The 72089-nt window shown below is 41.3% G+C and overlaps 2 protein-coding genes across 2 annotated transcripts; both read left to right on the forward strand.

The window, feature by feature from the left end:
- Positions 1 to 26102: 26102 nt before the first annotated feature.
- LOC132148768 (gastrula zinc finger protein XlCGF8.2DB-like) lies at positions 26103 to 35555 on the forward strand. The gene is made up of 2 exons (XM_059557467.1): positions 26103 to 26227; positions 34367 to 35555. Exons 1-2 carry the CDS (start codon positions 26143 to 26145, stop codon positions 35152 to 35154), a joined length of 873 nt encoding a protein of 290 aa, XP_059413450.1. The 5' UTR covers positions 26103 to 26142; the 3' UTR covers positions 35155 to 35555.
- Positions 35556 to 54523: 18968 nt separating this feature from the next.
- On the forward strand, positions 54524 to 57074 carry LOC132148479 (uncharacterized). The gene is made up of 3 exons (XM_059557172.1): positions 54524 to 54716; positions 54810 to 54920; positions 56346 to 57074. The coding sequence occupies exons 1-3, from the start codon at positions 54581 to 54583 to the stop codon at positions 57023 to 57025; spliced, it is 927 nt and encodes a 308-aa protein (XP_059413155.1). The 5' UTR covers positions 54524 to 54580; the 3' UTR covers positions 57026 to 57074.
- Positions 57075 to 72089: the final 15015 nt, after the last annotated feature.

The following is a 72089-nucleotide window of genomic DNA, read 5'->3' on the forward strand; positions in this document are numbered from 1 at the left end:
CGGGATGAGTAGCAGATGAGTCACGTTTCACAGGTTACACTCGCAGTGACAGGATGAGTAGCAGATGAGTCACGTTTCACAGGTTTCACTCGCAGTGACAGGATGAGTAGCAGATGAGTCACGTTTCACAGGTTTCACTCGCAGTGACAGGATGAGTAGCAGATGAGTCACGTTTCACAGGTTTCACTCGCAGTGACAGGATGAGTAGCAGATGAGTCACGTTTCACAGGTTTCACTCGCAGTGACAGGATGAGTAGCAGATGAGTCACGTTTCACTCGCAGTGACAGGATGAGTAGCAGATGAGTCACGTTTCACAGGTTACACTCGCAGTGACAGGATGAGTAGCAGATGAGTCACGTTTCACAGGTTTCACTCGCAGTGACAGGATGAGTAGCAGATGAGTCACGTTTCACAGGTTTCACTCGCAGTGACAGGATGACTAGCAGATGAGTCACGGTTCACAGGTTTCACTCGCAGTGACAGGATGAACAGCAGATGAGTCACGTTTCACAGGTTTCACTCGCAGTGACAGGATGAGTAGCAGATGAGTCACGTTTCACAGGTTTCACTCGCAGTGACAGGATGAGTAACAGATGAGTCACGTTTCACAGGTTTCACTCGCAGTGACAGGATGAGTAGCAGATGAGTCACGTTTCACAGGTTTCACTCGCAGTGACAGGATGAGTAGCAGATGAGTCACGTTTCACTCGCAGTGACAGGATGAGTAGCAGATGAGTCACGTTTCACAGGTTTCACTCGCAGTGACAGGATGAGTAGCAGATGAGTCACGTTTCACAGGTTTCACTCGCAGTGACAGGATGAGTAGCAGATGAGTCACGTTTCACAGGTTTCACTCGCAGTGACAGGATGACTAGCAGATGAGTCACGGTTCACAGGTTTCACTCGCAGTGACAGGATGACTAGCAGATGAGTCACGTTTCACAGGTTTCACTCGCAGTGACAGGATGAGTAGCAGATGAGTCACGTTTCACAGGTTTCACTCGCAGTGACAGGATGAGTAGCAGATGAGTCACGGTTCACAGGTTACACTCGCAGTGACAGGATGAGTAGCAGATGAGTCACGTTTCACAGGTTTCACTCGCAGTGACAGGATGAGTAGCAGATGAGTCACGGTTCACAGGTTACACTCGCAGTGACAGGATGACTAGCAGATGAGTCACGGTTCACAGGTTACACTCGCAGTGACAGGATGAGTAGCAGATAAGTCACGTTTCACAGGTTACACTCGCAGTGACAGGATGAGTAGCAGATGAGTCACGGTTCACAGGTTACACTCGCAGTGACAGGATGAGTAGCAGATGAGTCACGTTTCACAGGTTACACTCGCAGTGACAGGATGAGTAGCAGATGAGTCACGTTTCACAGGTTTCACTCGCAGTGACAGGATGAGTAGCAGATGAGTCACGGTTCACAGGTTTCACTCGCAGTGACAGGATGAGTAGCAGATGAGTCACGGTTCACAGGTTTCACTCGCAGTGACAGGATGACTAGCAGATGAGTCACGTTTCACTCGCAGTGACAGGATGAGTAGCAGATGAGTCACGTTTCACAGGTTTCACTCGCAGTGACAGGATGAACAGCAGATGAGTCACGTTTCACAGGTTTCACTCGCAGTGACAGGATGAGTAGCAGATGAGTCACGTTTCACAGGTTTCACTCGCAGTGACAGGATGAGTAGCAGATGAGTCACGTTTCACAGGTTACACTCGCAGTGACAGGATGAGTAGCAGATGAGTCACGTTTCACAGGTTTCACTCGCAGTGACAGGATGAGTAGCAGAAGAGTCACGGTTCACAGGTTTCACTCGCAGTGACAGGATGAGTAGCAGATGAGTCATGTTTCACTCGCAGTGACAGGATGAGTAGCAGATGAGTCACGGTTCACAGGTTACACTCGCAGTGACAGGATGAGTAGCAGATGAGTCACGTTTCACAGGTTTCACTCGCAGTGACAGGATGAGTAGCAGATGAGTCACGTTTCACAGGTTTCACTCGCAGTGACAGGACGAACAGCAGATGAGTCACGTTTCACAGGTTTCACTCGCAGTGACGGGATGAGTAGCAGATGAGTCACGTTTCACAGGTTACACTCGCAGTGACAGGATGAACAGCAGATGAGTCACGTTTCACAGGTTTCACTCGCAGTGACGGGATGAGTAGCAGATGAGTCACGTTTCACAGGTTTCACTCGCAGTGACGGGATGAGTAGCAGATGAGTCACGGTTCACAGGTTTCACTCGCAGTGACAGGATGAACAGCAGATGAGTCACGTTTCACAGGTTTCACTCGCAGTGACAGGATGAGTAGCAGATGAGTCACGTTTCACAGGTTTCACTCGCAGTGACAGGATGAACAGCAGATGAGTCACGTTTCACAGGTTTCACTCGCAGTGACGGGATGAGTAGCAGATGAGTCACGTTTCACAGGTTACACTCGCAGTGACAGGATGAGTAGCAGATGAGTCACGTTTCACAGGTTTCACTCGCAGTGACAGGATGAGTAGCAGATGAGTCACGTTTCACAGGTTTCACTCGCAGTGACAGGATGAGTAGCAGATGAGTCACGTTTCACAGGTTTCACTCGCAGTGACAGGATGAGTAGCAGATGAGTCACGTTTCACAGGTTTCACTCGCAGTGACAGGATGAACAGCAGATGAGTCACGTTTCACAGGTTTCACTCGCAGTGACAGGATGACTAGCAGATGAGTCACGGTTCACAGGTTTCACTCGCAGTGACAGGATGAACAGCAGATGAGTCACGTTTCACAGGTTTCACTCGCAGTGACAGGATGAGTAGCAGATGAGTCACGTTTCACAGGTTTCACTCGCAGTGACAGGATGAGTAACAGATGAGTCACGTTTCACAGGTTTCACTCGCAGTGACAGGATGAGTAGCAGATGAGTCACGTTTCACAGGTTTCACTCGCAGTGACAGGATGAGTAGCAGATGAGTCACGTTTCACTCGCAGTGACAGGATGAGTAGCAGATGAGTCACGTTTCACAGGTTTCACTCGCAGTGACAGGATGAGTAGCAGATGAGTCACGTTTCACAGGTTTCACTCGCAGTGACAGGATGAGTAGCAGATGAGTCACGTTTCACAGGTTTCACTCGCAGTGACAGGATGACTAGCAGATGAGTCACGGTTCACAGGTTTCACTCGCAGTGACAGGATGACTAGCAGATGAGTCACGTTTCACAGGTTTCACTCGCAGTGACAGGATGACTAGCAGATGAGTCACGTTTCACAGGTTTCACTCGCAGTGACAGGATGACTAGCAGATGAGTCACGTTTCACAGGTTTTACTCGCAGTGACAGGATGAGTAGCAGATGAGTCACGGTTCACAGGTTACACTCGCAGTGACAGGATGAGTAGCAGATGAGTCATGGTTCACAGGTTACACTCGCAGTGACAGGATGAGTAGCAGATGAGTCACGTTTCACTCGCAGTGACAGGATGAGTAGCAGATGAGTCACGTTTCACAGGTTTCACTCGCAGTGACAGGATGAGTAGCAGATGAGTCACGTTTCACAGGTTTCACTCGCAGTGACAGGATGAGTAGCAGATGAGTCACGTTTCACAGGTTTCACTCGCAGTGACAGGATGAGTAGCAGATGAGACACGCTTCACAGGTTACACTCGCAGTGACAGGATGAGTAGCAGATGAGTCACGTTTCACAGGTTTCACTCGCAGTGACAGGATGAGTAGCAGATGAGTCACGTTTCACAGGTTTCACTCGCAGTGACAGGATGAGTAGCAGATGAGTCACGGTTCACAGGTTACACTCGCAGTGACAGGATGAGTAGCAGATGAGTCACGTTTCACAGGTTTCACTCGCAGTGACAGGATGAGTAGCAGATGAGTCACGGTTCACAGGTTTCACTCGCAGTGACAGGATGAGTAGCAGATGAGTCACGGTTCACAGGTTTCACTCGCAGTGACAGGATGACTAGCAGATGAGTCACGTTTCACTCGCAGTGACAGGATGAGTAGCAGATGAGTCACGTTTCACAGGTTTCACTCGCAGTGACAGGATGAACAGCAGATGAGTCACGTTTCACAGGTTTCACTCGCAGTGACAGGATGAGTAGCAGATGAGTCACGTTTCACAGGTTTCACTCGCAGTTAAAGGATGAGTAGCAGATGAGTCACGGTTCACAGGTTACACTCGCAGTGACAGGATGAGTAGCAGATGAGTCACGTTTCACAGGTTTCACTCGCAGTGACAGGATGAGTAGCAGAAGAGTCACGGTTCACAGGTTTCACTCGCAGTGACAGGATGAGTAGCAGATGAGTCACGTTTCACTCGCAGTGACAGGATGAGTAGCAGATGAGTCACGGTTCACAGGTTACACTCGCAGTGACAGGATGAGTAGCAGATGAGTCACGTTTCACAGGTTTCACTCGCAGTGACAGGATGACTAGCAGATGAGTCACGTTTCACAGGTTTCACTCGCAGTGACAGGATGAACAGCAGATGAGTCACGTTTCACAGGTTTCACTCGCAGTGACAGGATGAGTAGCAGATGAGTCACGTTTCACAGGTTTCACTCGCAGTGACAGGATGAGTAGCAGATGAGTCACGTTTCACAGGTTTCACTCGCAGTGACAGGATGACTAGCAGATGAGTCACGGTTCACAGGTTTCACTCGCAGTGACAGGATGAACAGCAGATGAGTCACGTTTCACAGGTTTCACTCGCAGTGACAGGATGAGTAGCAGATGAGTCACGTTTCACAGGTTTCACTCGCAGTGACAGGATGAGTAACAGATGAGTCACGTTTCACAGGTTTCACTCGCAGTGACAGGATGAGTAGCAGATGAGTCACGTTTCACAGGTTTCACTCGCAGTGACAGGATGAGTAGCAGATGAGTCACGTTTCACTCGCAGTGACAGGATGAGTAGCAGATGAGTCACGTTTCACAGGTTTCACTCGCAGTGACAGGATGAGTAGCAGATGAGTCACGTTTCACAGGTTTCACTCGCAGTGACAGGATGAGTAGCAGATGAGTCACGTTTCACAGGTTTCACTCGCAGTGACAGGATGACTAGCAGATGAGTCACGGTTCAAAGGTTTCACTCGCAGTGACAGGATGACTAGCAGATGAGTCACGTTTCACAGGTTTCACTCGCAGTGACAGGATGACTAGCAGATGAGTCACGTTTCACAGGTTTCACTCGCAGTGACAGGATGACTAGCAGATGAGTCACGTTTCACAGGTTTTACTCGCAGTGACAGGATGAGTAGCAGATGAGTCACGGTTCACAGGTTACACTCGCAGTGACAGGATGAGTAGCAGATGAGTCATGGTTCACAGGTTACACTCGCAGTGACAGGATGAGTAGCAGATGAGTCACGTTTCACTCGCAGTGACAGGATGAGTAGCAGATGAGTCACGTTTCACAGGTTTCACTCGCAGTGACAGGATGAGTAGCAGATGAGTCACGTTTCACAGGTTTCACTCGCAGTGACAGGATGAGTAGCAGATGAGTCACGGTTCACAGGTTACACTCGCAGTGACAGGATGAGTAGCAGATGAGTCACGTTTCACAGGTTTCACTCGCAGTGACAGGATGAGTAGCAGATGAGTCACGTTTCACAGGTTTCACTCGCAGTGACAGGATGAGTAGCAGATGAGTCACGGTTCACAGGTTACACTCGCAGTGACAGGATGAGTAGCAGATGAGTCACGTTTCACAGGTTTCACTCGCAGTGACAGGATGAGTAGCAGATGAGTCACGGTTCACAGGTTTCACTCGCAGTGACAGGATGAGTAGCAGATGAGTCACGGTTCACAGGTTTCACTCGCAGTGACAGGATGACTAGCAGATGAGTCACGTTTCACTCGCAGTGACAGGATGAGTAGCAGATGAGTCACGTTTCACAGGTTTCACTCGCAGTGACAGGATGAACAGCAGATGAGTCACGTTTCACAGGTTTCACTCGCAGTGACAGGATGAGTAGCAGATGAGTCACGTTTCACAGGTTTCACTCGCAGTGAAAGGATGAGTAGCAGATGAGTCACGGTTCACAGGTTACACTCGCAGTGACAGGATGAGTAGCAGATGAGTCACGTTTCACAGGTTTCACTCGCAGTGACAGGATGAGTAGCAGAAGAGTCACGGTTCACAGGTTTCACTCGCAGTGACAGGATGAGTAGCAGATGAGTCACGTTTCACTCGCAGTGACAGGATGAGTAGCAGATGAGTCACGGTTCACAGGTTACACTCGCAGTGACAGGATGAGTAGCAGATGAGTCACGTTTCACAGGTTTCACTCGCAGTGACAGGATGAGTAGCAGATGAGTCACGTTTCACAGGTTTCACTCGCAGTGACAGGATGAACAGCAGATGAGTCACGTTTCACAGGTTTCACTCGCAGTGACAGGATGAGTAGCAGATGAGTCACGTTTCACAGGTTTCACTCGCAGTGACAGGATGAACAGCAGATGAGTCACGTTTCACAGGTTTCACTCGCAGTGACGGGATGAGTAGCAGATGAGTCACGTTTCACAGGTTACACTCGCAGTGACAGGATGAGTAGCAGATGAGTCACGTTTCACAGGTTTCACTCGCAGTGACAGGATGAGTAGCAGATGAGTCACGTTTCACAGGTTTCACTCGCAGTGACAGGATGAGTAGCAGATGAGTCACGTTTCACAGGTTTCACTCGCAGTGACAGGATGAGTAGCAGATGAGTCACGTTTCACAGGTTTCACTCGCAGTGACAGGATGAGTAGCAGATGAGTCACGTTTCACTCGCAGTGACAGGATGAGTAGCAGATGAGTCACGTTTCACAGGTTACACTCGCAGTGACAGGATGTGTAGCAGATGAGTCACGTTTCACAGGTTTCACTCGCAGTGACAGGATGAGTAGCAGATGAGTCACGTTTCACAGGTTTCACTCGCAGTGACAGGATGACTAGCAGATGAGTCACGGTTCACAGGTTTCACTCGCAGTGACAGGATGAACAGCAGATGAGTCACGTTTCACAGGTTTCACTCGCAGTGACAGGATGAGTAGCAGATGAGTCACGTTTCACAGGTTTCACTCGCAGTGACAGGATGAGTAGCAGATGAGTCACGTTTCACAGGTTTCACTCGCAGTGACAGGATGAGTAGCAGATGAGTCACGTTTCACAGGTTTCACTCGCAGTGACAGGATGAGTAGCAGATGAGTCACGTTTCACTCGCAGTGACAGGATGAGTAGCAGATGAGTCACGTTTCACAGGTTTCACTCGCAGTGACAGGATGAGTAGCAGATGAGTCACGTTTCACAGGTTTCACTCGCAGTGACAGGATGAGTAGCAGATGAGTCACGTTTCACAGGTTTCACTCGCAGTGACAGGATGACTAGCAGATGAGTCACGGTTCACAGGTTTCACTCGCAGTGACAGGATGACTAGCAGATGAGTCACGTTTCACAGGTTTCACTCGCAGTGACAGGATGAGTAGCAGATGAGTCACGTTTCACAGGTTTCACTCGCAGTGACAGGATGAGTAGCAGATGAGTCACGGTTCACAGGTTACACTCGCAGTGACAGGATGAGTAGCAGATGAGTCACGTTTCACAGGTTTCACTCGCAGTGACAGGATGAGTAGCAGATGAGTCACGGTTCACAGGTTACACTCGCAGTGACAGGATGACTAGCAGATGAGTCACGGTTCACAGGTTACACTCGCAGTGACAGGATGAGTAGCAGATAAGTCACGTTTCACAGGTTACACTCGCAGTGACAGGATGAGTAGCAGATGAGTCACGGTTCACAGGTTACACTCGCAGTGACAGGATGAGTAGCAGATGAGTCACGTTTCACAGGTTTCACTCGCAGTGACAGGATGAGTAGCAGATGAGTCACGTTTCACAGGTTTCACTCGCAGTGACAGGATGACTAGCAGATGAGTCACGTTTCACAGGTTTCACTCGCAGTGACAGGATGACTAGCAGATGAGTCACGTTTCACAGGTTTTACTCGCAGTGACAGGATGAGTAGCAGATGAGTCACGGTTCACAGGTTACACTCGCAGTGACAGGATGAGTAGCAGATGAGTCATGGTTCACAGGTTACACTCGCAGTGACAGGATGAGTAGCAGATGAGTCACGTTTCACTCGCAGTGACAGGATGAGTAGCAGATGAGTCACGTTTCACAGGTTTCACTCGCAGTGACAGGATGAGTAGCAGATGAGTCACGTTTCACAGGTTTCACTCGCAGTGACAGGATGAGTAGCAGATGAGTCACGTTTCACAGGTTTCACTCGCAGTGACAGGATGACTAGCAGATGAGTCACGTTTCACAGGTTTCACTCGCAGTGACAGGATGAGTAGCAGATGAGTCACGTTTCACAGGTTTCACTCGCAGTGACAGGATGAGTAGCAGATGAGTCACGTTTCACAGGTTTCACTCGCAGTGACAGGATGAGTAGCAGATGAGTCACGTTTCACAGGTTTCACTCGCAGTGACAGGATGAGTAGCAGATGAGTCACGTTTCACAGGTTTCACTCGCAGTGAAAGGATGAGTAGCAGATGAGTCACGTTTCACAGGTTTCACTCGCAGTGACAGGATGAGTAGCAGATGAGTCACGTTTCACAGGTTACACTCGCAGTGACAGGATGAGTAGCAGATGAGTCACGGTTCACAGGTTTCACTCGCAGTGACAGGATGAGTAGCAGATGAGTCACGGTTCACAGGTTACACTCGCAGTGACAGGATGACTAGCAGATGAGTCACGTTTCACAGGTTTCACTCGCAGTGACAGGATGACTAGCAGATGAGTCACGGTTCACAGGTTTCACTCGCAGTGACAGGATGAACAGCAGATGAGTCACGTTTCACAGGTTTCACTCGCAGTGACAGGATGAGTAGCAGATGAGTCACGTTTCACAGGTTTCACTCGCAGTGACAGGATGAGTAGCAGATGAGTCACGGTTCACAGGTTTCACTCGCAGTGACAGGATGAGTAGCAGATGAGTCACGTTTCACAGGTTTCACTCGCAGTGACAGGATGAGTAGCAGATGAGTCACGTTTCACAGGTTTCACTCGCAGTGACAGGATGACTAGCAGATGAGTCACGGTTCACAGGTTACACTCGCAGTGACAGGATGAGTAGCAGATGAGTCACGGTTCACAGGTTTCACTCGCAGTGACAGGATGAGTAGCAGATGAGTCACGTTTCACAGGTTTCACTCGCAGTGACAGGATGAACAGCAGATGAGTCACGTTTCACAGGTTTCACTCGCAGTGACAGGATGAGTAGCAGATGAGTCACGTTTCACAGGTTTCACTCGCAGTGACAGGATGACTAGCAGATGAGTCACGGTTCACAGGTTACACTCGCAGTGACAGGATGAGTAGCAGATGAGTCACGGTTCACAGGTTTCACTCGCAGTGACAGGATGAGTAGCAGATGAGTCACGGTTCACAGGTTTCACTCGCAGTGACAGGATGAGTAGCAGATGAGTCACGTTTCACAGGTTTCACTCGCAGTGACAGGATGAGTAGCAGATGAGTCACGTTTCACAGGTTACACTCGCAGTGACAGGATGAGTAGCAGATGAGTCACGGTTCACAGGTTACACTCGCAGTGACAGGATGAGTAGCAGATGAGTCACGTTTCACAGGTTTCACTCGCAGTGACAGGATGACTAGCAGATGAGTCACGGTTCACAGGTTACACTCGCAGTGACAGGATGAGTAGCAGATGAGTCACGTTTCACTCGCAGTGACAGGATGAGTAGCAGATGAGTCACATTTCACTGAAGTACGTATAACCGCCGGACCGGAGGGATGAACAGCTGAAAGCTACTAGGAGCTCAAGGCTTGTAAGAACAAGGGCAGAGAAATCAGCTAAACACACTGGAGCCTGAGGACAAGACACGACAGGGTGAGTACAAAGAGCTGCTAGATGATCGGAGCTATTGGTATGAATAACAACAGTCTGACAATAGACAGAGAAACACAGGGAATAATAAAGGGGAAAAAATTAAAAGGACATAGAGAACAGGTGGCGAGCAATTAAGGTTAACAACGGGGAAACAAGGGAGGCGGGGAAAACACAAACAGGCAGACGCGGTGAGCTGTCAAACCATCCCAACACACACACACACACACCAAAAAGACAGATGATTAGCCCCGAGACCCGACATAATGAACATATTAACCTTTTAAATTGTCATAAAACTGATTAACTGTCTTTTCCAGGAAATGTACCACTACTTTTCACATAAACAATGGTTTTCCGGGTTTTTTCCACACAGTCTACTGTCACAATTAAATACCGTTAAATCTGTGTGACGTCATTTGGGAGAACATCCCCTCAGATTGAAAGAAACTTTTTTTTGTTTCATCAGTCATGTCTATTATGTTAACGTTTATTTCAGTCATATCTGTGATGTTATATCATTACTTTAAAATAAATATATTATATAATTTGTAATAATAATAATAATATTGTTACGTTACTTTGGAAAGCGCGTTGTCTCATGTAGGCTTGGCTGCGAGTGCGTGAGCGCGTGAGTGCTGGCTGTGCACCTAAAGAGAGTGAGACGTGTCTTGTAAAGATGAGATCAGATTTATAATGAAATCGGCCATCCGTCAGTCATATTATTAATACCACTACATTTAATAACATTTAAATATGTAATTATATTACTATTGTTTTCTTGACATCAATAATTATTATTATTTTTATTTCAATCATTATTGTTAACAGTGTTAATAATAATAATATTAGTACTACTACTACTTCTACTATTAATAAAAAATAAACTCAAATAATAATAATGAAAAAAATACAAATAAAAGTTATTAGTATTATTAATAATATTCATAATAATGAGAATAAAAAGTTTATTTCATTCATTCTTCTGTGAACTCATATAGCTTATTTTTTCTTATTTTCAGATGTTATCATACAATTTATACATTTGAACCTTTTTATGATTTATAAAATAATTATTCACTTCTCTCTTTTTCAGATTCTTCGATTACTTGACAGAAGTACTTCGATTCGCTTGTTGTAAGTCATCCTACATCTCAGCTTTGCCCCAGCTAACAGACTTTTGTTATAAGAACGTTCTCCAAATATTCAGTGTTGGTTCTGGGAACGTGAAAAATGTCCACTTTTCTTGACGGTAGGAATGTGTTTTAAAGGTATAAAGGTATAATGTTTCTCAAACATTCTTTCAACTTAATTTTTATTTAAAATTCAACATTTTAGGACGTTTATTTGTAAAATTCCAAAAACATAAAAATATCCAGTTTCTTTAATGTTACAAGAATGTTATTTAAAGGTTAGTGTTCCTGAAACATTCTTTCAATCATCTTTCTAAAGAGTAATAAGAACACAAATTACAACTTTATTCAGACACAGCCTTAGATAAACTGAAGATAAAAGACATTAAATCTCTCAAGATCTGATTAAACAACTCCACAAACAGCATCACCAGCTTCACTTATTACTAACCAGACTTTGTCTGTGATGATAAGTTTTGTATATCACACAAAACCTATCTCTTAACAGCATCTGGTAAATAGGTGAAATATATCAGGTGTGAGTGTATATGCTGATGATCTTCTTACCAGGTAAGTCTTCAGGATGTTTCAATAATAAAATTTGTTTCATAAACAAAGGCAGACCTTTAAGAGTTGTAGACTTTCTTTAAGGAAGCACATTGGAATTTCTGTGTCTGAAAGACAGAAAAACAAATATGGAACAAGTTATATACAAAGAGAAGCATGGGAATTACCTTGAAAAAGAAATGGCACCATTCAGCCTTTAACCAGAGAGATAAGATCACATGCAAAATAATTACTTGATGATCAAGTTGATCTATGAGGATCTCCATCTCATCTCCATAATCCACCACTTGCTCTGTACAACTATATGTGTATTCATCTAACTAAGAGAAAAAGGTGCTTAGGTTGTGAGATCCTGTAATACTCAGAAGAGAACCCGAAAAACAAAACAAAAATTGTTGAAACAGTAAGAATTAAGTGTAGACCAACACAAGTAAATTCAGTTCAACCCACCTGATCTTTTGAAAAATAAAGGCACCCGTTTTAGCACATTCAAGGATCTTGTCACTGTGCTGATGTTCTTTAGTCTAAAAAGGACAAATACAACAGAACAAAGATACAATGATTTTATTAAACAAGACAACAAAAAAATCTGTTACAGTAGGTTAATTTAACATGTAGTAAAATACAGAAATTGAATAATCAAATGTAAAAAATAATCAATGCGTACTTTTCACTGTATTAATTAAATATTACAGATATAAAGATACAAAAGTTATTATAAGAGCAGTGAGCGATTTTGTCTTTTGTTAATTGATTAACATTAAGGATTTAGCCAAATATTTGTTTAAGGATACACAATATTTTTATCCTATTCACTTTAAAACATACTGCACACATTCTACCCATTCTATTATTTAATATATTCAAAGCTCACATACATATTTTTAACATAACACATTCGTTTTGCACATATAGGCCTATATTTTTTTTTCTCTAAATTGTATTGTATTTAATTATATTGCACTACTGTAGAATGCCTGAGCATCAACCTAAGCATAAACAAATTGTAACTGAAATTTGTATATGTGACAAATAAACATGAAATTAAATTGAACGGACTGCGGTCACTTTAAGAGCTCATGGATCTAATACTACAACATCTAGGTTTCACCAAATTGGTTATGTATTGTGGAGGATTTTCCCGAATTTTAGAAAATGAACCGCCCTCTCCCCCTACTCCTCTTGCAACCCTCAGACATTTTGAAAAAAAAAAAACCCGGTGAGAACAGCGAGCTTCAATGAATGGCTGAAACCGTAGCTTACCACCATAGACTAGGGCTGTGAATCTTTGGGTAGACAGCGAATCGATTCTTTTTACGATTCAGAGGTTTTTGATTCGATTCAAAAACGATTTTTGCAAATCAGAACGATTCAATTCGATTCGATTAACAATGAAATTTGATTCGATTCGATTATTAACGATTCTATTCTGTAGATTTTAGTATACATCTGTATCTGAGCAAATAAAATATTTTTTGGGGAAATTAATGACCATTTAATAGATTTAATAACTTGATTCAGAACTTCATTTCAATAGCTTAACTTCTTAGGACTCAAAAATACATTAAGGCAAGTAAACCAAGAAAAATAAAACTACTTCTACTTATTCAATGCACCATGAGTGCTTTTATTGTAAACATTGCACACATTTCCTGAACATTTAGGAAATACAGCAAAGTGTGCAAATACAGCAAAGTGTGTAAAAACTGACGGCTGGGTATTTTGTATCTTGGTTCTAAAGCGTTTATCATTTCTCGGAAACCAGTGTTTTCCACCACGCTATAGGGGCGCATATCCTTGTAAATAAATCTTGCAATAGATGCAGTTATTGCTTTAGCACGATGGGTGTTTTCGGGAAGACTCTGAAGTTGACCAAATAGGTTGCAAATTTCTCCTTCTTCGTTGCCCTCCCTCCATTGTGCACTGCTGCGTTTATTCGAATGACAACAAACAGGCGCGAATTGAAGATTAGTGACGTAAACCACTGCGCCACTGCAGTGAGGGCGCACTTTACGGCGCAGACGCAACTAATTTTAAGATTTATATTTATTTATTTTAAATTATCCATCGTATATTCATTATAAAATAGCGATTCATTCGATTTTTTTTTATATAAAATCGATTATTGACCAAAACAAACGATTCACGATTCAAAAATCCATGTTTCAAGATCGACGCATATGCATCGGCAGGATTTGTAATCGATGCATCGAGAAAATGAATGAATCGTTACACCCCTACCATAGACTGTATAAAAACAGCTTACCACACATATACACCTGAAAGTGCGCATGCGCAGAAACCGAAAACTACCTAGGGACGAGCATGTACGACGGCCTTACGTAAACATATCACCACAATGACTGACAATTAGGAGGACCAATAGTGAATAGTCTTGATGATCCAACCGGAAAAAGAAAATCCTCCACTATACCTTGACATCCCCGACTGTGTTTACTTAAATACTTTTTGTTGTTTTTTTTTTGTTTTTTTTGCTATTGACATGATTGTATGTGTATTTCACTATTAAATCGCAATACCCCACGAAAGATTCGCACTCAGATTCTGTCCGAGAGAAGCAGCTTCCTTACTCTCAATCAGCGCAAGCACCGCATTTTAGTATTTATTCACGACTTACTGAGCTTAAAGTTTTTTACACCTTTTAAACACCATGCACGTCCTTGTCCTTCTTTTCTTATTCAAGCATGTTTCCTCAATCTAGTCTGGGTAGCAATAACTTTAAGTAGCAATTTGCTAGCTGCTACGTGGATAATCTCTAAATAGAAAATTATAGTCACCAGGAATATATATTTTAACATAATACTATATTTTATCATAATTTGTGCAATTTATAGCCTATTTTCATTCATAAAACTTAAAGAAAACTTACCGCAATCAGATGAAATCCAGTCCCTTCGAGGATGAAAGAGGAAACCTATTGGTCGCTCTGTGGCAACTGCTGCAACCTATCGAGAGGCTGCTCATGACGTAAGCACCAATGAGGGCATGGGCGCCCTCAAACGTCACGTCGCACAAGAATGGGCGTGGCTTATGTCTATATAAACCCAGTCCAGATAGAATGTTCTTTGGTTTTTCATACAGAAGCGAAATCAGAACGTAGCACAAAGCACGGCAGGGTTACGCAACACTCGTTCTCTCATCATAAAAAAAAGAGGTTTCGTTAGTATCTATCTATCTAAGTAACTTTGTTCCTATAATGTTGCATTTTAAATCAAAATTAAGTTGAAATTAAGGTTTGTGGAATATTATAGGCCTACCTTTTAAAACACGTTCCTCTAGCATCAAGAAAACTGGAAAAATTTTCACGCTCCCAGAACCAACACTGAATATTTGGAGAATGTTCTTATACCAAAAGTCTTTTAGCCATGTTTATTACATTCTGACTATTCTGTAACCATTAACTAAACATTTTAACTCCTATAATGGCCCACACACTCATATTCAGCCTTGCTTATTGTTTTTCTCTTTTTCTTTTCTTTTTGCATGTGTGTCCACAGCAGCCTGATTTCTTTACACCCCAAAAGTTCTTTTAAGAGCTAAGACACAGTCAGTTTTTTTGGTTTTGTAAGTACATGTTTTGACTAACTATTAAACAAGTTTTCAGTATTTATTGGCATAATGCAGCATATCTGCAACATGAAACTTAAGGTTTGATTAATATATTGTTTTCATTTCTTTATTTTATAAGATTTTGGATCATCTTCCTCTGTCTTCCTCCATTTTAATTTCAAGGTAAGTAATATTACTTAGCTTCTCCTAAATGTGTTGTCATGTTGTATATTTTATTTTTAAACTTACATCGGATATTTATATTTGGTCATTTTTTTGTGATGGGACAAATAAGCTATTCATGCAGATTCAGCACTGGAAAAAATTAAGAGAACACAGCAAAGTTATCCATTTGACTATTTATAGGTATGAGTTTGATTAAAATTTCTATTTTTATTTTATTCTAAGCTACTGAAAACATTTCTCCCAAATTCTGAAGACTGCACTGTTTCTGTGTGTTGAGTAACTGAATTCACACACTGCTGATAAATCAGATCACTACAAAACAGTACAACATCCTCAGAAGATAAGAACATAGTAAAATTGCTACCTGTATCAACCCTGGCACTTCAAAATATTAACGAGGTCAAATAACCGCAGCAAGCATGAATTTTGGTTTCTGCTCTGCCTCGGTCGTCAAATTGTGATGTTAATCTAATAATTTAGCAACTATTCAGTTCAGCACCGAACTGCGCAGTCCTTCCTAGACTGTATGTGGACAGTGTGGCCCACACTGTGCAAATACTGAAGAAAAAAAAACACTAATAAATACTTGCTCTGTTACAATTTTATTTGCATAACTTATTTCAGAAATCACACAAAACAAACCCCCCTTTTCAATACTTTAATGTATTCTTCTTGTACTTGCTATTGCAGAATATTTTATGAAAGCAAATATTCTGAATTTAGAAATTAACTCAAAATCCAAAAGGCAAAGGTACACAAGGCAATGGAAATGTGCCCGGAAGTCACTAACTGAAAGGATTATTGGAGAACAATCAAAATGCCTTCCAGTAACATCTCAACATGGTCAATATCAGGTCAATGTGGATGAAAGAAATGACATGGACATCTGGGGTGCTTTTAAATGTGCAGAGACAGGAGTCAGTGAAGAAAACTGCCGTTTAGGACAAGAGAGTGAGGATAATGGGGTCAGTGAAGAAATCGGCAGTTCAGAACATGAGAATGAGGATCATTTCTTCAGTGAGGACAACTGCACTTCAGAGCCTGAGGATGTGAATCAAATGTCTCCAGCCTCGCTTACAACATTTTTGCAGGGTTGGGCTACAAAACACCTTATTAAACACATTGCCATTGATGACCTTCTGAAGGGACTTAGACAAAATGGTCATCCAGAGCTGCCTTTAACAGCAAGAACCTTGCTGCAAACTCCGAGACATATTAAAACAGTGACGAAGTCAGGAATGGAGTGTGTTCATTTCAACCTGAGAAAGAGTCTTAGCGAGCAGTTGCAGCACTACCCAAGGGATGTAACTGACGGAATAACAACACTGGAGTTATCATTCAATATAGATGGACTGCCCATTTTCAAAAGCAACAAAGCAAATCTATGGCCCATCCTCTGTGCCATTCACCTGACACCTATCAGAGTCTTTCCGGTGACACTGACACTTGGTCCTTCCAAACCAAAAGATTTGGATTTTGTTGAGGAAGCCATTAAAGACATTCAGGATCTCCTGGACAATGGTTTCGAAGGAATACAAATTCAGATTAGAAGTGTTGTGTGTGACGCACCTGCAAGAGCAATGGTCAAAAAGATAAAACAGTACTCAGGATATTACGGGTGTGATAAATGCACTCAGAAGAGCATGTGGGTTACTGGGAGAGTAACATATCCAAAGGCAGACAACCTCACACTACGCACAGATGAGACATACCGTGCTGAAATGGCAAAACGGCAGAAAGATGATGCCATTTCAGTGTCCCCATTTTTGAGGCTCCCTTTGGACATGATTAACCAATTTCCAATAGACTATATGCACCAAGCCTGCCTGGGGGTCACAAAAAAATTGATCACAGAGTGGATGAGAGGAAACCGGAATGTGCGAATGTCAGCTGGACAAATCAATGAAGTGACTCAACGGCTACTGGCACTCAGAAAAGACATTCCAAGCTGTTTTGCTAGAAAACCAAGAGGTCTGGACGACATAGATAGGTGGAAGGCAACAGAACTGCGGCAGTTTGCTGTTTACACTGGCAAGATTGTACTGAAAGGAATTCTGGCCGACCAGCTTTACGATCATTTTATGACATTCAGTGTTGCCTTGGGTCTTCTTCTTTCTCCAAACTCTGCAGTGGCCCACAACTGCTACAGCAGTCAGCTGATGAAATACTTTGTAGAAAAAACTAAAGAACTGTATGGTGATCATTTCATGGTATACAACATACATTCCATGATACATCTATCAGCAGAGGCCATGAATTTTGGTTGTCTTGATGCTTGCAGCGCTTTCCCATTCGAAAACTTTCTGGGAAAGCTTAAACGACTTGTAAGGTCAGGAAAGAAGCCGCTTGTTCAAGTGGCCAAACGTCTGATGGAGAGGTCAAATTTTCCACAGACTCAATCAGTGGTCACCACAAAGCTCAAAATTACAAGACCAAACAATGCTTTCATTCTCGAGGAGAGTAAATGTTGCGTGGCCATTGAAGAAAGGGAAGAGATGGATGATTCAGGCTGCCGGATGTTATTGTGCAAGGTTTTTGAGAAATCTCAACCACTTTTCAAAGACCCATGTGACTCACGGATGATTGGTTGTTTCAAAGTGCAGTCAAGACAATCCAAAATGACACTAATCCCAGAACAGCAGCTATCAAAAACTGCCATAATGATTGAAGAAAACCAGGAAATATTTTTTTTTGGCCATACTGCATACACTTTAACTCTCTTCCCCATCCCACCCCACCTCACCCCATCTCCACCTACCTCACAACCAACGGACTACGTTTCAGTTTTGTCCAGACACTGGGCTGGGAGAGCAGGAAAATGAGGGTCTGCTTTTGAACTGTTCACTGTATGGGCCATTCTTCCATGGGCTGAGGATGGTCTTGCTTTCATTTCAGGGTGAATATTTAAATATATAAAACTTTTTTTTTACCCAAGTTATAGCAAAAATCATTTGTGATTAAAAAACCTCTGCTGTGTAGAGTGAACTCATATACGAGCAGTGTTTATTCAGGACCAGAGATTGTGCTGTGCATATTGATAGGTTGTGCATTTGTAATATAAAAGCATTGTTTTTATCTCTCAACAGATGGTGACTTTTGCAGTGGTAGAGTTTGCAGATGATAATTCTGTAGAAATTATCCCAACAACTTGGTTTGAGGAAACGATCAAAGTATGCTTTTATTCACTAAACTTTAAAATAACATTACACTTACACTCATTTATTTATTAATTTATTTATTTTTTTCATTCATTTTAAATAGGGAATATACTGTTTCTGGACCTACACAAACTCAAGGCAGTTGGTAAAAAACAATGCGATTCCTGACAAGCAAAAATGGAGGCGGTACTTGCTGAAAAATTTTTGGTTAAGAACAGGTATAGTGATACTATTTCAAAATTTCAGGATTTAAGTTTGCTGCTTGACTCATGAAGGTGATGTTAAAACCTTTTATGATTACTGCCAAAATTTCTAAATGCCATTTTCCAGCTAACATTTGTATGTGGGGCCCATGTGGGTTTGAAATGGTCTGAATGGATTGTCCTCAGGTTCCATAATGGATCATATAGGATGGCGCTTATAAACAGTTGGGCCCCAACTGGATCCATCTGGGTCCCAGCTTTAGTTTTTTTTTGTAGGTACTTCAAGGTTACTACATGGGCTGAAATACAAGCTGTAAGTGGGTTTGTCCTTACAAGCTGTCAGTGGGTTTGTGGGTTGAGTTCCATGTTGGCCCCAGAAACTTACTCATTTAGGTTTCATAATTTTTTTTGTTATATACCTAATTGTTAAAATACATACTTTTAACCTGTATTTGACCCAGTCTTTACTGAAAGCTTTGAACAGGAAATAAATTGGGGACAGTTAGAAGAAGAAGCAACTATACATTTATCAGGCATAAGGAAAGACCGAGTAATCTTACCGAGCAGTAGCACATAGATGTCGTCATCAACTCATTGATGTATTTTCAAACATGAGCAGTAAGGCGCACACATTTGTCATTGGCCAGTTACGTAAATGACAGTCATATTAATCATGATCAAAGGTGAAACAACCAATAGCAATTGTTTCAGTGTGATAATGGAAAATATGACTTTTCTTCTTTTCTTTCTTTCTTTTTCTTTTTTTAAAGAAATGTGTGTTTAGTTTTATTTGTAGACTGGCTATATCATTTGATTAGTTGGTCAAATAGTGTTTTGATGACATTGTGAATAAAAATGCAATCCTGAATGGTTAGCTTTAGGCACATAAAAAAAATTGTAAGTCCAAACAAAATCACAAAAAGCAAAAAAAGTTTCTGCTGCTCTTCTCTCGTGAGCTTGAAATTATACCCATTATTATTATTTTTGTTAATAATATGATTATATTTTAACATATTGTGACGAGTTGGGCGGGGCCGAGGGACATGGGAGCGAGGCCGGTGGAGTGAATGGAGATGAGCTACACCTGTTCGACCCACCGGTCTCGAGGCCCACGGAGGAGATGGAAGGATATAAAACTGTTTTGGTTTCTATTTGCGCGCACCAGTCGTCCGTGAGGGGCTGGTGCGCTGTTTTGTGTTTATTTTGCTTTATTAAAATGTTGTTTGATTGTCCGCCGGTTCCCGCCTCCTTCTTCCCGATGATCAGCAAGGTTTAATTCATTACAGTGGTGCCGAAGCCCGGGAGAAGGAGGGACGCGCTGCTGAAGATCCCTCGCCGCTGTGGTGAATCCGCGGTGCCATCGAGCAGGCGAGGAGTGTGCCGCCATGGACGCTCGAGGCGGTGGGCTGGAGCGAGTTGCCGGGGACGGGCGAGCTCGCTACCGGCCGCCCACGATAGGGAGGGGCGGCTGCCGTCCGTGAGGGAGCGGAGGAGTCTGCGCCGTTCGCCAGGTGGCCGGAGCCTGCAATCCGCCGGAACGGGGAGGAGCAGGGAACGGGGGACTCCTGCCGGCTGCCCAAAACCGGAGGAGCCGTCGCCGTCCACCGGGCGGCGAAGGAGTGTCGTGCCGTCCGCCGAGGGCCGTCCAGTGCCACCGACAGGCACCGCGGAGGAGATCACCCAGCTGGTGGAGGGCCGAGCAGCGGTGCGTCTGGGAACCGGATTTTTTTTTTTTTTTTTTTCCTCTCTCCCCTCTCTCGTCTCTGTCGCTCCTCCTTCCATCTCCTTTTCTCTCGCCTCGCCTGTCCTACCCCCAGGTTCCCGCAGGTCCCCGTGAGCGGTCCCCCCTGGAGGGGGGGGGGGGGGGGAGTAGAGCGCAGTCTCGGGAGTACCCCCCGGCCTGCGAGGGGCGATGGTGGTATGTGACGAGTGGGGCGGGGCCGAGGGACATGGGAGCGAGGCCGGTGGAGTGATTGGAGATGAGCTACACCTGTTCGACCCGCCGGTCTCGAGGCCCATGGAGGAGATGGAAGGATATAAAACTGGAGCGACGACAGTGAAGGACGAGAGAGGACCAGGCCTGGGCTTTTAGTTGTGTTTTGGTTTTTATTTGAGCGCACCAGTCATCCGTGAGGGGCTGGTGCGCTGTTTTGTGTTTATTTTGCTTTATTAAAATGTTGTTTGATTGTCCACCGGTTCCCGCCTCCTTCTTCCCGATGATTAGCAAGGTTTAATTCATTACACATATATTTAGATTATTGAAGTGGTGTTTTGATCAAAGTATTATACAATACTACAATAATAACAAAATAATAATTAGAAATAATAATAATTCAAAGATTATGTATTTCTTGAAGACATGACATTGATTCAACATACAGATTATGTAAAAAAAAAAAAAATGGGCCCATGGGATTTATTGTGTTTGCCCATGTCTAACCCATTTGATAAACCCAAATGAGCCCCATTTGTGTTGCCCATTTTGTGCCCATGCACTTATTTCCCATTAGTGACCCAACTAGGACCCACATGTTGGGAACCCACCTGTTTTTGCCAATGTGGGACCTACTTAGCTGATCCAACTGGGCCCCAGATTAAATGACCAGTTTGGGACCATATATTTGGGACCTAACCACGTAGCCCAAGCATAAACCATGTGGGGCCCACATATACATGTTGGCTGGGCTATAATATTATTTGACATATATTTTACAGACTCTTATGACAAAGCCTCCCAGAAATGCCAGCTTGTTGCCGAAACGTCACATATTGAAACAGAGGACACAACAAGTAAAAAGAGGCCACATAAAATGCAAAAGAGATTTCGATCTGAAACAGAAATTTCTTCAGATGGTAGGTGTTCACAACTATATTTTATCTTTTATGATTGAACTATGGAGTTAAAGGCATTTTTTAACTTTGCCTTTTATTTAAACATACAAAAATTCATTAATTTCAGATGATTGCATTACAAAGAAGAAAAAGGTGTCGAAACCTGTTGCACCTAAATGTAAGTTTTTACATAATTTACACAGATAGTAATATTACATTTTATTTGCACAATTCAAAGCAACCTAGACGTCTTTTTATATTTTTGTTGTATTTTCAGATCAGCAACTGCCCAAAACATATCCTCAAGACAAAGGTAAGTAGAATGAAATCTATATGTTTTATATATAAATATAAAAAATGTGTTTCAAGATTTAATCCACAACGGACTTAAAGTAATATGTTTCTCTCTCTTCTCCACAGGCAATCAGGAAAAGCCAAGATCTCCCAACTTATTCTGTAAGAAGTTTTGTATGTTAATAAACAATGTATACCTATTGTACATTTATACTATATATTGTACATTAAAATTGTATTTATTTACAGCAGAGGCATCATTGCCATGCTCACTGCAAACTTTGTCACCACCCAAACAAGTTATGTAACAAATTCACTGAAATTCATGAATGTGTATAATGTCAATTTTGAAGCATAGGTATTTTTTATGCCACAGCAGATCAGATGTCTGACCTCCTCTTAGGAGAACCACAGATCCTCGTCAGAAGAAGCAACAAAGAGTAAGCTCGGTCACAAAAATGCATGCACATTTCAGGAACGGATTCCATAATGTTTTTTTTTTTGTTTGTTTGTTTGTTTTTTTAGACTACCGCACAAAAGTCTTGCAGAAGTTACAAGAGCTCTGCGAGGACCAGCAAGACATCCTCACACTGCAGAGAAGACTGTTAGCTGTGACTGTGCCAGTGGTAGAGACAGGAGGAAACTCTAGAAAATGGGCCCTGTCAAATTGTAGAGGATCTTAAAGAGTTTGACACCTCATTAGAAAATAAAGAGACTAGGAAAAAGATGGTAATAAATACAGCAATTTACATAAGCTGTCAATGTTCATTGACAATAAAATGCTCACACATTACATAATTTTCAGCTGTTACAATGATTTTACTTAAAAGGATTGTTCATTTGTGGGTGAACTGTTACTTACTCACACAGATGTTTCTTTAAACCTGCATGAAGTTTTTTTTTTTTACATGAAAACATTTTAAAGAGTGCTGGTAATCAAACAGTTGCTGTTCCCCGTTAACTTCCACAGTGTAGAAAATGGAAGTCAATGGGGAAAATAAACTGTTCGGCTACCAGCACTCTTTAAAATATCTTCCTTTATTTAAAAAAAAAACAAACACTTCATGCAGGTTTAAAGAAACATGAGGGTGTGTAAATAACACCAATGCTCATTTGTGGGGTAAATATCCCTTTAGGTTAATTTTAATGTTTTTATGGTACATAACGGTGATGTTTTTTTTTTGTTTGTTTTAGACTAACTACCTACGCTCCATCGGGGTTATCAATCCAGAGGCGGTTGTGCGTAAGATGCTACGTAAAGTGGCCACCAATGAAGTCCTGGGTCACTGGGTGCCTACAGCATGAGAGGAAAGAAAACAAAAATGGCATTCCAGGAGCTTAGGATTTGCTCTCTTATCATAGGAAAGTTTTAATTCCATAATCCTTAGTTTGTAGTACTTTGTTGAAGTTGTTTGATCAGATTATTTCATCTAATTTTTAGGAGCAACACAGAGGAACTTCAAATCAATGAAGTCAACAGAAGTGGAAGATATTATCTCACAGGCTCTGAAATTCGCTCCACATAGGAATTTAAAATGGTAAACACACTGTATTTGTTGATTAAAGATAGAACACCCAACATGAAACAAGACATGCAGCCGAGAGACTGTCCGCTCACACAAACACCAGACATTACAGTCCGTCACAAAACCCAGAAATAAACTAGACCCAACCCTGTGACACAACCCTGACAGTATTTAAATGCATTTAGAAATTGCTATTAACTATGCCAGTGATACTACTGTGACTAACACATATAGCGAAGGCTACATGCAGCGTTTCACAAAAGCATCGTAAGAGTGCCTAAAACGGTACGATTGATCTTGATATTACGGTCTGTTTCCCAGAACAGAAGTTCCAATAAAATGGAAGGTTTTTTGTTGTTGTTGTCCCTTTTAGCGTAAATAATCAATTGCTATTTGCAGTTAATGTAAACCATATCTATCTGACATAGCCTAATTTGTGTAAATGGCATCTATCGCTAATTTTTATCTCGCTGCTCGCTGACATCTATATTTTACAACAAACGCCCCTTTGAATACCCTCTTCAACAGTGACATCTAGCGGTAAACTGTTATTACGTTATAATTGAGGTACTAGGCAATGGCAATGACTGATTGAAACAAGAATATCACTTTTATTTGTTATAATATTACTATTCTTCTTTGTTATATTTACAGATGACTGTGGTGAAGATGGAAGAATGCTGGATCTACAATTACACTAATAATAAATTGTTTGAAGTAGTTAGTTTGATTTTGTTTCGCTTTCTGCCATGTTTTGAATGTGATGCACAGTCTACAACCCCATGATTGTGTTTTTATTATTATTTTTTAATCAACAAATAAAAAATGACAAAAACATGGACTGTAGGCTGATTATTTATATAGATTTACAGTTGTATGTTATTAAAGTAAATTAAATTGTTAGTTGAACGTTAGAAATAACGTTCTTGTCATGATCTCAGTGGGGTTTGAGGCTTTTTCTGTCCTGGAGCACATGGTTAAGGTTTTGCTGGCTCGCCAGGTGTTTCACTATTCCCGCTATGTTTTCTCCGCCCCTCTTGTTATCCCTTAACGTTTTGTCCCTCACCTGCATCCTGTCTTGCGCTGATTATCTTCCCTTTATCATGCCCTTGTGTTTGCTGTCTTGTGTCAGTCCGTAAGTGTTGTTAAAGTAAGCTTTCTCGTTGCTAGCCATAGTGTGTTGACTCCGTTTTTGTATTTTTCCCTCTGTCTAGTCGATCTGCTGTTCCTGCTTTTTTTTGTTTTGTTTTTTGTTCCCTGCCTTGCCTCTCGCTTTCCAGCGCTGATCCGCCACCTGTTCCCCGCTGCTGTGCGGCTGTCGCCGTAGAAATCACCAAGCTGGCCTTTCTTGCAGAGTGCTGACTGTCTCGTGCTCCGGCTGATTAAGTCCTCTGAGTTTTATTAATAAACGGAGACTAACGTTCTGGGAACGTTAAGAAAACTTTCCTGGCAAACCAAAAACAAACCATAAAAACTAACGTTCTGGGAACCAAAAACTAACGTTCTGAGAATGTTCTGGGAACCAAACACTAACATTCAGAAAACATTCTGGGAACCAAAAACTAACGTTCTGAGAACGTTCTGGGAACCAAGAACTAACATTCTGAGAATGTTCTGGGAACCAAACACTAACATTCAGAAAACATTCTGGGAACCAAAAACTAACGTTCTGGGAACCAAAAACTAACGTTCTGAGAACGTTCTAGGAACCAAACACTAACATTCAGAAAACATTCTGGGAACCAAAAACTAACGTTCTGAGAACGTTCTGGGAACCAAGAACTAACGTTCTGAGAACGTTAAGAAAACTTTCCTGGCTAACCAAAAACAAACCATAAAAAATAACGTTCTGGGAACCAAAAACTAACGTTCTGGGAACCAAAAATTGTTAGCTGGGAACAAGCTTTCTTATTTCTTGTGGCTATTTCATTACTATGGCTTTAAAAGCGAGAAAAAAAATCTGTGAAACGTTTCTAGAGATGAAAGTAAATCTACTGGTTCTTGGACAATCATAATTTTTTGATATTATAAAATGCTACATTATACACTCCTTTCAACTTTTATTTTTAAAATCACAGTTCCTATTTGCATTTTCATCTAATTTATATCAGGTGTAAATGGTTTCTGCATTCAGAAATCACACTCTTTATGTTTCAGCTGAAAAACATTTCTGTGCGCTTCTGTAATTTTAGATGAGCGTTTGAACTTTTATTTTGGTGTGTCGCTGTGACGTCATAAAGCCGCGCCGCTCCTGTGTCTGTTGTGATTTAGCTGAAGAAAGGTTTGTGGTTTTAAGAATTGAAAACAGTGCAATCCGTGCAGTCTCTTTTTGCTTTTACAAATGATTATTATCTTATGTGAGATTGCAATGCTTTACCCAACATGTTTGAGTCTCTCTCAGGTGAGTAAAGCTCATCCACACACGAGTCACGCAACAGACGCGTCTCAGTTCGCTCTCTCTGTAGTGAATCCGTTCATAAAGTGATGGAGAAACCCTTCACCCCACGCCGGCGACACCTGCTGTCGAAACCGTGCCATACAATCATCACAAACACGGGTCACGACTTCTGCAAACCACCCGCAATCTTTTAAAGTGGTAAATGCGTTTTACAAATGAACAAAGATTTAATGTCTATCGTAACTATGAACGGATTGAGACCCACCTAGAGATTCAGTTTGGGTTGGTTTTTCTCTCTGTTAATTATTCTGATCTCAATCATGACGGAGCAGAAAGTACAGCCGCTGAGGTTCATGTGATGTACAGATGGAGTTAATTAAAGAGGAGAGCGAAGACATGAAGATTGAAGATGCAGTCCGTGTGAAACAAGAAGAGGCGGAGGAACAAACAGGTTTGTTTTCATCCTCACTCGTCTGATCCTCATCTAAATGTCCAGCTCTACACACGTGAACGATTCATTATTGAAGAATGGCACATGAGTGGTTTTTCATTAAATTATAGTGGTTTTATGTGTCATGAAGCGGGGCGCCTCATGTTCATACGATCCTTCCTAAATAGTGTGTGAGATTAGAATAAGTGTGTCTCATAATATGTAGAAAAGAGGTGAAAGATTTAGTTCAGAACTACAAACAGATGAATAAAGTGTTAAAAAACTACAAACATGGCAGATGTACTCAACAGATGGTTAAGTCGAGAGGTTTGGATAAAGGGGTTTGAGTTACTAATAATCAACATTTTAACCTGGTTAAAAGAAGTTTATTTAATGTTATCCATGTTGTGTTTCGATAATTTTTATAAACACTCGTTTGGCATTAACTTTTAAATGCATCAGTATGCAGAAAATAAGAGTAGAGATCTCTGCAGAGGTAGCACCAGTCCTACAGTACCATTGTCATAATGCCATCGATTAGATAGGAGCTTATCCACAAATGCCAACATGAAGCTGTCCAAGATAATATTGTGGTGTGTAGCCAAAAGATGGTGCTTAAATTCTGACTGAAATTACAGAAATACAGTTTCTTTGCAGAACTGAACAGTCAAGAGGATGCTAATCCATTTGTGTCTAAAATATTATAAAAACAGTCAAGTGCTTAAATTTAGCCTTTTTAGAGACTGAAGTATTGGAAAATCTGGAAAACCTACTTATTTTGTTAAAGTACTTAAAAAAAAAAAAAAAAAAGAATGCATGTGGTTTATACATATGATAATATCTACATGAGCTTTTATGTAAGCTTTTGAAATAAGCTGTTGTCCTAACTCTGTGAGTTCATAGGAAAGACTCGTGCTGATACTGTAAGATCAAAATAAATGAAGATTCATGTGAAATTGTCAGTTGAAGTGATGCAAATTGAACATGCACAAAACTAAACATGTAAATATAAATTCGTTCTATGATTTATTCTTATCAAAGAAGAAAATAACTCAACCTGCACAAAGGGGTTTGCAGCTTTTTTTTTTACCCGATTACAAATCAGTTATGTGGTTGTGTGAAAAACCAAAGCTTCAGACATCAGATCACACGGTTGTGACAAAAAGGATCAAGCTTCGAAACCTGAAGATACAATTTTTGTTTAAATCAGTTTTGTTCATGATAAATATTATTTTAAAAATTAATAAGTATTTTAGTTTAACACATACCTTTTCAGTGATAACTATGGAAAAAAAAAAGATATCGAGTAACTATACGACTGTTATGATTGTTACAGATAGAAATACTGGCTGTTATATGACAATGGTAATATGTAATGTGTAAATTGTCAAAATTTTATAATTATGATATGTAATTGTTGCATAAGACTATGAAATAATAAACGTTTATTCATAACTAGGGCTGCTCCGATCACGATCGGCCGATCGTTAATGCGCATCTCGTCAGTAAAGCCGGTTCTCTAATCAGCGGTTAATTCCCTCAGGTGCGTGATTTCACATAGAGCAGCTGTTACTACACAGAGCCGTTGTTAACTGAGAAGATGCGCAAATAAACGCTGAAAATGAACGTGGATTTGCGCATCTTCTCAGTTAACAACGGCTCTGTGTAGTAACAGCTGCTCTATGTGAAATCACGCACCTGAGGGAATTTACCGCTGATTAGAGAACCGGCTTTACTGACGAGATGCGCATTAACGATCGGCCGATCGTGATCGGAGCAGCCCTATTCATAACTATTTAATGTCTTTTCATTTACAGTAGCATGTACTATGAGTATTCGGGAAATGTCATGCCCTTATATAGCGGCCTGCGAGCATCAGTGTAAATATTGCATTAAAAGTTTGTCTGGGAAAGCTCAACAGGGTTTGTCTCATTCATCTGTATTTGTGATATCACAAATCCCAGAAAATATTTGCTGTAGTCCAAACAAGTCGTTCAATGTAGTTTTTGAAAAGTGATTTCTTTTAAATAAAATATCTTCTTTTGAAGTGGATTTTGAGCTTTGTAACGTTGAAGATCTTTTTATGTTCCAACAGCAACATTACAGACTAACTAAAGTTGAAAAAGTGAAAAAGAATAATAGGACCCCTTTAAAGGGACACTTCACCCATTTGCATTTAGCTTTGTATTGTTAGAAACCCAGTCATATATTATAATGATCATGGATTTTTCCTTTATTTTTCCCTGAGATGGGAGAAATAAGGATTTAAGTGTTTTACTTCCTGCTTATTATGACGTAAAAATCGTCATTTTGTCAAAATGTCAAAGTCAAAATTCATTGAAAAGTGTAGACTACAAACACAAGCTTATTATTATTCCAGGGGGTGGGACCCACTCACCCTACAGGCCTATTACAGATCAGTGGGTGGGACTAAACTTACAGAAACGAAAATGAAAATCCGCCATCTTGTTTGGAAGCTATGTAGCTAAGCTAACAAGCGCTTATGGAGTCAGATTTACGAGAATGGCTGGAGGAACAACTCATGATACGGAAGAAGAGGTTTTTTCTGTTGCTCGAAACAGATGTTCGTGGCTATCTATACTAGCCACAATATAGCGCAGAGCAGCTGAGGCTGATGGAGGAACAGGAGGCGGCGGCTGCAGCCGAGGCCGGAGACCTGCCTGTCGCGTCCGAGGAGCCCGGGCGTGCTCGAGCTGGTGCGGACTGGTGGTGCCTGTGCTCTCGTTGTGCGCCTACGGACACAGAGCTCGAGTCCGTCTGCTGAAAGAATTTGAAAGATGCCAATTTCTCCTCGAAGAAATGTCTGAGGCAGACAAGGACACGGATGTTTGCGTTGTGAACCATCCTAGTTTCGCCCCGCATATGGACAGAGGCGTCCTGGAGACATATTTCAGAATTCCGAAGGTAAACTGGACACGCCAGCCGAAGCCTGCAGTGACAAATGGATGTCTAACAGTAAAGTAAGTGTTTCAATTTTATTTATTATTCATTTCGTGAAATGTACACAATTTCTTCAAGCATTATTATCACGAAATGATTCCCGGTTAATAAGTTACGTAACGTCAACTGTAAACTGTTTGTGCAGTACCTTTTTTAATGCACAAAAAGCTTACTGTGGCATTGTTTACTACTGTGGCACGTAAATACCATACATCGCTAACTGTGTCCTCAATGTCTTGTAGACAATATCGCCTAACAGCCTACCGACACTTTCTCGAATGGGTCCTGCAAGGCGAGAGATTGGGTAGAGGACGTCGTGTCATTCTACCCGCTTGTGTCGTGCAGGCAATTCGACTAAAATATCCAGCTCCAGATGGCCAGTACTGCGGGCACCAAGAAGTTGAGGACGCTCAGGAGGAATCATAACTTTTGTTCATATTTATATTTTTTGTTGTTATAAATATTTCAATACATTTTTTACATTCACGTTTCTGTTGTCCGAATAGTGTTTCTCCAAATTTATGTTTGATAATAATTTGGGCTATTAAATGATCAACATTTAATAAGTGGAACACTGGAACAAGTAACCACCAGTTGCCTTATAACAATATATTGAAAAATAATGTAGGCATAACCATTATTTTGCTGTCGTATTGTGCAAGTCTAAATGGCAAAGTTTATTCCTAAATCAATTTACTCCCAAGTTTATAACGAAGAACTTTAGTGTAGACATAAAGAATTGAATAAGTATTTTTTTATTCACAAATGTAAGAATTTTGTCATGAGTAGACAAGAAATTTAAACAAGATTAACTAAACAAGATAAAATTAGCTAAAGCCAACAATTTCTATATACATCCATTATTTACAGAATATAAAAAGACTAAGACTATATAAAAAGACTACTGTCCCAAGACAGTAGTGATAGAGATGGAATTTGAATTGGGTGCAATGTGTAGAGGTCTCAAAAGCGGCTTTTGAATAAAGCTTTGGCAGTCTCTTGCGGTGGTTTTGGTAAAGGGGCAATGTTGGGTGGCAAATCCGGTTGTGGCAGGGCAAGTGAGGAGGTTGGGGTTTTGTACTTGATGTTCATATTGCGTCTATTTTCAAGTACTCTCTCGATGAGATCTCCAACAAAATGTGTTGTGTGTGCCGTGAATATTTTTTTCAGTATCCATTGCTTGGATTTCTTGCAGTAGACTTGATTGAACCGTAGTTCTCCTATAAATGACAAGGAATATAATAAAACCAGATGAAAAAAACAAATTCTGAATAAAGATTTGATTGCAGTAGAGTTCTCTCCACAATGAATAGAATTGTATATATATATATATATATATACACACTTTTATATTGTTTTTAAAAAACAACATGACAATTCAATGCTGTTAACATTATAATTTTTTTGTTATACTATTTGAAGAGCGTACATGGTAACAAATCTGTTACTGTGGTGGCTTGTTTCCTTTTTATAATGTTTTCGTTGTGGTCAAGGATGGCAAGGTAGGACCTCATTCCTTGGTATGAAAACGCCTGACGCTTGGGGAGGTATTTCAACATAGCACTGTGAAAGTTTTCTAGGTGCCCTGTGTGCAATTACAAATAGGACAGAGGATGGATAGGTAAGACATGTTGATTAGGATATAGAATAACATTCAAGAGTGAAAGCGCATTGATTCTCACCAGTGTGTTTGAACAGTGCCATATGGTCGAGGTCTTTCAAGAGCCTTTGGTTTAGGACCAGTGACGACAGGGCCTGAAATGCCGATGAGTCTTTTTCAATCCACATCCGCATCCTCTGGTCCTGGGCGGTAAGAGGAGGATGGTCACACCGTTGCCGTTTTCCATCATCATCTCTCCACTCGTGTTCGTTGCTAACATGGTGTGTAATTTGTTTCCACCTGTTTTTCAGTGCCTGTGTGAAAGAAAAGATTTTAAATAATACTAACACTAAAATAAACAATTTATATATATATTGTATTGTAGCTTTTAATACCTTACCTCTATGTTCCCCTTACTCATGGCACATGAATACCACATGTGGTTTACGACAGACCTGTGAAAGACATTTAAATTAGTAATTTCAAACCTTTTAAACCAATGGAACTTCTGCAATATTTCAAACCAACACTGACCTGGACCATGCGAGAAGGATTGCATTTTCTTTTTTTTTCCCCTTCGTCAGCATTTTATTCCGGAAGCCTGTGTTCGTAAATGCAGCAAAATTTTAATCAAAAACCAACATTTTACATTTATTTATGCATTGTGCACATTCAACACATACAATGGCTGAGTTCAGCAAGGCTGCACAGATCTGGCCAGGGGTCAGGAGTGACTCAATTATGTATACTGAGAAGTAAGGTCAATTGTGTGCGTGTGTTTGCAACAATTGAAAAAACAACATACCTTTGGCTGTGTGACAGATATCAAATTCATGCATGATATCAGGATATTGTTCCCTCATTATCTTTCGTATTGACGCAGAGCGGTCCGTGGCCATCACCTCCACGTCAAGGCCCAAGTCCAAAAGCTCTGTAAGTCCCCTTCTAAAACCAAGTGGCTCCATGGCTCCAGAGCTGGTGGCCTCTGTAGACTAAAGAATCAAGTTTGATAAGTTTGATGCTATCAAAGTTTTCAACATAGCATTTTTTTTTATTGTTATTATGCATCCATTTAAATATATCTTACCTGCACCAGTTCTGTGTGTACTATCTCCTTGGTATCATCTAACATGAATGTGTAGTGACAGTACTTTGCATTAAAACCTGGTGAGTCACATTCCGGGCGCTTCCCATCCTTCTGGTCCAAATAAACCCTTGCCAAGATTTCTTTTCTTCTGTCTTCATACAACTGCTCAATAGCAAGGTGCAAATATGTGCTCTGAATGGCATAAAAAGTAGTTTGTCCCATCATTTGGACACCAATGGTTGAGCACCAGTCTGATAGTTCTGTGAATGTTCCACCCTTGAAGAGAACAGCCGCCGCAGAAAGGAGATTCACCTCAGGCATTCCTCTTACATCTGGTGAAGATGTCCAAGTCCCCGAATGGCCCCCAAGACAAATCCAATTCACCTTCCTCTGTGCCCCAGTGTCAATGATGACCTTCGAAGAAATTGGCTTCCCACACATTTGGCAGAATTTGAAAAGTGACATGAGGCTGGATTAATTTACAATAATCTTTTTTTCACGCCAGTCTTTTACACCTTCTTCTTCTGAAGATGACGATGATGTTGGGGGGATGGTTGACTCAGCCTGATAGCTTTCGTCGGTTTGCAAAACTTCAATGCTGCTGGCACTTGTATTGAGGCCTCCAGGTGTATTTGGGCATGTTGACTGTAAAATCCAAAAAGAGATTTCTTTTTAGTTTTAAATTCAACTAATATCAACATTACATTAGTTTTAGAATTCCATTATAGACAATCTGATGTACAAACTTACCAACTCTACTGCTTGTACAAGGGTAGGTTTCTTGACTGGTGTTGAGGTAAGAAGACACTGTTCATCATCCGACGACGACGACAACAAAGCAGCAGCAGTTCGCGTCTGAAATTGCAAATTAAACTTCAATTTACGTTAAACTTTAATGAAATAACATCTTACGTCAAACAATATTAATTTACATCAATACCAACAACTTTACAAAGAACATTGTTGCAGGTTCACGTTGAAAGGAATGTCTTTCTAACATTACATTGCTAGCAGCTAATTTGCTTCTGAACTTCTTCATTGTTGACGAGTGGAGTTTTAATCACAAAAACTACAACCACTAGCAAGGAAAACATGCGGAAGACGGCAGATTTACTTTGTAAACAGCCAAATTATATTTGATGTCCTACTTTACTACAGATGAGTGTATGTGTGTTAACAGAAATAGGAGTCTCTTACCTCCAAGCGAATGCGTTTAGCGCTGCTGCTAGTTCCAGATGTTCCAGGCTCTTCATCGGCGTCTGGAAGGGTAAACACGGACGGAATCGCAGTATCCAAAAGAACGACTCTCTTCACTCCAAGTACATTTAGTTCGTAGTCTTCCTTCTTAAAATGTAAACTGCAAATCCTCTTGTTTTTTAGGTCTTCCATCCGTGTGTCTTGCAAAGACATCGCTCTTAGCCACTGTTTGCATCGCTCCATAACTCTCGGTAGGGCATGAAAACTTACTTTTTGCCCTTTCCTTGATTTGGCTGAACATCCGGGTACCATGCAATAGTTCACCATTTCCAAATAAATAGTAACAAGGAATATTTCAAAAATGAGATCGCCAATGAATTTCAAACTCAAGCGGTAACGTTAGCTAGCCTAGTGCTTTCTCTGATAGGCGGGTTTCACATAGGCGGTGTTCTGGATTAGTGGGAGTGGCTTGTGGAGCTGTGCAAATGTGTTGCATTGTGGGAGTTGGGGTTTCACATACAAATAAGCCCTAAAGTTACTTTCTGTAATAACTCGGTCAAAAAGGCACCAAATTCAAAAATTTTAATAGATTTCTACTACATATATGACCCACTTTCAATGAAGATCAATGTTCCCACGGGTGAAATGCTCCTTTAAATGCTGAAACAAACATAACAGTAAATTCAGATTTTTGGTATTTTATTTGGCCAATACAAGACAATGTCTAGCCTTCCCATACTTAATGGTGTTAATATACTCTGCTAACTTGAAGAGTTGTGTAATTTCTTCAGGTAAGCAAATATAGAACTGGCTATCATCATTATAGCGGGGAAATCTATTGAAAATATCTCTCACAGGAAGCAGATCCAATGAGAAAAGCAGAGGACCTAATACTGAACCCTGCAGCACTCCGTGCTTCTATTTGATGAGTTGTCTCTTTATTTACACCAGCAATGTGGTAGAGGTCAGATATATAGGACATAAACTCTTTAAATTTTTGGCAATTATCACCGCCATCGGTGTATGAATGAGTGTGTGAATGGGTGAATGTGAGGCAACTTGTAAAGCGCTTTGGATGGCCATGGGTCTGTTGAAAGCGCCATATAAATTCAGTCCATTTACCAAAGGTTTGTATCTTGGTACTGGCAGGTACACTATTGACAAGAGGTTCTCAAATTACAGGTTACCCCTTTTTCAGTAGCTTGGTGGGTATAGGATCCAGCAAACATGTGTTTTTGATGATTTACATTTTGTTTTCTGTTGCTTTGTGTCCATTAAACTGGAGTTAACTTGTATTTGTCTCTTTTCACCTTAGGCCTGATACTGCTAAAAGAGGAGAGTGAAGTTGAAGAAAAAAGTCACTGTAAGAAATATCATGATATCATAACTGAAGTAAACTCTGAAAAGACTTCCTCAGGAAAAAGTAATTTCACCTGCCAACAGTGTGGAAAGTGTTTCTCTACAGAAGGAAACCTGAAACTCCACCTGGACCTCCACACTGGAGAGAAGCCTTACACATGCTCTCAGTGTGGAAACGGTTTCACCCAGCAAGGAAGCTTTAACAGGCACATGAGAGTTCATACTGGAGAGAAGCCTTTCACCTGCAAACTGTGTGGTAAGAGCTTCACAACAAAACTAAACCTCAAGTATCACATGAACAGTCACACTGGTGAGACTCCATTTACATGTGATCAGTGTGGAAGGAGCTTCAGACATAAGGTAACCCTTAAAAAGCACATGAAGGTTCATGCAATAGAAAGCAGTTTTACATGTCTTCAGTGTGGAATGAGTTTCTCAGACAACAAAAACCTTAAGAATCATGTGATAATTCACACTGGAGAGAAACCCTACATGTGCCTTCAATGTGGAAAGACTTGCTCAAACAATACAAACCTTGGTGTTCACATGAGAATTCACACCGGAGAGAAACCTTTCACCTGCCCTCAGTGTGGAAAGAGCTTCAGATTTGTAGGAAACTTTCAGACTCACATTAGAGTTCACACCGGAGAGAGGCTTTTCACATGTATCGAGTGTGATGAGAGTTTCACGTATCAGAGAGACCTGAAACGTCATTTGTTAATTCACTCTGGAAAACAATTCTAGTGTTCAGCTGTAGCAAGAGATTTACAAATAAAAATTTCTTATGAAATAAAGTTCTTGTCATTAGGGGGCAGTTGTGGCCTAATGCTTAAAGTGGGACTTGTAACCCGAAGGTTCGAGTCTCCGGTCCAGCAGGAATTGTTGGTGGGGGATGTCCAGCGCTCTCTCCACCCTCAACACTAGGACTGAGGTGAGACCCTTGAGCAAGGCACTGAACCCCAACTGCTCCCGAGCTCCGCACCATCGGCTGCCCACTGCTCCGAGTGTGTGTTCACTACTGTGTGTGTGTGCACTTGGATGGGTTAAATGCAGAGCACGGGTCACAACACTTGGTCTCACTTCACTTCTCCACAAATATACACCAGAAACGTCATGCAGATAAACACCCTATTTGTGTTCTGTGTGAAAAGTTTTAAATGGCTCTGCAATTGAAATGAGACCATACAATACTAGAGATGCCTTAAAATTAAAACAACAAAATTCAATTAAGTTTAAATATTGAACAGTTGTTTGAGACGTCCTCTAAGTTTGATTGTAAATGGATGTCTTTAATTTATTTTATTCAGTTTAGTCTCTTGGAATCAAATTGTCTTTTCACAGCATTTCAAATCTTACAATGTAAATGAGAACATAATTAAACATTTAATAAAAAATGATAAATAAAAGGGTTTCAACTGAGCTAAATGTACATTGCATTGGGTTATTTTAGTGTGAGAGTGCACATGTATGGCTACTGTTGGGGTTGATCTGGTGGATCCAGCTGTGGGTTTTGCCATCGCTGAATATTCTAGCAGTCCTACTGCTGATCGTAAGTATTTCTAGCTTATTTCACAAGGTGCATTCAGAAAATATTCAGACCCCTTTATTTTTTTTCACCTTTTGCTATGTTGCAGCCTTATGCTGAAATGTTTAAACCCCTTAATCAGCAATGACGGAAGGTCTTGAAACCTGTGGTCTACAGCAGTGGTTTGCAATCTTCTGCACATTTTGTATGTGTCCCTAATCAAATGCACCTGATTAAGGTCTTTGTCTTAATGCAAATGGTAACCAGTGCCGTGAGATAAGCACAGGTGTCACATGGATACATTTTGGCTTATTTAAGACCAGGGGTTGTTTGCCCCAACTGGACGTACACCTGGTTGTAAGACTAGGCTGAACGTAAAATGCACTTTAAAACATGTGGAGAATTTATACCCGTTGCACCATCTCGGCGTAGTGCTATGTATGTTTGACATCTTGCCTGGTAGGACAGCTTGGAAATGTTTTACGTTATTAATTCCCTTCATTATTTCTAGCATGCCTGACATCCAATAATAGCAATACCTTTTGTGCTTTAATCATAATTCAAATTCTATCAATCTTCGGACAAATTACAAACTATAAATGTTTATTTTTCAGCGACAGAAAGATGCCAGTAAAACACAAAAAGTCACATTTAGCTCAGGAAAGACATTCATTGTACATAAACTCTACAGCCAGCTATAAAAAATAACTCTAGAGATAAGGATTGTATTACATTTATTATATTTTACTTAACCTTGATGACATGTGCCATGGGAATGTGCAGGTAGGCTTCATATGTAAAAACACGGACTTGTTAGGAAATGCTCACTGAATGAAATCATGGTGCGGTGGCTTCACTTGTTATGATGTCTTGAGCAGTTCAGTTCTATAGGGCTATCAGTAGTTGTAGCCATTGGCCATGAACGTCATCTCCACTGTATCTATAACTGCGGGAGAATGTGTCAGCGTGGATGCTCATTGTTTACGCCGGGCGTAGTTCTGCCTGATTATAGTCTCAGTTGGTGCAGCAGGTGTAAATATTTATCTTAAAGCTGGACATTGCAAAGCTCAGCACAGTTTTTTAATGTCTAGTTGGTGCAACCAAAGTCCTTTTAGGCTAGTTGTGCCACTCGGCCGCCATCTTGGCAACGCCTCCGGGCATCTATTTCAGAATAACAAGACCAGGCTCCTATCTAAATGAATGGGCAGAGAGTAAGAACTGCACTTTAACTGGTCAATGGGACATGAAAACTGCATGTATAGAAACAGCAGTGAAATATGATAAAAATCGCTGAAAAAGTTTGATGACTTTGCCCCAAAATAAGGTTTAAAACGCCTTTTTTCCCACGCAGGCTATACTTTTATTACGCATGCGCAAGGGTTCACGACACCAACTTCATTTACGTCTCTATCCAGAATGCCGGTGTTGTGCTCAATGTCATTTGTTTTATCAGTGTACAGTACAATATTTTGAATTATTATTTTCTTGTCTTCTTCTTGTGTCTCACTTTTTCTTTGCTTTGTCTACCCCTGATATGGACAGACTTTTTTTGTAATCTCATTGTATAACGTTATGTGTTCTGTACAACAAAATTATTTAGGCCGTGTTGCAAGGTTAATTTTTTAACAAATTTGTGCAATTTGCTTGTTGGTAATAAACATTTAAACTGTTATCCATTGTATTTTATGTTGTTGGGTATCACAAACAGAATATAATACGAAAATGTAGGTACTATCTTACAGCGGTCTCCTTTCCCCCACAATGCATTGCATCACGTCACGTTGGGGAGAGAATTTACCAAAGCCGCCTTGAGAGCATTGAGAGTGACTAGAGAGACGAGTAGTAGACGAGAGTATTCAGATAGCGCAGATTATAAATAAATACATAGATATATATAGATAGATAGACTACATATATAGATAGATAAACAGACAGATAGATAGAGAGATATCGACCAACAGCGACCCAAACGCACTCACTTCCCTACAGCACAAGCTTTCCAGCGCAGTTTCCATGGGACAGCACCGCCCACACAAGCACCTGCCAAACACAGCGACACACACGCGGCTACGTTTGCAACAACATTTTCACCGGAGGACGAGATAAACGCTTAGAAACGTCCATATAGCTAGCATGATGCCTTCTATTTCTAGATGACAAAGACAACGTTTACCAGTTCTATGACACTATGACAAAGGTTACCGGTACTTATCTGAACTAACGTCATGATCACTGCCACTAGAAGAAAACGTTGATTTTTTTTTTACTCTGTGCTACTCAATGACAGTAATAAATAAATAAAATTATATATATATATATGTGTATGTGTGTGTGTACATATATATGTGTGTGTCGTTATTGTGCACTGCTGCTCGTAGACTAGCTCCAGTGCTCATTGCTGCGATGCTAAACGATAGCAACTCACCAGGACACTTCACCAACTCTCCACTAATTCTCCTCAGACCATGCATTTAATAAGCTTTGACGGACATCAGTTCTTGGCAATTCCTCATTTGCCCTCTCACGTCTGGCTCGATCGAAATAACACTGCTGCGGATCATACATGTTGGCTCTTGCCCCCTCTTCCTCATCCCAGTCAGCCGCTATAGTTCTGATGCTGCGTTCCAGGCAGGTTTTTGAGCTCGTAATCACTAACTACAAACGACTTTGTACCGTTCCAGGCAAGTTACGCCAAACTTTCTGAGCGCAAGGAATTGTAGCTAGATTATTTATTTTATTGCAACGTTCCATTGACCTAAAATCGTTTTTCAACGTGTACCACTTGCATAAACACTGCATCCGTAGGCAGTATTATTCGTAGGGGCTGTCATCGTTGTTTCGCGTGCTGTGTGACCTCGGAACTCGGAGTACATCGATCTAGTACGAGACACGAGTTCACGGGTGGGAAGTCACGAGTTTGATTGCCGTTCCTGTGCACTTTCACGGGTTTAAGGTTGGAAAAACATGGGTTACGGGTTGCCTGGAACGCGGCATCATACTAGACTGAGGCTACCTTTCCTCCACTTCTCCCCAACGCGACGTCATCACCGTGTTGGGTAAAAAAAACGTTAATACCAAAAACTTAAAAAATAGGTCTTTAAGACCATTTTTGAGACATTTTAAAAATGATATACATATCTTGAGTGATTTATGTACCCATTAATCGAAAGTGCTGGTTAACCTGCAACATGACCTTTAATCCTGTTATTCGAGGATTATAATTTGCTGACTTGTAAAGTGGAAATGTTTTTGGAATTAATGTTCTCAAATAGAGTCATGAGTTTGTAACCCTACTCCTGACCAGCTCATAAAACTTTATGATCCTACTGGGAAACAGAACAGGAAAAGCCAGCTCACTGGAATTCTTGTTAGAAAAGAGAATAGTACCCTTTTATTTAAAATGTATTCTAAATATATTGACTGTGTTGCCTTTTTGGTGCTTAGATATCTTTCCATAATCAAATTGGAGTATCTGCAATTTTATCGTGTGTTAATCAAACTATAAATGTGTGTAATTCTGCATATGTATGTAACTTCATGTTTCTATCAGTTATATCTGAATTCTTGGTATCTGTTTAACCGTCATGCTTTGACGGACTCACTTATATAAAGGAAATTAATGTAAAAATGTATTAATCTGGAATTACCAACTTGCTAGAATATAACTGCTGAATTCTGATGAGCTATAACTCACGCTTTTTTCCCCGCTTCAGATCGCGGACGTTCATTGGTTCACCAGTCAAGCCATAAGAACTGAAACCAGGAAGTTCCCGCTGGTCTCTTCTTCCTTTTTTCTCTGCACTTCCGTCGGGTAGTTGATCTCAGCACTGCGGTTGAGAGAACAGCCTGTTCTCATGGCTCCTTAAAGGAACACTCCACCGTTTTTTGAAATAGGGCTTATTCACATTATTTCCTACATTTAGATAGGTGGGCAAATGCATTTTTGTGTCAGTGCATGCATTGTTTTAGTTTGACTGGGTCGGCGTTAGCTTAGCTTAGCACAATGAATGGAATCCTTTGTTGCCAGCTAGCATGGCCTGAGTAAAAGTGATCAAAAAAATTAAAAAAACCCACCTAATTACTTGTGGCCTGCGTATTCACAACGAGTACAAATAGCGATCCAGATTAACACTATGCGATTTCCTAGGCAGATATTGACTTGGGACTATATTATGGGGAAGCACAGGCGAAGCACTGCTGCTTAGGCAAAGCACTGCTACTTCGGCGCAGAGATATCACGCAACACATGAAATCCCACGAATTCCGTCAAAATACCGGCGTGCAACGCGTCAAAAAAAACAGAAGAAGAAGAACATACCGACGTGACCTGCACCGAGTGTCTTCGCTTTTGGATGATTTATTTTGAGAAGTTACAGCAAACATGGTTATTACCTGCATAGCAAAAGGTTGTGAGAACAAGCAAAGGACATACACGAATGTAATGTTTCACAGAATTCCATCTAATGTGGAACTGAGAAATAAATGGCTAGCAGCTCTGGAGATCTGTAGTTCAACGCCTCTCAACAAAATAAAGCAGTATCGTGTTTGCGAAGAACATTTTGCACCAGAGGACTACTTTGAAAAAATGGAATATGGGTCCAGAAAGACGGTACTACGTCTGAAAGATACGGCCGTCCCATCTATTTTCAAAGCACAGGAAGAACAAAGTGCACATGTAAGTTGTCTTTTATTTCTCTTCCTATATAACCTATATTGCCTGTGAAAACATCAACTCTATGTGAATACAGGTATAATATGGGTCGATCTATACATGCGTCATGATTAAAATAATCACTTACTCTGTGGACAGCTGTCCATTTGGTCCATTCGGCGTGGGGCGTTTTTTCCAGTTCACTTTGTCACACCGGAAAAAAAAATCGAGTACTACAGAATGGATCAGCGCCGTGAAATCCTCTGTAGATGTGACACAACTTCGGGTACGCTCATCATGATCTGACGTGTTGAGCCTGGTCATCAATGGCAAAAACATGTCCCACTCTCTACAGCACAGACACTCTATTTCCGTCGGCATAGATTGGCATATTCCCCCACATTCACACCACCAGTTCATGTTGGCTCTCATCCTCACGTCCTCAGGCTGTTGAGCGATCGCAACCTCCTCCTCCTGTCGTTCTATTTCCAAAGCACGCAGCTCGTCTTCTGTAAACTCTGGTTCAAATAGGTATGGTTCTGGTTCTTGACTGTCTGAGAAGTCACCCTCTTCGTCTCTCTCAAAATCAGCCATGTTCATCGCCATTCGTGTACTGTAAGGAAAATAGCCAGGCAGCTACTATTCACGGTATGTTGACGGAAGTCGTGGGATTTCATGTGTTGCGTGATATCTCTGCGCCGAAGTAGCAGTGCTTCGCCTAATATCTGCCTAGGAAATCGCCTAGTGTTAATCTGGATCGCTATTTGTACTCGTTGTGAATACGCAGGCCACAAGAAGTAATTAGGTGGGTTTTTTTAATTTTTTCGATCACTTTTACTCAGACCATGCTAGCTGGCAACAAAGGATTCCATTCATTGTGCTAAGCTAAGCTAACGCCGACCCAGTCAAACTAAAACAATGCATGCACTGACACAAAAATGCATTTGCCCACCTATCTAAATGTAGGAAATAATGTGAATAAGCCCTATTTCAAAAAACGGTGGAGTGTTCCTTTAAGGGAGCGTTCATCTCCGTTTTTCTTTTGTTTTCTGAACTAAGTTTATTCTCATATTCGTCTCATATTCACCTCTCCCCATGAGGGAGATGAACTATGAATCATTACGTTCGTTGGACCTTTCAAACTTCGCACGAGTCCGCAGCAGCCCCGGAAGACACGAGAGAACACGCCCAGCTCCAAAAGAACGACATACGTACGCTCGTCTTGCGAGTCACAAAGAGACCACATGCAAGTATTATTTTCTAGAGAGATTTAAATGCTGCTTAAAGTTTGTCTATTACCTTTTCAAGGTGATCTGAATCCTTGTTGTCTTTCAAAAGGTTACTGTCTGTGATTTTGCCATACTGAGCGATCATTCTGTGATCGCGACTATTCTCTCACCTTTCTCTCTTATTCTCTCTCGCTCATCTTTGCTCTCTCTCTCTCTTATCTGTATCCGTTATGTCTTGTATTTGTTTTACTGTTGTATTGTTATACGCATATTTACTCTGTGTAAATCGTAGTTTGATGTATTATTAGTTCAATTATTAAAATCCAATATATATTCATGATTGCTTCTGTCTAAAATGCAAACATCACGAGTCAATGAATGTTTGATCTTAGCTACAAGCTTATTGGTACTTTTCAGTAACCAAAATTTTGTAAAGACAGGAGAATGGTTTCATGGCCAGAAACTATTTTTCCTGGAATTATAAGAAGTGATAACTTTATTGAAAGTTGATAAGTTAATCTTACGGCCGTTTGCTGGACAAACCACTGTTTGATTTGCGGTTATTCACAGTAAGAGATATCATTATAATTGATATGAAGAATGGAATATTGACATATTAATGAGTAAATTACAGTGCCTTGTAATGAGTTATTCATATATACAATTGACCTATTTTTCATCTTCAATAATTTTAATGTAACTGTCATATGAGATATATAATCAAATTCCTGATTAATTATAAAAATTCCCAATATATCATTTGAGTTCATTTTAATGTACGACCCAGTGCGGCTACAATTTATACAACACACACATACACTGCATATCAAATCTGCCGCCTTTTCAAACAGTAACGTATTTTGGCAGACAAAAATAACGTTAGCATCAAGACAGAAATTTGTACATTTCTAAAGTTAGAGGAGAGTGGGGACAGTTGCAACGTGTGGCAGTTGCAACATTGCTGATTTATCCAATCAGGAATGAGCTGGAGTCATAACACTCCTACTGAGCATGCTCAGTATGCCCTGCCTTCTTTCTGGAAGTTAAAAGCCACATGTGAAACTACCTTATGGGAGAACTGAAATTCAAGGTAAAAAAGTAACTTTTTTTACAACTAGATTTTTTGTCAATGTCTAAACTGTTTAAGCATTGATCTTTATAGTTTGAATATGCAGTTTCTTAGCTCTTAACAGACTTAGGTACAATGTGTTCAAGCTAATTTGTTAGGCTAGCATCACTAGTTTTAAGATGGCTGCCAGGGGGTGGGACAGTTGCAACGCACTGTTGCAACTGTCCCTCATGACAATAACAATGATAATTAGATAATTTTTTTTATAAAAGGTAAATCAGTGGTTTTATAAAGAACATATTTCAATAGCCAGGTGTCTTTTATAAAAGTCAAACTAGGCTACAATGTATCCTACATTTTGTGTTCAGTTTTTTCAGTATGCCACGAGAAAGGAAAAAGGATAACAGATAGGGGTGTCCCTCTACCTATTCTGTCCTTAGCTGCTGCTGTAGTGAGCAGTGGCGGCAGGACAGTGAGGTCTGTGGCAAAAGAGTTTTCAATTTGCCACACAACCCTCTGCCGCTTTATTAAAGAGAGAGGTTAAGTCCAGGAGATGAGATTAGGACAGGTTATTGGACCCCGAGGAGGGTCTTCTCAGTCCAACAGGAAGATAGCCTAGCAGAATATCTAAAAAGAGCAGCTGATATTTTCTATGGTATCGGCACTAAAGAGGTAAGCATGAGGAAGGTATTAAAGCTGATTGTAGGCTTAAAGGGACGGCTGGTAGGGAGAATTATATTAGAATATTGAGACTGTGAAATAATAATTTAAGAGAAATTACCCCATTCCACCTCCATTTTCATTTACCATCCATTTCTCAGGTTCGTCGATTGGCCTTCCAACTGGCTGTCTATTACAAATGCTCCTCCCTTGAAACCTGGAATGAGTGCTCCCTAGCTGGCCGGGATTGGTTTATGGGGTTCATGAAAAGACAGCCCAGTCTGTCTATATGGTGCCCTCGAGCTACCAGTCTCACACGGAACACAAGCTTCAATCATCACAATGTATCCTTGTTTTACGACAATCTTGCAAATTGTGCTTGACAAAAAAATTATTGAAGGGAAGGACATCTGGAATATGGATGAGACCGGGGTCATTACTGTCCAAGAACCAGAACATGTTGTTGCCGGGTGCGGAGTCACACAGGTGGGGGCAGTAACCTCCGGAGAGAGAGGAACACTGGTAACAGTTGCATGTGCAGGCAATGCATTAGGGAACATGATTCCACCCATGTTCATATTCCCGCGGGTTAACTTCAAGGACCATTTCATCCCCAATGGCCTGCCTGGATGCATTGGAGCCGCCAATAAATCAGGTTGGATTATGGAGGACCATTTCCTTCAGTTCCTTAAACATTTCCACCACCACATGAGGGCCTCACTGGATGCCAAAGTCCTTGATCTTTCTGTAAGAGGAATAGATTTCTGCAGAGAAAATTGCATTGTCATGCTATCGTTTCCACCCCATTGCTCCCACAATTTACAGCCACTCAATCGTACCGTTTATGGCCCCCTAAAATGTCATGTCAACACATTTTGCAATACCTGGATGAGAAATCACCCAGGCCTGACGAGGTCCATCTACGACATTCCTGGAATTGTTAGGTTGGCCCTCCCATTGGCTGGAACACCAGGCAATGTGCAGAATGACTTGAGCAGCACTGGAATTTGGCCTTATAACCGAGATAAAGTCAAAGACAGCGACTTTTTGCACCATCTTTGGTGAAAGACCGGCCGCCACCACCAGTTCTTCCAGAACAAGCTGTGACATCTACTCCTATGGAAGTTTCTCCAGGGCACGCAGGGACTTCTTCCTCTTCTGCATTTCCTCCAGTTCAAGCTGAGTTCTGCTTCTTCTGCAGTTCCTCCAGTGAAAACTGGGACTTCTGCTTCTTCTGCAGTTCGTCCAGTGCAAGCTGGGAGTTCTGCTTCTTCTGCAGTTCCTCCAGTGCAAGCTGGGACTTCTGCTTCTTCTGCAGTTCCTCCAGTGCATGCTGGGACTTCTGCTTCTTCTGCAGTTCCTCCAGTGCATGCTGGGACTTCTGCTTCTTGTCAATTGCAGTTGCAGTTTAGGATATCGCACAACATTTGACAACACAGAAAACATTTCATCACTGGATAGTTTTTTTTTTTTTGAAAATTGACAATTTTTGACAATTTTTTTGTCAATCGATTTTGATTAATATGCGCGAGGGACAGAGATCAAGACAGCGCTAGTATTGTTTGAAGATGGTGAAGGTGAGCGTGTGCGCGTGAAATGGTTTTATCAGGTTTTAGCCAGGTTTCTGTCAAACAGAGCACATCTAGATTATGACCAGTGACCATATTATTTACAAAAATTGCTTTTGTAGAAAGGGACCTTATATTCAGTAAGCCAAGCTTTATCACTTGTTTATCCATATTACTTCTGTTTTTTATTTGTTGAACCTCAATTAAGTTGTTAATCTTAACTTGGTTTGGACGTTTTTTGCATTTTCTAGTTCGGGGAACAGACAGTCTCTATAGTGTGATATCTAGGTGAAAGAGTCTCTATGTGCTGAGAATTAACTGACCTCTGTGACGTGAGGCAGCTAGCAGACGGTCAGTTTAGCCAGTTTGTCTGCTTCCTGACCTGGGCCCCAGTTAGTCAAGTATAACTCTAAGACTATGTGCCATATTTCTAGAGAGAAGAGCAACGCCATCCCAGGAGGGATGAAGACCATCTCTTTTCAACAGGTCAGGTCTTCCTCAAAAGCTCGTCCAATTGTCTATGAAACCTATGTTATTCTGCGGGCACCACTTAGACATTGTAACGACTGGGACACAGGAGACAAGAGATCCACGAGCAGTTTGAGATTATTGGGTAATCCAAAATCAGAATCAAACAAGCAGGGGGTCATAACCAAAAGCAGTCCAAAAAACAAACAAACATCAAACAGGAACAGGAACTCGAAATACAAGGAACGCAAGGAAACCAGGTGACGGAAAGTAAGGACTCCATGACACAGACAGAAAACAGACCGGTTATATAGGCAGGATAATGACTATGAAAGTGAAGACACCTGAGTGCATTTAACAGGTGTGCAATTACTGTGATGAAGGGACAAGGCTTTGTGGGAAATTTAGTGCCTGCGGTAAGGTGCCTATGGGGAAGTGATACCACTAGTGGACACCCAGGGCAACACAGACCAGACACCGTGACATTACCCCCTCCTCTACGGAGCAGCTACCAGATGCTCCACCCGAACAAACCAAGGAACACAGAGACCAGGAGGGAGGTGGACCGGCGTAGGACCAGGGGGAGGGACGGAGGGCCAGGCAACAATGGGAAAAAGAGACAGGAAGTGCAAAAAACAAAAACAAAGAGACAAGGAGGGAGGAGAACCGGTGGAGGATAAGGGGGAGGGACGGAGAGCCAGGTCCACAGAAGGAAACAGAGAGAAACCAAAAAAAGAACAAGAAACAAAACACAAGACTAGGAGGGAACAGAAAGTTCGGGGCCCAGGGCCGAACCGACAGGGCACTGGCGGTTCTAGGGGGGGGCCAGGGGGGGCCAGTGCCCCCGTGTCACCAAGCTTGGCCCCCCCTCTGGCCCCCCTAAATTTAGATTTGTAAAATCCCACCAAACAACTGCGCATTTGATCAGTAGCGGCGCCTTTGATAGGCTAAAATGCAGCACGATGTATCACAATAATTCGACACACACAATAATTAATGTTCCCTGCTCCATCGTTCGATTATTTGATTGCTTTTACCTTTTGGGAGTGTTCGCCTGCTTAAGGAGGGGATGCGCGCGCGCTGCTCAAACAATACAGACTCTGATGATAGAAGCAGCAACACAACAGCTCCGTGTCCTGTACTAATATATAAATATATCTCCCCTCATCAGGTATGAATTAAATAAAAGCAATAAGAGTATGTGTTTTGACATGTAAGAGGTTAAGAAATGTTAATTACATGGTTTAAAGTGTTCAAGTTTACTGTTATCACGGACATGTAAAAGTTCGCTTCTATTCACGTATGTGTGCTGCGTCACGCGTGCTAGTTATACATTTCATGCTAGTGATGGAGACCATGCGGTCTCTGAGAGAAGGCGCAATGTTAGAGTAAGTCCACAAATGAGATGTGTTTTGGTGAAATAATGCAATGAGTAAGTTGTAAGTGCCAAATGACTTTGAAAATGAGTGTCTGTACTAAAAATGTATCAAAAAGAATAATTCTGGCAAATATGAACACATTTTTAGGATTTATTCACGTGTAAAATGCTATCTATGTTATCAGTGAATATTTCATAGTACATCTGCTTAATCTGTGGACACAGTAGTAAAGGAAAAATACTGTATGTAATTCTGTATATTGTGATTAGCCTACTCTTGAAGTGATGCACTGTCATTTATTGGCATAAGAGTGATTGAACTTTTTTACATTGTATGAAAAAAACCCAATACAGACTCTGATGATTGAAGCAGCAACAGCTCTGTGTCCTGTATTAATATATAAATATATCTCCCCTCATCAGGCGGTGAGGGTACTACATAAGCACATAGGCTCACTATATCACAACACAAATCCAAGAAAGCCAGCACCTATCATATGTAATATTCATATTCTGGTTTGCTGATGTTGTGTATTCCTCTCATTAGCTTTTTTGTCAATAGTTCAAAATGAGGAGAAAAATGGACATTGAGTCCTATTTCTGCCCCCAAAAGAAAGATGACAAGGAAAATGTTGAGACAGAGCCAGACAGAGATGCAGAGATGTGTGAGGAGGCTGAGAGAGCCACAGAAAGAGAGCCAGTGAACTTTGGTGAGATTAGCAGTAAGGCCACAGAGCAGGAACAAGAGCAAGATGAAGATCCTAATAGTGAAGACGAGCCTGAGGGAGACATACAAGTAGAGTTTGAGACACAGACAGAGGATCCATGTGCATCCACAAGCACTGGACCATCAGGTTTGTGATGTGGAAAAAGAAAAGCATTTGCATAAAGTGTGTGAGAGAGAGAGATAAATTAATCAATTACATAATTTAATTTAATTAATTTATGTAATTAATTTAAACATAATATTTAAATTATCTGTTATATGCACATTTCTTTCCCATAATTTTCTTATTTTCTGATTGATTTACTTGTTTTTTTTGTAATTTGTACATTTCCTGATTTAACTTTTATTATTGTACAGTATTTGCAAATTTACAGTCATGCCAATAAAGCTTATTGAAATTTAGAGAGAGAGCAGCATTAGGAAATGTGCACTATAATGAATGTTCCGAACATTTACACGGATTCAAAAACTGGAAGGCAACCTATAAAGTGGGGGGTTTTGCAATACATGCAAGATCAGAATCAGAATCAGAATCAGAATGAGCTTTATTGCCAGGTATGTTCACACATACGAGGAATTTGTTTTCGTGACAGAGCTCCGCAGTGCAACATAACAGCGACAGAACAAAAAACACAATAAGGAATAAAAAATACAAAAAAATACAAATAGGTGGGTAAGGATTGACAATATACAAATTGACAATGTATGGCAGGTATATTAAAAAGAGCATTTATGTATGTACATGTATATTATGTGGAAAAATTGTAACTGTACACTAAGTATGTGTGTTTGGATAAATAAGTGTATGTCTATATAAATATAAATATAAGTAGTATAGTGTGTTCCATGTATGTACATGTATATTATGTGCAAAAGATTTACGTGTACGCTAAGTATGTGTGTTGGATAAAAAGTGTAGTGTATATAAATATAAATAGTGTAGTGTGTCCCACAGTTATTATCAGCTGTAATAACTGATCTGAGAGGCACAAACAAGCTATGGTTAGCTGGCGGGATTATCAGAAAGCTGCAGCAGCTAATGCAGCAGCTAATGCAACACTGGTAAATGTCTTAAATAAGGAACACAACAGACAGATCAAAGAAAACAGGGAATACATTAAAACTATAGGGGAAGTGCTGCTACTGCAACTCAAAACATGGCCCAAAGAGGTCACAATGAGTCTGTAGACTCTGATAACAGAGGGAACTTCATGGCAATTCTAGAGACAATTGGTAACCATGATAAAGCTGTTAAAAAAAGGTTAACATCATTTCATAATGCAAAGTATACAAGCAAAATAATCCAGAATGAGGTTCTAGATTGTTTAGCGGACATGGTTCGAACTGAAATTGCAGAAGAAGTAAAAAGCAGTGAAGTCTTCAGCATCATGGCTGACGAAACAAAAGATGTAAAGAAAAAGGAACCGATCTCTCTGGTGCTGAGATATTACTACAATGGAGCTATCCAGGAAAGTTTTCTGAAAGTCATGGCCTAGAGTACAAAAAGAACCTGGTAGGTCAAGCATATGATGGGGCTTCTGTCATGAGTGGTAAGCATTCTGGAGTCCAGGCAAGAATCAAAGAGCAAGCAAAATATGCTTTTTATATCCATTGTAGTGCCCACTGTCTAAACCTTGTTTTAGTAGATACAATCAAAGCTGTCCCGGAGGCCGAGGAGTTTTTCTCTTTACTAGAGAAACTTTACGTGTTCACATCTGGATCAGCTGTTCATCCTAAATGGCTAGCTATACAAAGAGAGATGTATGAAGGGGCACCAAGAGAGCTTCAGCGATTAAGTGACACACGTTGGGCATGCCGATTTATAGCTCTACGTTATGGATCGACTGCCTGCCCTCAAGCGGCTCCTGCAAGAGATAGCCCAAGAACATAATGGTGAAAGATCCGTTGAGGCTCGAGGTCTGCTAGCACAGAAAGATCTTGAGTTCATAGTGCATCTTGTTACTCTCCGTAAAGTGTTTGGAGAAACAAAACTTCTCTCTGATATGCTACAGGCCTCGACTCTTGATAATTCAAAAGCTGTAGATTTAGTTGAAGCTTTAGTTCAGACATTAAAGGATTTCAGGCAGGAATTGTGTTTTGATGATGTTTGGGATGAGGTGTTGAACATTTCTGGACAATGTGATGCAACACAGCCACCGGCAAAACGACAAAAAATGCTAAGTTCTAAACCCGGTGAGCACTGTGTGATGACCACTGTTGGTCAGAGAGAGTCGGAACGAGGTAAAGACGGGTTTCGCACAACCTTCTTCTACCCTATCATTGATCTGATTCACAGTGAGATTAACAGGCGTTTTTCCAGGACAAACTGTGACATAATGAACAGCACCCAGGCTCTAAACCCTAAAAATGATGCATTTCTAAAAGAGACAGCTCTGTACTCATTTGCTCGATTGTATGATTCAAGTATTGAGGATTTGGGACATGAACTGCATCAGTTTAGCAGGATCTTGGACAGGAAAATACAGACCGAGATGCAGAGACCCTCCAGTACAGTGGAGCTGGTACAGTTCATTGAGCCATATAGAGATGTTTTTTTTAGCTCTACAGACTCTGCAAAATAGCCGTTGCGATCCCGGTGAGCACTGCTTCTTGTGAGCGGAGCTTTTCTACTTTAAAGCTGGTGAAAACCTACCTCAGATCCACCATGAATGATGACAGGTTAAGCAATCTGGGTGTACTGAGCATTGAGTCAAGGAGGGCAAAGGCTTTAAATCTTGAGTCATTTGTTGATCGTTTTGCTAGAAATCACCAAAACCGCAGAATACAGTTGCTGTAATTTGAATTCCTATATAGGAAAGTAGACTGGGATTCAGAGACCATCTAGACTAACCTTATAAAGGCTATAGTGGATGCACTTGTTTTCTATTGTTTGTTTTCATTGTCAGTATTGTTACTGAAATAAATACCAATACTTTGTTTCATGCTGAAATAGCTATGTTGAAGGCTTGAACACGGCATTGTTGCTGAAGCCAACAAGGATGTTTTGTTTGATTTCCTTGTAAATTATAATTTTTAAAAAATCAATAAAGACTTTGACTGCAACTGGAATACTTTGTGTTATTGTATTATTATGTATTATTTTTTTGAATACTTGAACACTTTTGTCAGTGTTGATGTATCCCTCTGATAACAACCTTGGCCCCAGCCTGGCCCCCCCAGTAAAATTGGTCTAGAACCGCCACTGCGACAGGGAAAGTATCCCGGGTGGATCAGGTGGTACTGGAGCCATGCGGTCGAGACAGAAGCCCACCAGGGCGGCGCAGAAGACCACCACATCCGTGCGGTCGAGACAGAAGCCCACCAAGGCAGCGCAGAAGACCACCACGGCCATGCGGTCGAGACTGAAGCCCACCAGGGCGGCGCAGAAGACCACCACAGCCATGCGGTCGGGACAGGAGCCCACCAGGGCGGCGCAGAAGACCACCACAGCCATGCGGTCGGGACAGGAGCCCACCAGGGCAGCGCTGAAGACCACCACAGTGGGATCAATGACACAGGAGAGCAAGTCTGGTTAGGCAAGTCGGAAACAGAGAATATGAACAGGTTAAGGGTGGCCTCCGTGGCCACAACAGGATAAGTCGAGCGCTTAGAGAGTTTGGCTGAGACATGACGAGGCTCTGGAAGTTCAGCAGAGACGTGGAGAGGCTCTGATAGTTCAACAGAGATGTGGAGAGGCTCTGGTAGTTCAGCACAGACGTGGAGAGACTCTGGTAGATCCGTGGTGTTTTGACTGGATTCAGGAAGATCAACGGTGACTTGACTCTGCTCATGAAGATCATTGGTGACCTGACTTTGCTCATGAATATCATTGATGACTTGATTTTGCTCATGAAGATCAATGGTGACTTGACTTTGCCCTTGAAGAACACTGGTGACTTGACTTAACTCCTGAAGTCTAACTGTGGTAGTGCTTAACTCATGAGTGTTAACGGGAACCTGACCCGACTCTGGAGGGTCAACGGGAACCTGACCCGACTCTGGAGGGCTGTCATCTTGTGCAGTGGTGCTGGACCGGCGGCCATCTTGTGCCAGTGGCGCTGGGTTGGCGGCCACCTTGCGCCGTGGCGCTGGGCTGGCGGCCACCTTGTGCAGTGGCGCTGGTCTGGCTGCCATCGTGTCTGGAGAGAAGGGTGTTGTCTGTGTATACCATTGACTGCGATGTTGAAGGTAACTGGTGAACCCCCGAAAGTCCAGGATCTCCAGCCCCTTCATCTCCCACCCAGGCAAAGAGTCATCCAGGCACTCTTTGAACAGGTCCTTCAGGGCCTCATCATTATACCCCAATCCTACCGCCAAAGTCCAGAACTCTTGTGCCACACCACCCACCTTATTCCCCCTTTGACAGGGAGTGATTAATTTAATGACTCTTCTCCTCCGCTCCTCCATACTGGCTGGAGAACGGAGACAAAATCCCACACCGCTGGATCAGATTTGATGGGAGTCCTTCTGTTACGACTGGGACACAGGAGATGAGAGATCCACAAGCAGTGTGAGTTTATTGGGTAATCCAAAAATCAGAATCAAACAAGCAGGGGGTCATAACCAAAATCAGTCCAAAACAAACAAACAGGAACTCGAAATACAAGGAACACAAGGAAACCAGGTGACGGAAAGTAAGGACTCCATAACACAGACAGAAAACAGACCGGCTTTATAGGCAGGATAATGACTATGAAAGTGAAGACACCTGAGTGCAATTAACAGGTGTGCAATTGCAGTGATGAAAGGACAAGGCTTTATGGGAAATGTAGTGCCTGCGGTGAGGTGCCTATGGGGAAGTGAGACCACTAGTGGACACCCAGGGAAACACAGACGAGACACTGTGACAGACATCCAGCTATTGAGTGATGTCAATCTGCTATGCATCTCGTCACCACGGTAAGCAGGGAGGGGACTAGAGCATATTACAGTGTCTGACATCATGCTTACAAGTTCACACACCTCTTTAATGTTATTTTTAGCGATCTCCGACTGGCGAAGTTGAACATCATTAGCGCCGGCATGAATAATCTTACTGTATTTACATTTAGAATTAGCCAGCACTTTTAAATTTGCCAAGATGTCAGGCACTCTGGCTCCCGGTAAACAATTGACTATGGTGGCTGGTGTCTCTATATTCACGTTCTGTACAATAGAATCACCAATAACTAGAGCACTTTCATCAGGTTTCTCAGTGGGTGCATCACTGAGTGGGGAGAACCTGTTTAATGTTTTGATCGGAACAGAAGAGCGGTGTTTTGACACGGCTATGCTGACTCACTGTAACCCAGTCATCATTTGTCGTCTCGCTCTTACAATACACACATGTGCTGGTGTGTATTAGAGCCTTTAATTATCGTTCTGTATTAATGAGCTGCTTACTGACACACATACACACATATTGGAAATCTCGCAGCTCACACACCCAGGAGAAGATAAACTTCTCAACGTTGCCCTAAGACTTTTATTAAATACAGTTTAAATACTGAATTGCTACTTTATATTTTCCAGTGACGAGAGGATACAATCGCTGTTTTTAAGTAAACTCACTCTAAAAAGATAAACGCACAGACGCGAATACAACTTCCTTTTTTTCTCTCTCTCTCTCTTTCTCTCTGTTTCTAAATGAGGTTTTATTAACAATTTTGGGAGGAGCACGTGCAGATAATTAACACAGGTGGAGAGCACTCAGCAATCATTGGTAAGAGGTATATATACAGCAGTCTCACCGCAGTTCATTTGACAGTCTTGCAGCAGTTAGTAGCTTTTTGGTCTCAGCTCTGCCACCATGTCTTAATTAGGCTCTTCATCTGATGAGGATGTAAACATCACCAAGGATGCACTTTCCCATTCTGCCGGTCCCACGACAATCCCTCCAACGCCTGACGTCGCACCTGAGCCCCAGGCTTCTTCACGCGGCCGCACACCGGCCCGAACAGCCCTACGCTCACCAAGACGCCGAGGCAAGTCTTCACCGCCCCCGGCAAGGCTTCCACCTTCTTCCCCGGCCTCCTCCTACCGCTCGGCTCTCCCGATGATCCCACCTATCGGGAAATGGACCGTAGCTGGATTGAGGGAAGCGCTGGGCAACTCAGACATACAGGCTTCGTCGTGTTACCCGCACAGGATCAGACATACCGTCGTGTTCCCGCACAGGATCCGGCTCGCTTCGCCCATTGAGCCGCAGCAACAGGCCTTCAGCTAGCCTGGGCCGCGCCCCAGATTCCGCCATGGCAGGTCCACACCCACCTCTCGATGAGGCCCAGCCCTCCACCATGGTTTCTGCTGCCGCAGTGCCGCATGCAGCCAGGCCCAGCGGCCTCCCCACAGCCACTCAGTTTTATACTCCTGCTGTTCATAACCCTTTCTCTTTTCAGTGGCTTACAGCCCCCGTTGGAGACACTAGTGCGAGGCCATCGCTGCTAGCAGCACAGGCCCAAGAATATCAACAATTCTATCCACCAGGTTATAATCCCGCCCACTTCCAGTGGCCTGCGGCTCCAGTAGCTCAAACAAGCACAGGCCTGCCTCCGCTTGCAGCTCAAGCCCACACTTCATCCTATAATCCTTCCTTTTCGTTATACCCTCCAACTGGTTCCAGTCGCCATGGAACCACCACCAGTATCCCAAAGTGTCCGTGCACAGATCCTATCAGGTGCGGATGTAGACCTTTCCTCTCTTCTCCCTCTACTCCCCGCAGTGCACACAGACCGCCGAATAGATTGCAGTGATTTCTCAGTTACCCTGAAAAACACAAACACTCACTTATCTCGTGTTCTTTCATTTACTGAATTTGCAATTGCTTTTTCCCGTTTCACTGAAATCATCTGTTCAGCTTTCCCCCACAGGCGGTGAGAACTGAACGATTATCAAGCAATCATAGCTGAGCTCGCGCATGTCCTATGGGGGTGGGCACTTCTACACGTACCATAAACTTTTTTCAGCAAAAAGTGCAGTGCGAGTCGCACGGTGGAATCAGCGCACATTCTGGGGCGCACTCGACTCAGATCTCCAAAGCAGAGTGCTTTTAGGTTGCAAAAACATTACTTGCACAGTTTGCAGGTCAGTGACGCACTCAACTGCATCGTGCCCGCAGGTTATCCCTTCCTCTCTTCCCTACGCAGGAACAAACACCGCTAAATCCACCAGCTACGTGCCTCGGGCAGCAACCACCCACGCAAACCAGGACTCTCCTTTCAACAAAAGCCGACAGCCCTGTAATCATTTTAACAATGGTAAATGTAACAGAGCGCGCTGCCGGTTTATGCACATCTGTAGTTTCTGTGGCGGCGCTCATGCCCGCATCGTATGTCCAGTTTATAAATCTGTGAATAAAAAATCTAAAAATTATTTGGCGACTCCTGTAAATATTTCGCGCATGAACTTCGAACTAGCTCATCACCCGGACGCTGAATTTACTCATTATCTGCTGTCAGGCCTAAAAAACGGCTTTAAACCTGGCTTAGAGTGCCCACTCTCCCAACATGTAATAATCTTCAATCTTAAATTTAAACCTTCTCGATGAATTTTCGCTTAAATACCACGACATAGATCAGGCTATTGACATAATCAAAATCGTAGGTTGGGGTGCTTGGCTTGCAAAAATTTACATTAGATCTGCCTTCAAAGTAATGCCCATCCATCCATATTCATGGCATCTATTTGGAGTTCGCTGGCTCGGGAAATATTATTTTGCAATGCATTTTACTTTCGGATGCAAAAGCAGCCCTAAAATTTTCGACATGCTATCAGAAGCCGTCTGCTGGATTTTGGCGAACAATTACGCCATTCCCCACCTCATTCACTTGCTAGACGATTTTTTAATAATCTCGCCTCCCAATGCCATCCCAGCCGCGCACATCCTCACAGTCCAAAACTTTTTTTTCTGAGCTAGGAATTCCTATCGCAGAGGAAAAAACCGTGGGCCCTGCTACATCCATTGAGTTCCTAGGAATTAATTTGTATTCAGACAAATTCCAAGCATCCCTGCCCAAAGAGAAAATTGACAGAATTATTATCGTCTCTTCTGCTTTTCTTGAAGAACCAAATTGTTCAAAACGCGAACTCCTATCCCTGTTTGGACATTTTGAACTTCGCAATGCGCATCATTCCGCAGGGCTGCCCCTTCATATCGCATCTCCTCTCACTCGCGTCCTCCGTTTACTTACTAGAGGAACTCATTTCCATAACTCAAGCATGTCGCGACGAACTCAGGCTATGGCTAACATTTCTAAACCAGTGGAACAGCCTATCCTTTTTCTATAACAACTTGGTTTCGTCCCCGACCAATATCCAACTGTACACAGACGCCACCCCCTCAATCGGTTTCGGGGGATTTTTTCAAGGTTGTTGGTTCGCGGCTCAGTGACCACCGCAGCTCCAGGACATATCTCAATCCTCAGCTCTATTCGAGCTCTACCCTCTCGTAGTAGCAGCTTTTCTGTGGGGGAAAGAATGGGCCGCTAGTAGCATTTTAGTGCATTGCGACAACGATGCAACAGTGCATTGTTAACAAAGGCCATTCCCATTCACCTGCTCTGATGCCACTGTTGAGGCGTCTCACCTGGATTTCAGCTTGCGACCAATTCATCATAATTGCTAAACACATCCCTGGGTCAGAAAACCAAATCGCTGACTCCCTGTCTCGTTTTCTGTTTCAGAAATTCAGGACGCTGGCTCCAGAGGCGGATCAATTCCCAACTCCAGAACCTCACTATTCAGAACTAATATTCCTGTAACCCACCCGTTAAAACCCCTGCTTGACGCATCGCTCGACACTATCCTCCAAGTTTCTCCCAGAACCCTCCAATCCTACGTGACCGCTTGGAGATATTTTAAAACATTCTATGTCTCTTATAACATGCCTTTCCCTGATTTTTCTCTTCTTTCAGTCACCGCTTTTATTTCCTACCTTAATAGCATTAAGGGCCTTCAAGTCGGGTCCATCAAAGGTTACTTGAGCGGCATCCAGTTTTTCCATAAATTAATGTACGGCTCTCCTTCCCCTGAGATAAACAACTCACAAACCTCCCTCCTGATCAAAGGGATTCAAAGATCCCAGCCCACCCATCCCGACGCTAGACAACCAATAACACTAGACATTCTCACCAAATGTATTCGCGCCCTCCGCACAGGCTACCAGCCCATCAGTACCGCTCGCACACTCGACGCCATGTTTATCCTAGCCTTTTTGGTTTTCTCAGATGCTCGGAACTCGCCATCACTTCCAAATTCGACCCAAAAAATCCACCCCACCATCTCAGACTTATCAGTAATAGATGGTGAATCAATTTCATATTTGATTAAACAAAGACCGACCAAACCAAAAAAGGTCATTTAATTTACATTATTAATCTCTCATCGCCAATCCAACCATACCAGTCAATTCTGGCATATTCACAATGGAGAAGCTCTCAGGCCAAATCTCCTCTGGAGCCCCTAATCATAGACGATTCCAAAAAACCTGTGACACGTTTTTGGTTCCAGAAACACCTCAAAGCCGTTCTCCAACAGTCAGGCATTCCAGTAAAGAATTTTTCACTCATTCCGTATTGGGGGAGCAACTTCAGCAGCCCAAAAAGGCCTCTCCCAACAGCAGATCCAAGCCCTTGGGAGATGGTCCTCAGATGCTTTCCATAGCTATAGCAGGACCATTCCACATTAAAAAAGCTCACCAAACCCTTATTGAATGAGAAGGGGGAGAAGAAGAAGAAGAGAAAAAAAAAATCTTTCGTCCAGTGAGCATTGGGTCTCACAGCGGACGCAGCGAGAACTTTCCCGGTAGAGCACTTGCGTTTTCTCTTTCGTCCAGCGAGCATTGGGTCTCACAGCGGACGCAGTGTGAGAAAATCTCCCGGTCAAACTCTCATTTTCCTATTTTCTGTTTTCTTTTTCTGTCCAGCGAGCATTTGGTCTCACAGCGGACGCAGCGAGAACTTTCCCGGTGGAGCACTTAACGTTTTCTCTTTCGTCCAGCGAGCATTGGGTCTCACAGCGGACGCAGTGTGAGAAAATCTCCCGGTCAAACTCTCATTTTCCTATTTTCTGTTTTCTTTTTCTGTCCAGCGAGCATTTGGTCTCACAGCGGACGCAGCGAGAACTTTCCCGGTGGAGCACTTAACGTTTTCTCTTTCGTCCAGCGAGCATTGGGTCTCACAGCGGACGCAGTGTGAGAAAATCTCACGGTCAATCTCTCATTTTCCTCTTTCCTGTTTTCTCTTTTTTGTCCAGCAAGCATTTGGTCTCACAGCGGACACAGCGAGAACTTCCCAGTAGAGCACTTATGTTTTCTCTTTTGTCCAGCGAACATTGGGTCTCGTGGAGAGGCTCTGGTAGTTCAGCAGAGACGTGAAGAGGCAGATCCCACTGAGACCAATGTTGCAGGTACATTATGAACCCCCAAAAATCCAAGATCTCCAGCTCATTCATTTCCCATTCCGGCACAGGGTTATCCAGACACGCGTTGAATAAGTCTTTCAGGGCTCATCATTATACCCCATTCCTACCGCCATGTTCCATAACCTTTACGCCAAGCCACCCACCTCACTCCTGACTATTGCCTTATATAGTGGTTGTCCTATTGTTTGTGGGCTTTGTGTTAAAAAAACCCTGGCTTTTAACACTATCGCTAGGTTTTTGAGTAAATGGAAATACAATACTTTACATTTCAATCTGAATTCCCCCACAGAACTTTCAAATATCTTGTTCTTTGAATATAAACACTGTCCATGCAAGTGATTATGGGATATGGTAGGGTTGCGAAGTGTTCATCAGATGTACACTTCATTTTCCCAGGAAACAAAGGGGCGCATTGGACGTTGCTTTCAATGTACGTCAGCCTTTGTTGTGCCGATGAAAAAAGATGTAAGGGGAAAAGTGTTCTTTTTTTCATTAGTTTTTTTTTTAAATCTCACAATTCTATCTTTTTCACAATTGCAAATTTACATTTCCCAGTTCTGACTTTTTTCCTTAGAATGCTAACAAAATTTAGATGTTTTGTTTTACATTGCAATTCTTGCATTTATTCTTCTGAGGACTGGTTATATATATATATATATATATATATATATATATATATAGATAGATAGATAGATAGATATATAATATATATAGATATATATATATATGTGTGTGTGTGTGTGTATATATATATATATATATATATATATATATATAAAAATGTAACCCATCAGTAGGACTTAACACCATAAAAAAAAAAAAAAAAAAAGGAGGAAAAAAAATATCTACCGGGTCTGAGCTCACCAAATACAAATAAATCACAACTTATATTAATATTTGGAGTCCCGGGTTCGGGGTCTCACACGTTGCATTAACGCAACAAAACAATATATATATATTTTTTTTTAATAATCTTAAATGTGTGTCTGCACTTGTTTAAATAGTTGCCTACAGTACTAACTGGATAAAATAAAAAAAATGTATATATACCGGTAAATAAAATAAAATATGGAAGAGAATCAATTAATGAATAATAATAAAATGAACGAAACAATAAGTTCACTGAACAGTAACTGTATTCAATGTAATCTTTTCTTTCACTTTCAATTCAATTCACACATCCCCTGAGAATACTTTTTTCACCTTTTCAAATCCCCATTTGAGAACAAAATATATCATTCATAAATGACAATCAAAGAAAACAAAATAGTAGAAATAAAATAAAAGGAATAAACAAATAATCAATCAGTTCGTGTGAATGTAATTGACTCAGTTCCGTTTGTGTGAATGAAGTTGACTCAGTTCCGTTTGTGTGTGAATGAATGCCTCCTACGATTCTTTGCAGGAATGAACGATGAACAAATCTTTCTTTTTCCTCGTGAAGGCAGAGTCCCTGGTGACGCAATTCCTCCTCAGTGAAATCCAGCGCGGTTCTCCCGCACTGCGCGAATCCAACACAGTCACGGAGCGTTGAAACAATCCACACTGATGCAATAAAACAGTTCAGACATCCATTTAGGAAAATATTGACAACGATGGTTTAGATTAATGATAACCACACATGTGGCTCACAACTCTCTCTTCAATGAGCTGACGCATATGTGACGTCAACACCCATCACTTTTTTAGTTATAACTTTTCAACTCAAAACACTATTCCCGTTACACAAATGTGCAAACAAGTTTTAACAAGCATACTTCTACAGCATAGCATTTCACATGTGGTCTATGGCACACTTTACACTCGATTACGAACAGCATTAACCATCCACATTTTCTTATATGAACAAACACCAACTTAAACATTATTTATCAAAATATGAAACAATTTTGACTTACCTGATGCAATAAAACAGTTCAGCCATCCATTTAGGAAAATATTGACAACGATGGTTTAGATTAATGATAACCACACATGTGGCTCACAACTCTCTCTTCAATGAGCTGACGCATATGTGACGTCAACACCCATCAACGCAACGCATTTATTTTCATCAACCAGTGAAAACAAAATAATAAATAAAATAAAATAATAAAAAAAAATATGTCTGAACATTTCATGCATCAGGCAAGAAAATTTAGAATCAAAACAAAAAAAAATTATATATAAAAAAATACATCGGAACACAACCTCAATTAATTGGGTGGGTTACATAAACACTTTCCTTCTATTTTTTCTTTTCTATCTATCTACTTGATTTTCTTTGTGTGTGTATATATATTAGGGGTTGCACCGACTAATTGACTAGTCGACTAGTTGACTTCAATGCTCTGCCATGATGCTTTAAAGGGTTAGTTCACCCAATAATCAAAATGACGTCATTAATAACTCACCCTCATGTCGTTCCAAACCCGTGAGACCTCCGTTTATCTTCTGAACACAGTTTAAGATATTTTAGATTTAGTCCAAGAGCTCTCAGTCCCTCCATTGAAGCTGTGTGTACGGTCTACTGTCCATGTCCAGAAAGGTAAGAAAAACATCATCAAAGTAGTCCATGTGACATCAGAGGGTCAGTTAGAATATTTTGAAGCATCGAAAATACGTTTTGGTCCAAAAATAACAAAAACTATGACTTTATTCAGCATTGTCTTCTCTTCCGTGTCTGTTGTGAGAGAGAGTTCAAAACAAAGCAGTTTGTGATATCCGGTTTGCGAACGAATCATTCGATGTAACCGGATCTTCTTGAACCAATTCACCAAATCAAACTGAATCATTTTAAACGGTTCGTGTCTCCAATAAGCATTAATCCAATAAAATTAATAATGACTTAAAAGCTGTTAACTTTTTTAATGTGGCTGACAATCCCTCTGAGTTAAAACAAACCAATATCCCGGAGTAATGCATTTACTCAAACAATACACTGACTGAACTGCTGTGAAGAGAGAACTGAGGATGAACACCGAGCCGAGCCAGATAACGAACAACAGACTGACTAGTTCTTGAGTCAAGAACCGTTTTTGTCGGATGCGTCCGATTCGAGAATTGAGGAGCTGATGATACTGTGTGTGGACGCGTCGCCATCAACTACTGGTGCGCCACCATCAACTACTGGTGATCTTAAAAGCGATGCAACCGGTTCTTGACTCGTGAACGAGTCATTATCTGGCTCGGCTCGGTGTTCATCCTCAGTTCTCTCTTCACAGCAGTTCAGACACTGTGTACTGTTTGAGTAAATGAATTACTCCCGAATATTGGTTTGTTTGAACTCAGAAGGGGTGTCAGCCATATTAAAAAAGTTAATGGAGATGCGAACCGTTTAAAACGATTCAGTTCGATTTGGTGAACTGGTTCAAGAAGATCCGGTTACATCGAATGATTCATTGGCGAACCGAATATCACAAACTGCTTTGTTTTGAACTCTCTCACAACAGACACGGAAGAGAAGACAATGCTGAATAAAGTCGTAGTTTTTGTTATTTTTGGACCAAAATGTATTTTCGATGCTTCAAAATATTCTAACTGAGCCTCTGATGTCACATGGACTACTTTGATGATGTTTTTCTTACCTTTCTGGACATGGACAGTAGACCATACACACAGCTTCAATGGAGGGACTGAGATCTAAAATATCTTAAACAGTGTTCTGAAGAGGTCTCACAGAACCTAAGTTAATCGCTGTTCTAATCTAATGCGCTGCTGTACTGTAACGCGCACACAGACTACAGACAGCAGATTGTACGTCACACGCAGATCACTCCACACAGAATCATTCAGCACGGATAAGTATTGTCAACGATGATCTGTGATTTCTCAAAAAATAGCTTAAAAACTGAAAAGTTCAAGCATATATTTGCTAATAACTAAATCCCACAGCGTCACAACTACTACTAGAGAGACGCTGTCATGTAGAAGTAATTTATACAATCGCTCTCACTAATTCATTCATATGAATGTAATCTGTACTGTGGTACTTTATCTTTATCTGTTTTGGATCGAGCAGAAATCTGTGAGAAATAAAATGACCCAAAGGCAAAATAACTGATTCAAATGAGCTGTTATAGGAGCAATAGCCATGTGGGCAGCGCTGTGTCATATGCCATAGCTGTACACAAGGTGTTTTTCACAACTCCAGACTTTGTTCATTAATGATGTCATCATCGACTAGTCGACTTTGATTTTCATCACAAAAATTTCAATTTTATAAAATCAGTAGTCGTTCAACCCCTAATATATATAAAAGTTTATATACAATAAAAGCAGTCAAAACACACCTTCTCATTCAAAGAGTTTTCTTTATTTTCATGACTATGAAAATTGTAGAATCACACTGAAGGCATCAAAACTATGAATTAACACATGTGGAATTATATACATAACAAAAAAGTGTGAAACAACTGAAAATATGTCATATTCTAGGTTCATCAAAGTAGCCACCTTTTGCTTTGATTACTGCTTTGCACACTCTTGGCTTTCTCTTGATGAGCTTCAAGAGGTAGTCACCTGAAATGAGAGATTAGATCAGATTAGAGACCAGGTCAATGACACAGAGTTCTAGCAGCACACACATCTCTAGAACAACTGCTAAGAGGAGACTGTGTGAATCAGGCCTTCATGGTAGAATATCTGCTAGGAAACCACTGTTAAAGAAAGGCAACAAGCAGAAGAGACTTGTTTGGGCTAAAGAACACAAGGAATGGACATTAGACCAGTGGAAATCTGTGCTTTGGTCTGATGAGTCCAAATTTGAGATCTTTGGTTCCAAGCACCGTGTCTTTGTGCGATGCAGAAAAGGTGAACGGATGGACTCTACATGCCTGGTTCCCACCGTGAAGCATGGAGGAGGAGGTGTGGGGGTGCTTTGCTGGTGACACTGTTGGGGATTTATTCAAAATTGAAGGCATACTGAACCAGCATGGCTACCACAGCATCTTGCAGCGGCATGCTATTCCATCCGGTTTGCGTTTAGTTGGACCATCATTTATTTTTCAACAGGACAATGACCCCAAACACACCTCCAGGCTGTGTAAGAGCTATTTGAGCAAGAAGGAGAGTGATGGGGTGCTGCACCAGATGACCTGGCCTCCACAGTCACCGGACCTGAACCCAATCCAGATGGTTTAGGGGTGAGCTGGACCGCAGACAGAAGGCAAAAGGGCCAACAAGTGCTAAGCATCTCTCGGGGAACTCCTTCAAGACTGTTGGAAGACCATTTCAGGTGACTACCTCTTGAAGCTCATCAAGAGAAAGCCAAGAGTGTGCAAAGCAGTAATCAAAGCAAAAGCTGGCTACTTTGAAGAACCTACAATATGACATATTTTCAGTTGTTTCACACTTTTTTGTTATGTATATAATTCCACATGTGCTAATTCATAGTTTTGATGCCTTCAGTGTGAATCTACAATTTTCATAGTTCTGAAAATAAAGAAAACACTTTGAATGAGAAGGTGTGTCCAAACCTTTGGTTTGTACTGTATATGTAAGTGCAAATGACAAGTCTAGGTTAGCCTAACCCAGTACACATAGCAAGTATTGTCCTCATTTATAGGTTGCTTTGTCTGCTAAATTACTAAATGTAAACGTAAAACTGTGCCCAAAATTTGCATTGTTCCAATAGACATGAGAACAAGGTAAACAAATACAGTTTGTTTGAAACATGAGACACAGTCGAGTTTGACTGAAGAGAGGAAACCAGGTTGGTCATGTGATTTAAACAGATCATCCACCATAAAATGAATATCACTCGCACTCTTCATCCTAAAGAAAGACAGACTACTTTAATCAGCCATGAATAAGCTGTACAAGTGCCTGTGGATCTTCCCGGGTAACGTACAACATTCATGTATCTGGTATTTTACCACATTCACACTGATACTAACGCTGAGTTTTCTGTATTGTTTTCCTTTGTTCAGAAATGTTAACACTCATCTCGTCCTCCAATGTGGATTTACAGCATATTATAAAGTGTTAAAATTTCTGGCCAAACTAACCTAAATAATCAACATCAGTTGCTGTTTTATACATTCATGCTTGTCTATAATTAAGTTGTTTTTTAAACTACACGTGAATATATGTTCAAAGTTATTTATTTCTGTGATTTTAAGCTGAATTTTCAGTTACTCCAGTCTTCAGTGTCACATAATCTTCAGAAATCATGCTAATATGCTGATTTGCTGCTCAAGAAACATTTCTGATTATTATCAATGTTTAAAACAGTTGTGCTGCTTCATATTTTTGTGGAAAATTGATTGATTCTATTTTTCAACATTCACAGATAAATAGAAAGTTCAAAAGACCTGCGTTTATTTCAAATAGATATGTGTAAATTATATTTTTCTCCCATTCAAAAATGAATCTTGCAATTATGTGAGGAATGAGGGATTTATGTCACTCCCGAAACTTTGCTGCTTGTACAGGGTATATGGCCTCAAGCATGAAAAACATCTTTAATTAAAATTCTGAACGGATTATATTTAGCCTAGAAAGTGCGCAAAGAGCACTTCCTTTATAATCACTAAAAAGTTGTCACTTTAGTACATCTTACAAAGTTCCTTTATAATCAGTGAACCTCTTATTTACATCGTGTTACAGTGAGGATTCATGAGCGTGCAGAACAAAATCTGGCTTTTCGAGCCATTTCTAACTGCCAAAATGAACTCAAAACGAAGTTTGTTTGGCCTGATTTTGTTCGAAATTACGTCATATCAGTTTGTTCTTCGATTCTGTTTGAAGTATACCGGGCCTTTAGTGTTGGCTCTGATCCAAAAGAGACACAGAGGTCACTCAAAGGGGTTGTGGAGCTGCAGTGTGGTTCTCTCCTAGGCAGTGTGGAGCCACCAGATACTTGGCAGAACTGGCTGATGACTGTCGTTTGCTGGAGACCCTTCACAACAATTAGATGTTTCTCACTTTTTGCATGAGACTCCAGTGCCCGTACGCCCAACATTTACAGTTTAATCGCTTTCTTGCATACTAAGCAGTAGGCTTCAAATACGATTTTAGCAACCAACCTTAACTAAGCCCTAAATTCAGTTTTTTTCAAGTCAAGTACCGTTAAACTTGCACTTACCCATAGCTTAAAGGTAAAATCCGTTTTTGTCTGTGGTGTAATCCAAGGGAAACTTGCGCCAATAACAGAAAGCTGATTGGCTGTTGCATGTTGGTCTCATTTGTAGTCGTAATACAGCAAATTATATTTGGACTAACGAACAAAAGAACTGCAACACCACAGGGGGGAAAAAAATTCTAAAGTGCTGCAGAAGCATTGAAATGAGCATTAGAGGTAACGCTACATGGACATCGGAAAATTAAGACCTGTTTAAAATTATTTAAGACCTACAACAGCGAATTTAAGACTTTTTAATACCTAAAATTTAGATTTTTTAATTTTTGACTTTTTAAGACTTTTTAAGACTTTTTTAATACCCCGCGGAAACTGTCTACTTTACCAGACAAATCATATGTTAAATATTTGTGTATGTAAATAGTTTGTCAGTCTTTATGACTGTCCATAATGTCTGATAATGATTCACAGGAACGTGTCCTCGTCCCACTTTTGATTTCATTTTTCTGCTTGATGAACATGTTGGATGAAACCACTGACACATGAATAATTATCTGTATTATTGTCAATGTTTTCATCCAACATGGTCATTACATAGATTACTGTGTTATGTTTCCATTATCATTCAGACAATGCTTTTGATTATAAGCAGCAATATCAAGGTGAATTAAATTGAAAATGCTAATTTGAATGTGAACATAACCTGGTTGTTTCACCTTATTTTTCTTCAGGGTTTTTATTGATTGAGGAAATGGCACGTGGACAAGAAGGTGAGAAAACTTCAGTGTTTTAACACTTTTGTTTCTGTTTTGTCTGATAAATTGTCAGATGTAAAAACTCTGATGCAGTTTGATGACCAGTTTTACAGTATTTCTATTGTTATAGTTCCCTGATACTGGATAGACTCAGAAAGTCAGAAAATTAACTTCTTATTAACCGGCAATATTTGGATATTCAAAATTGGATCTTTCAGGAACAGCCTTTACAATTTTTTTTTTTTATGTCAGATTATTCTGCTCTTTGTAGAATATAACATACCAAACCCATCATGATATATAGGCCAATATTAGTAATATAGTAAGTAGCAAATGATTGTTATCCAAAATAATAATTATAAAAAAGATGCTCACTATCGTTCTTTAACCTTTGCATTTTAAATTCTTGTCGCTGTTTTGCACCCTTAACCCTTAATTTCTTACTCTGTGGTGGACATGTTGCTGATAAAGAGTTTGGTAAAAGTCTTCTGAAGTTGTAGATGACTTCTCATTTACCTTTATCCATTAAATTTCTCCAGAGAATGCAGCACTATGGGGCAAAACTAGTCAGTCATCAATTTATGCAGGCTCTGAACCTGAATTTGCTCTTGATGGATTGTTAAACAGCTGGACCCACACTAATGCAGAGACTGACCCGTGGTGGAGAGTGGATCTACTGAAAGTATACACAGTGAACAGAGTCACCATCACTAATAGAAATACTTTTCCTGGCAGGATAACTGGAGCAGAGATTCGTATCGGGAACTTTCTTGACATTTATAACAATACCATGTGAGGATTTCTTTCTTGTGATTTGATTTCTGTGGCTGGAGTGAAGGATGAACAGAAATCGATAACAGATCATTTTTATGTCTGTAGATGTGGTGTGATTCCTACTCTTGGAGCCGGTGCCATGGCCACTTTCTCATGCAGTGGGATGGTGGGACGTTATATGGTTGTTCATATTCCTGGAAATCAGGAGATTCTTAGTATTGTTGAAGCTGGAGTCTACGGGACTTTGGCAGGTAATCCGTTGCTGTAGAACACTATATTGAATGCAAGAAATATTTTTTTAGAAACTTACTTTAAATACATAGTTCACCAAAAATCATGCTCATGTCCTTCCACAGCAGTATTATAGTATTCATGCTTCATTTGGCATCTTATGTACAGATGATTCTGATAAACGTGGGGCTTGAGCATATAATGCTAACCACAAAGTGGGTAAAATATTAATATGGGAATTAAAACAATTCTGTTGATTTATCATGTTAAACAGTCCACATTTCAAGTCATCAGTCAACTTTCTTTTTATTCCAAATGGTTGTTATTGAAGATATTGTTTATAATTCCACCAGGTTGTTGGTACTAATGATGTAATGATTTACTAGGGACGTCTAATTATTTTCTATATAGTTGTGAAGAACATTGTTAGATAAAAAAGTGATTGTATTTGTAGTTCTGTTTGGTAACAGTAGATTAGTTGGTGCACAAATGACATGTTTCACCATCATCTCCTCCACTGTTGCTCTCAAATATTATTTGAACTGTGCATAAATGTGTCACGACCGGTTTTTAATAATTTTCCAGGAAATCCGGCAGTAGGAGGAGCCATTATGCAGTCGTCAACATCTGCAGACTGGTTTGCTGAAAAGGCTATTGATGGTAATCGAGGTCTCCAGCAGTTGAATATGGGATGTTCCTCAACACTTAATGAGACTAACCCGTGGTGGAGGCTGGATCTGCATGATGTCTACCGAGTTAGTGAAGTGGTCATCACTAATAGAAAAAACTGTTGTGCAGAATGGATAAACAGAGCAGAGATTCACATCAGAAACTCATTGGAGAACAATGGTACCAACAATCCCATGTGAGAAACTTGAGGTTGAAAGAACACAATATCAGACACAAATATGAAGGACTGAAACACATATGACAGTACTTTTATATCCCTCGTGTTTCTCTGTTTGTAGATGTGCTGTTATTCCTGATATTCCAGCAGGAATGTCCAACAACTACTCGTGTTATAGATTGGAGGGACGTTATGTGATTATTCATATTCCTGGAGACTGGAAGATTCTTACTCTTTGTGAGGTTGAAGTCTATGGGTATTTGGCAGGTAATTCATTGTTGTAGAGCATTATATTCAACATTCTACATTAATATATAATTCATGTAATAACATGTCATACTTAAAACGTACCATAAAAGAACACAAAATCATGATTTTCACAATTTGGTTTGGTGAGGGTAGTTGATGCAGTAATAACACCCTTCACCTCCAGTCGTGTTTCCTCAATAATCTTTCCCCTGCTGCAAACTTTGTGCATCAAGACAAGTCATGGCATTTTTTTCATACATTTCTTAGAAAATCTGGCAGTAGCTGGAACTGCTATACAGTCGTCAACATCTGCAGACTGGTTTGCTGAAAAGGCCATTGATCGAGGTCTCCAGCAGTTGTATACGGGATGCTCCTCAACCATTCCTGAGAATAACCCGTGGTGGAGGCTGGATCTGCGTCATATCTACAGAGTTAGTAAAGTGGTCGTCACTAATAGAAAAGACTGTTGTGCAGAACGAATAAACGGAACGGAGATTCGCATCGGAAACTCTTTGGGGAATAACGGCACCAACAATCCCATGTGAGAAACTTAAGGTTGAAAGAGCATGAGACGTTGAGTACAAATCTGAAGGATTAATGCAGATATAACAGTATTTTAATATCCCTCATCTCTTTCGGTCTGTAGATGTGCTGTTATTCCTGCTATTCCAGCAGGTGAGTCCTATAACTACTCATGTGATGGGATGGAGGGACGTTACATGAATCTGATCATTCCTGGAGACATAAAGACTCTGACTCTGTGTGAGGTGAAGGTCTATGGAGAAGGTATATATCTGTAAAATTGGTTTATAATATTGGTTTATAATATATAATATGTTAACGTCATCAAATTTTTGTCAATGTGACGCAGTAAGGAGAGTGGAAAAGTTTTAATAAATGCAAGCTCATTTGTAATGTACAAACCATATTTCTAAAGATTTTTCTAATGCATTTACATATATATGAATATATTTTTCTAGGTCCCTTTTTAAAAAGATCATTTATAAAACTGATGTTTCACTCCAGCAAGATTTGACTGACTCTACAATGAGAGAAAGCATTCTGAAACAGGTGAGAAAAAAGTAACAAGTGATAAGAAAACAAACACTTATTGCATTGTTAAATATTATGCCCTGAATTTATTAAAAACTAAATCAGCTGTTGTGCTCCTGCAGTGCAGTTTTCATTTGCAAAGAAAGAACTGGTTTATATTATGATATAAAGTTAACTGACAGTAGCCAATCACCTATTGATTATCCAGTCAAACTTTACAATATACTCAAATTTTAAAGAGACATGATTTTACAAAAGTACTGTTTGGGACATGACACAAGAAATGAGGAGAGGAAGATTTGAATGTCTTGTCATATTCTGATCTAATCAATTTAGTATGAATTTTATTTACAGTTGGGATCTACTCTGGCTAAAAGAGGATTCACAGACTTGACATTGAGTTGGTCTCAAATCCCTGAAGAGAAAGTGATGCGGACAGTGAACGTTGGCAAAAGTGAGTGTGTTCTTACATCTGTACAATAACATCTTAGTTACATATGGTAACCCTCGTTCCCTGAAGGAGGGAACATAAATGCCACGTTGGATGACCACTGAATGGGGATCTTGCTTAGAGAGATCAATCCACTTTTTTTTGTTTGTTTGTTTTTACATGATTTAAAATCAAAATAATGAACAAATGTTGTGTTTTTGGCCTAAAAAGGACTGCAACAGCTGTTTTTGGCCTAAACAGCACTGTTTAGGGCCTAAACGAATTGGTAGCAGACTGCAAACGCGTCCTGTGTGAAAGTACAATGAGTCACAACTTAGCCAGTATGACCTAGTCATTGAGGTAGTTGAGAATGCGAATGCCCTATTCTTTCAGGGGAATAAGGGCTGCCTCCGCAACTTTCGTGAAGACACGGGCAACAGGGACAGCCCAAAGGGCAGGACCTTGTACTGATATGCCCGTCCTTCGAACGCAAACCGCAGGAATGGCCTGTGGTGCGGAAGGATTGACACATGGAAGTACGCGTCCTTCAGGTCAGTTGCCGCAAACCAATCTTGGGGACAGATGCACCTGAAGATGCGCTTCTGCATGAGCATCTTGAATGTGAATCTTGTGAAGGGCCCGGTTCAAGATACGTAGATCCAAGATTGGTCTCAACCCACTGCCTTCTTTGGGCACAATAAAGTCTGGGAATGTTCAAGAATCATGTCTTGTCCATCTTACGCATGTCAGCCAGACACACCATAATCGACCACCATAGTGGACACTGGACCACCATAGTAAACATTGCACGGCCCAAAGACCGAGCAGTGACCTTCATTGCTTGAAGTGCAAGGTCAGTAGCAGTACAGAGTTCTTTGAGAACTTCTGGGTTGTGACCACCCTCGTTCAGGTCCCTCCGTGCCTTGGGCTGATGAACCTGCAACAACACCATGCCGTGTAGGGCAGAGGCAGCTTCTCCGCAAGCCACATAAGCACTGCAGATCAGGGCAGACGAGTACCTACAGGCCCAGGAGTGACAGCATGGCCCGCCATATATGTATGTATATATATAGATATAAAGACCTCTAACACTAACTTACTCTATTCTTTTTCTATTCTATTTGTTTTCTTTTTATTTATTATATTATTTAAAAGCCCTTGCTACATGTACTGTGTTAAGCTAACTGAGACTTGTTATAGCACTTATATATCATTACTCTTTTTTTGTTTTTGATTGCTTCCACTGTCCACATTTGTAAGTCGCTTTGGATAAAAGCTTCTTCTAAATGAATAAATGTAAATGTAATGTAAATGTAACCGATCGCTCCACTGGAGGGACTTCCATATACCCCAAGACTGCCCCAGCATCAAGGATGGTGAGGGAGGATGAACCACTGGGGGGGTTTCTGGCAGTTAAAGGTGCCATCCACAACCCTAGTGAGCTCATCATGCACCTCTGGGAAGAAAGACACCGGATTGGGGCCCTAAGAACCAGCGAGAGCCACTCCGAGAAACCAACTGTCCAGCCTCTAGGGTTCGGGATGCGGTGGAGGTTTCCACTCGAGCCTGACGCTCTCGGCAGCCCAGGAAATCATAGCTATCATTCCGGAACCGAATCCTCTCCAGAAAAGTCTGGCTCACACCTCCAATGCAGCGATTGACATCCGATCATCAGGGGGAGCTCCAGTGGCTGTGAAGAGCTGGCGGAAGGAGAAGCCCTCATAGGTTGGTTCCTCGGAGGGGAAATCCTCACTGTCACCGTAAGACCAGTCTGGATACTGCCAGAGGCTGCCGCCAGGTGGAAACCTAGACCTGGGCAGCGGCATGGGCACCCCGCCCTTTTGCAGTAAATGAAGTCTGGTCCCCAACTCCGAGACAGTCATTTTCCTGCAATGGTAGCATGACTCGTCCCCAGAAGCCACCTCAGCATGCTTAATGCCCATACGCAAGACTCAGCAATTATGACCATCACCTGGCATCAGGTAACGACCGCATCCAGAAATGCATGGATGAAAAGACATGTCTTTAAAAAGATGTTCCACCCGTGAATGCTCTTTTAGATCTGCTCTTTTATTGTGCTGAAGCGCACAGGGGAGATTGCCACCTGCAACTCAAACAGGGGGTAGTGCAGCCTGATGTGTGCAACCCACTTGACATGGGAAGAACTACCGCCGCTGAAGCTCCATACCACCAGCACAGGAGCTTCCTAAGAGCGAGCTTGTACTCAAACTTGTCATTTCACTTGAAGCAAAAGATCAGGATCAGAACGATGAGACGGCTCCGCTCAGAAAAGCTGAATATGCACTGCACCGGCTGCCAACTTAAACTCAAGTTGTGATCAGTGACAGCTGGATACAATAATCACATGCCAATGTGCTTTGGCTCAATTCGTTTACACTCAAAGTGGATTGGTCTCTCTAAGCGGGATCCCAATTCGTCTGTCATCCGACGTGTAATTCTAAATAAAAAGTCATAATTGTGAGATAAGCCGAAATTATCTTATTGTTTATTCAGTGGTGGAAAGGGCTTCCATAAGAATTACTTGTTACAAAGTAAAAACAAAAACTTGTAAAAAAACTCTTGTGCTTCATTGTTATTCTTGATTTA

This window comes from Carassius carassius, chromosome 9 (genome assembly GCF_963082965.1).
Source record: "Carassius carassius chromosome 9, fCarCar2.1, whole genome shotgun sequence".
NCBI classification, from domain to species: Eukaryota; Metazoa; Chordata; class Actinopteri; order Cypriniformes; family Cyprinidae; genus Carassius; species Carassius carassius.

Excerpts from the sequence above, each read along its gene's own strand:
- LOC132148768 (XM_059557467.1), top strand. The coding sequence starts at position 26,143 with ATGGAGTTAATTAAAGAGGAGAGCGAAGACATGAAGATTGAAGATGCA. Across the intron at positions 26,228-34,366 it reads AGAGGCGGAGGAACAAACAG|GCCTGATACTGCTAAAAGAG; the intron begins GTTTGTTTTCAT and ends TTTTCACCTTAG.
- LOC132148479 (XM_059557172.1), top strand. The coding sequence starts at position 54,581 with ATGTCCTATGGGGGTGGGCACTTCTACACGTACCATAAACTTTTTTCA. Across the intron at positions 54,717-54,809 it reads CCAAAGCAGAGTGCTTTTAG|GAACAAACACCGCTAAATCC; the intron begins GTTGCAAAAACA and ends TTCCCTACGCAG. Across the intron at positions 54,921-56,345 it reads CTGTAATCATTTTAACAATG|AAATTCAGGACGCTGGCTCC; the intron begins GTAAATGTAACA and ends TTTCTGTTTCAG.